Source organism: Dermacentor variabilis, chromosome 8 (genome assembly GCF_050947875.1).
Source record: "Dermacentor variabilis isolate Ectoservices chromosome 8, ASM5094787v1, whole genome shotgun sequence".
Lineage (NCBI taxonomy): Eukaryota > Metazoa > Arthropoda > Arachnida > Ixodida > Ixodidae > Dermacentor > Dermacentor variabilis.
The window spans coordinates 120924608-120996696 of record NC_134575.1 but is presented as its reverse complement, the minus strand read 5'-3'; the positions used below and the strand labels follow the sequence as shown (position 1 = coordinate 120996696).

At 47.2% G+C, this 72089-nt stretch overlaps 1 protein-coding gene across 1 annotated transcript; it reads left to right on the top strand.

Annotated features, from left to right (window-relative positions):
* The first annotated feature begins 46533 nt into the window (after positions 1-46533).
* On the top strand, positions 46534-56807 carry LOC142591550 (uncharacterized). Its single transcript, XM_075703866.1, has 2 exons — positions 46534-47028; positions 56784-56807. Exons 1-2 carry the CDS (start codon positions 46534-46536, stop codon positions 56805-56807), a joined length of 519 nt encoding a protein of 172 aa, XP_075559981.1.
* Positions 56808-72089: the final 15282 nt, after the last annotated feature.

Below are 72089 nucleotides of genomic sequence, written 5' to 3'. Positions count from 1 at the left end.
AGTAGAAAAAAATGATGTCTGTAAAGCAACGAGTAGACTTACAGGAATAAATATACCTGGAATGAGAAAGTGTCGTGGCAGGTGTGCAAACAGGGACGTAAATAGAGGGAGTACAAGGAGGAAAACGCCGTTTGAGTTGTGTAGCTAACTTTTCTTTCATGCATCCGAATATGCCCCATTAATTCAAGCAAGTTATATTTTCTACTAAACAACATTCCAGCAAGATTGCATGTCCTCAGAGCGCCCTAATATCCCCGTTTTATGGCTCCAACATCATCATTTCAAAAACAAGTTTGCCCGATGGAAGCAGCATGACTGGATATTTTTTCTTCATGTCACGAGCCAATGGACCGACGATACGAAAGTTAACGGATGGACAGATGCTAATAATATCCATTAATGTACATATCGGTACCGCATTCTTTGAAAACTAGAGGTGAACTTGCTTCACACTTACGTACTGATTACCACCAGAGAAACCAAGTGTTACTCGAAAAGAAAAAAGGGAATTTCTGCCGAGTTTCATCTCCGGCAATTCGAAGTGACGGCGAGGAATTTGAAGGCTGGTCATGAGACAGTCATGATCGCATATGGGTAAGCGCAAAAAAAGCATCCGCGGGCCTCTCTAAGTTTTGCAAAAGAAATTAAATTACCGCAGTTGCTTGTTAATGCGTTTAAATTCTTTAATCAAATGCAGGAAAAGCCAAATTACTAAAGCAAAGAAAATGAAAAAAAATGTACACCTTGCAAAGGGACAAACGGAAGGTTGCAACGATCAACCTTTCGTCGGCCTCCCTCTCCCTTTGTTTTGGGAGGGGGGAGAGAGGTGATAGAAAGCGCCACGGCTTCAGGATGCAGTTTTCTATTGACGCAAGACGATTTCAAATTACGCGCCAGCCGCCTCCTGCGTCCGTCCAGCTGCTTACTGCTACCTGCGAAAGATAGCGGCAGTGAAGCGGGCAACACGGGCCCGCAAGGCACGCGCAATCGGAGCAACGTGCCATCAGCGCGGGACACGAGAAAAGAAGAAGAGGAGCGGGTCCCTTGCGGAAAACGGCTGTGGACGTTCTAGCGAGGCTCTCGTTTAGCTGCTTGTCGGGCACAAGTTCGCCCAGGGTGAAGTGATTAAAGCACCGTCACTCAAACTGTGCGTTACAATATAATGCTCCGCTCGTAAATTGTAGCGCGGCGCCGAAGGCGTCAGCGCTCAGCAGAGAGAAATGTTGCCGTCCCATCAGCGTCAATGCCTCCAGGTGGAAATGCGGAGAGCTACGGGTCTCAAATGGGGCGTCAACGGCGTTAACTGCAGTGCGGCGTCAACTGCAGCGGCGAGCGCTATTGAAACCGACACCACGAACCGAGCAACGTCCGGCGTCACGTACGGCGTGCTGTCCCCAGGATTAAAAGTTTGGTGTGCGCATTTGATTACAGGTTGCATTCAGCCAACAGCGTTAGTCGTGGTTGCTTTGCGAACGATGACTGCCTGAAGTCCCTGCTGTTTCGTTTATTGCGATAGCAATTATATGGACATTCCAGGCGCAATTCTGCCGATTCCAACGCCGTGAGGGCGATAAAATTATCGCCGCGCGCCGTATGCTGTAGGTCCGAGTGAAAGCGTAAGAGAGCCAGCCATCGTACGCGTCTTTATCTCGCCTGTGCGAGGAAGGCTGGCCGGAAGCGCGTCCTGGGGTGAGGCGAACGACGGGAGGAGGGGCACGTTCTTCATCGATGGCTGTTAGTACACTCTAGTGGTTACATAAAGGGATTGACGACTGGTCAGAGTGTGTTGTGAGACGTTGATGGAAATGAAATGACCATAAATGACCAAGGAGAGTCATCCAAAGAATATGCGTGGCTGCCGAAACTTTTCAGAAGACAACGAGGCTATCCTACGCTGCATCATGGCCTCGGAGACCTGATGGGGCCCACCGTAATTGTGCGTGGAACACGGGAAGATTAAAATGTGAGTTGAGGTAAATATAAAGATGAAAACATTCGGCCCCTATCCCATCCTGTGAAAGTAGATGTACAGCAAAGCTGTTGCCGACGTTACACAAGGGCAACCACCACAAGGCTTCGCACCATCGAGATCTGCGCAGCGACAGCGACTGCGTTCGTGCTCTCTCCATTTGTGCTTCGGTGCCGAGCTGATTGCTTTGCATGCTCGCGGCCTCCGTACACTTGTACGTAACCAGCGTTCATGAAGTGTAAGGCCACCGTAATTTTTTACCAGTGTCTGCCGTGATGTCGATCAAGGTGAGCAACACAAGCTGTGTGACATATACAACGGGGAGAGCGTCCACGCATAAAAAACAGATGCATGGTGAGCATGCGTTCATCACGCGCGCACGCAGGTGTGTGGAAGTGCAGCAAACATCGCCATTCTAAGAAGTCACCAGAAGAGCCATCCCACGCTGTAAAGGCTTTGGAACAAGAAATGGCACTCCTCTAGAAAAACAGAAGCGATAGTTACAAGGCTACTTTGCCGAGTCCCCCCATTGAACGGTTACTTCCACACGGACGGTCTCATTATGTCGGCTTTGTGCCATTTGTGCAATTAGAGTGAATCTCTGAAACACTTTTTGACTTGTCACGCTTGCATTACTCAACGGAAAAGATTATTACAAGAACCCGTAATTCTTTCCTTTGGGGCTACCACACTGGGTTACTACCATAGGAACGTTTGTGAAGCCGTCTGCTTCTGTCAGCGTGAGACAAAACGAATTGCGAGTTAGAATTCTTGTAAATTTTTATGCTCATAAAATCCACAACACATCTAGATCATTGATTATTCATACGCGGAGAAGTAGACACATTAAATGCCATTCGCATAATACTTCTCTCATTTTACCCTAATTTAATTGTTTAAAATGCTAACATTTCCTTCGTTACCCGATTCATGGCCGATCCCCAAGGGTTGCGCCATTTCAGTAGGAAACAAGAACGAGGACGAGCGGCGAAGAACGCCGGAGCAGTGGCATGGGCGCGTTCGTGAGGTAACGCTGCAGAAGAAGACGACGACGCTCGAGCCATTTCTGACGATTATAGCTTTCGCGAACGCCGACGACAACGGCAAAAGGCCCGCATGAACAGCTTCAATTGAAGCAGTTTCCCGGCTGCTATTTCATTTCCGGTTAGTTCAGAGCGAAAATTCCCCGCCCCCAACTAGAGGATAACAACATCGCTGTGAATGAAGGGACAAAAGACAGGCGCACAATCAGCATTTATTCATCGAATCATTTGACCAAATGGAATGGAATGGAAAACTTTATTGACTTTTTTAAGGTTTTAGCGGGTCGAGGCCGATGTATTCATTCTTGAAGCTGGGATCCTCTTCAGCCATGGATAAAAAATGCACGTCGACCTAACCATCCTGAGTCGACACTGTGTTGACACTTACCTTTTATAAGACGTTGTCGTCAAATATGCTACATTAAGTGATTGTAGTTGAATGCAAAGTTTTCCAAGACCGTCACCATACTGATTCCAAAACTTGTTCTGTTCGTAAAATATTTTGTAAACAGCTTCTTTTTTCGCGAGAGTAATTTGGAAGTTAGTTAGTTTGGGTTTAATGGCACAAAGGCAACTAAGGCCATGCTGCGCCAGTCACCAGACAAAATAAACCGGAACGTTAGAGCAGGTATACCTGCACAACATTAGAGTTGGTGTAAATGACCAGTTTTCTCTAAAAAGTCGAACGGGAAAGTAAATGGCACAAGGGGGTCAACTGCTAGTAATAGGGCAGGGTGTAATGGAGTGTGCAAATTATACAGGCTGTGTAAAAACCTCCCTCTCAGTGTGTCGATGTGTGGACATGTTATTAGGATGTGCATGATTGTAAGAGCTTCATTGCATTTTTCGCAAGTTGGTGGGTTTTCTTTTCGAAGAAGGAAATTGTGCGTCAGATGTGTGTGGCCTATTCGAAGTCGACACAAGTTCACCTCGTAGAACCGTTGCTGGTGAGTGCATGATTTCCACTCGTCAATTAGAAGTTTAATAACACGTAGCTTGTTGCTTAAACAATTGTCCCAATCGCGTTCCCATTTTGACGTCAAGCCTTTCCGAATCGCATTGACACTGTCTTTATATGGAAGTGCTGTATTTTCAATGTTTTTGTAAGCTGCCATTGATGCGCATCTATCCGCTGATTCGTTACCCAGTATCCCAACATGGCTTGGTAACCATAAAAACCTAATTGATCTGCCATATTTGTTTGACGATTATGCGCTCAAAATATCGCCTAACAAGGGTTCACTTTGGGATGTGATGTGTAGAGCCTTCAGTACGCTTAATGAATCTGTGTATATTGACGCGTGTACTTATCTTTATCGGGCGACCACGTTTCGCCGCCTAACAAATGTAATCGCACAGCGCGGGATGCGCCTGCATGTATCCGAAGTTTCTGGAAAGTTATCGATGCTTCTATCCGGCTGTCTGTTGTCGCCGAACCCTGTCTTATCTGATTTCATCGCGTGACGCGAATGGTGTAGAACTTTGTGGAAGGCACGCGGGTCCGAACGATTAGTCTGGAACATTCGACGACTGGAGTATAAAAGCCGACGCGCTTGACCCGCTGATCAGATTTTCGACGATCGCCGACTGTGTTCGCCGCTATCGTTGTGCACCCTGTTTTGTGGGCACAGGTTCGCCCAATAAAAGCTAGTTTTGTCTTTCACAGTACTGCTACTGTGTTCTTTAACCTCACTACCACGTGACATCTGGTGGAGGTGCTTTTGGTCCATGTACCGGACGCCTCCGACAAGCCGTGATCCCAGCCCGGACCGTAAAGAGAGCACCAACGTAGTCACGGACCATCGAGTAAGCCGTCGTCTACAACAGCTGCCCCCGGAGCACGGACTTCTACCTGAGAAGACCAAGAAGATTGTGGCCAAGACAACCACAATGGCTGCCACAGTCTCACCCATCATACTTCAACTACCCAGAGAGCCCCCTACCTTCCGTGGAGCTACGTCTGAGGATCCTGAAACCTGGCTCGAAACCTTCGAAAGGATCTCGACCTTCAATAACTAGACCTCTGGAGATAAGCTACGACATGTGTACTTCTCCTTGGTAGATGCCGCGAGGACTTGGTTCGAGAACCGGGAGTCCACCCTAGCAACATGGGACCTGTTCCGCAGTAACTTCCTGAGGACGTTCACGAGCGTTGTCCGAAAAGAAAGGGCCGAAGTTCCGCTGGAAACCCGAGGCCAACTACCTAATGAGACCATCGCTATCTTCACAAAAGAGATGACCCGTCTTTTCCGGCACGCCGACCCGGAAATGTCCGAAGAGAAAAAAGTGCGTTTCTTGATGCGAGGCGTAAAGCAAGAACTTTTTGCCGGACTAATCCGAAACCCACCGAAGACCGTAGCCGAGTTCCTGACAGAGGCTACGACGATTGAGAAAACGTTAGAAATGCGCACTAGGCAATATAACCGCCAAGTGCTCACGCCTCAGTGCGCCATCCAAGCGCTGGGCTCCGTTGATCTCCAAGAGACCATAAGGGCCATTGTGCGCGAAGAACTCCGCAAGGTCTTGAATTCGTCGCAACCTCAAGTAGCCTCGATTGCTGACATCGTGAAAGATGAGGTTCATAGATCACTGGGAGCTCCTGAGGTGCAACCTGAATTACCGCAGCCCCAGCCAGAAGCGATGACCTACGCTGCCGTCGCACGCCGTCAAGGGCCCCCGCCGCGACCGCGCCAGGGCCCTGTCACGCCGCAGTTCCGCCATCCGCCGCCGCCGCCAGCATGACCACCCGTCGCCCAGCGCACCTACGCGAGAAAGACGAACATTTCGCGCACCCCCGACCACCGCCCGCTCTGCTAACACTGGGGCGAAGCCGGCCACGTCTACCGACGATGCCCATACCGGGAGACGGGACTGCGAGGTTTCGCCGTCAACGCTCCGCGCCCGCAGCGAGGTGAACGCCCTCGCGATATCGCCGACTACCTTGCCGCTACTCAGTGGAGCTCTCGACGACCGTCGCGTTTACCATCACCAGGCCGCTACCTGTCACCGCAGCGCCGAGCATACACTGGCCTAGCCCGGGGCCGATCCGTGAGTCCATATCCGGAAAACTAAAAGCAGCAACCGATGGAGGTGCGGTTGCTGTTCGTCGAACTGATGAAGATCCTCCGCCGCCAACGAAGACGCCGAAGACGCCGAAGAAACTACCTCGACGACATACCGACACGCCGCCGTCCCGACGAAGTGTGAAAGCAAAGAATACGACGACGAAACACGACCTGACGACGTCCCATACCAGCCACAGGTCAACGCGACACAGCCGTGATCCGACGCCACGACCTAACTGTAACGCAAGACAAAAAACCACCGACCTCGACGTGCTTCTCGACGGCCACGCAGTTAGCGCCTTAGTGGACACAGGGGCTGATTACTCCGTCATGAGTGGACACATCGCCGCCCAGTTGAAGAATCTTAAGACTGCATGGGAAGGCCCTCAAATTCGGACCGCTGGAGGACACCTAATTACGCCGACTGGAATCTGCACGGCAAGAATTACCGTTCATGACCGGACTTACCCTGCCACCTTCGTTATCCTCCAACAGTGTTCACGCGACGTCATTCTCGGCATGGACTTCCTAAACCAACACGGCGCAGTCATCAACTTGAAGTCGAAGTCGATAACCCTGTCTGAAGATCAAGCGATACCGCCGGAGAGCTCTCGTAGTCATCATGCCTTAAGCGTGCTCGAAAGTCAAGTCAGCATCCCGCCTCGCTCCAGTATTGTCATTTCCGTCGGCACAAAAACACCTGCCGACGTAGAAGGCGTCATCGAGGGTGACCAACGTCTACTGCTAGACCGTGAAATTTGCGTCCCAAGAGGGATCGCTCGACTCCACGGAGGGAAAACGGAAGTGATGCTAACCAACTTCAGCCAAGAGTTCAAGCACATCAGCAAGGGCATGACAATCGCGTACATCGAGGAAATTGTGGAAACGAGCAATGCCTTAGTCCTCACAGATTCTGCCGCATCTACCCCGCCGACCATAGTCCCCGAACCAGACTTCGACGTAAATCCAAGTCTCCCCATAAGCAAGCAGCAAGAGCTCAGAAGTCTTCTCCGACGATACAAGGACTGCTTTTCGACTTCATCAAAGATTCGACAAACACCAGTTGCAAAGCATCGCATAATAACCGAAGAGTGCGCTCGACCACTCCGCCAGAGCCCTTACCGAGTTTCGACGCGAGAACGTGAAGCTATTAGGCAACCAGTCGACGAAATGCTCCGCGACGACATCATCCTGCCGTCGAAAAGCCCGTGGGCATCCCCTGTGGTCCTGGTAAAGAAAAAGGACGGAACCCTGCGTTTCTGCGTCGATTACCGTCGTCTGAACAAGATCACGAAGAAGGACGTATACCCCCTCCCACGAATAGACGACGCATTGGATCGGCTCTGCAACGCTAAATACTTCTCGTCGATGGATCTCAAGTCTGGCTACTGGCAAATAGAAGTCGACGAAAGACATCGCGAAAAGACCGCCTTCATCACCCCAGACGGCCTCTACGAGTTCAATGTTATGCCATTCGGACTGTGCTTGGCGCCTGCAACGTCCCAGCGCGTCATGGACACGGTTTTAGCAGGATTGAAGTGGCAGACCTGTCTCGTTTACTTGGATGACGTCGTCGTCTTCGCCGGAAATTTTGACGATCACCTTAGACGGCTTGCAACAGTACTAGAGGCCATCAAATCATCAGGGCTCACTCTGAAGCCAGAAAAGTGCCGCTTCGCTTACGACGAGCTTCTGTTCCTAGGCCACGTCATCAGCAAATCCGAAGTACGCCCCGACCCACAGAAAACAGCTGCCATCGCAAAGTTCCCGCAGCCCATTGACAAGAAGGCAGTGCGTAGATTCCTTGGCATGTGTGCCTACTACAGGCGCTTTGTCAAGGACTTTTCACGCATCGCTGAGCCGCTAACGCATCTAACTAAATCTGATGTCGAGTTCAAATGGCAAACGGCGCAGGCCGACGCATTTCAAGAACTGAAACGACGCATGCAGTCACCGCCGGTACTCGCACATTTCGACGAAGACGCCGATACCTAAATCCACACTGACGCCAGTAGCCTAGGCCTCGGTGCCGTCCTAGTCCAGAAGAAAGACGGACATGAACGGGTGATATCTTATGCTAGCCGGTCGCTGTCAAAAGCGAAGGCAATTATTCTACGACTGAAAAGGAATGCCTCACCAGCATTTGGGCTACAGCAAAATTCCGCCCATACCTATATGGCAGGCCATTCAAAGTTGTCAGCGACCATCACGCGTTGTGTTGGCTAGCTAACTTTAAGGACCCTTCAGGACGGCTGGCGAGGTGGAGCCTCAGACTGCAAGAATATGACGTCACGGTGATCTACAAGTCCGGACGAAAACACTCAGACGCCGACTGCCTATCACGCGCCCCCATCGATCCCCCGCCGGAAGACGACGAGGATGACGATGCCTTCCTCGGAATAATAAGCGCAGAAGACTTCACTAAACAGCAACGGGCAGATCCGGAGCTAAAAAGCCTCGTCGAGTATTTGGAAGGGAACACCGACGTAATACCTAGGGCATTTAAGCTCGAATTATCTTCATTCACATTACAAAACAACCTGCTCGTAAAGAACTTCTCACCAGTCCGCGCCAGCTTCCTTCTTGTTGTTCCGTCAGCGCTGCGTCCAGAAGTACTGTACGCTCTACATGATGATCCAACCGCTGGGCACCTCGGATTCTCCCGAACGCTGTCGAGGATACAGGAAAGGTATTACTGGCCGCGTCTGACCGCCGACGTCGCTCGTTACGTCAAGACATGTCGAGACTGTCAGCGACGCAAGACACCACCGACAAGGCCAGCAGGATTACTACAGCCGATCAAACCTCCTTACCGATCATTTCAGCAGATCGGGATGGATTTGTTGGGACCGTTTCCGGCGTCATCATCCGGAAATAAGTGGATCGTCGTGGCGACGGACTATCTCACCCGCTTTGCTGAAACTAAAGCTCTACCGAAGGGCAGCGCAGCCGAAGTGGCGAAATTTTTTGTCGAGAACATTCTTCTGCGACATGGTGCCCCAGAAGTCCTCATCACCGACAGAGGAACAGCGTTTACAGCAGAGCTCACCCAAGCAATTCTGCAGTACAGACAGGAGGACAACTGCCTACCATCCGCAGACGAATGGTCTCACGGAGCGCCTGAACAAGACTCTCGCCGACATGCTAGCAATGTACGTCGACGTCGAGCACAAGACGTGGGACGCGGTTCTGCCATACGTAACCTTTGCTTACAACACGGCGGTGCAAGAAACAACACAGATCACGCCGTTTAAACTGGTTTACGGCAGGAACCCGACGACGACGCTCGACGCCATGTTGCCGCACGTCACGGACGAAGAGAATCTTGACGTCGCGACCTTTCTCGAGCGCGCCGAAGAAGCCCGACAACTCGCCCGCCTACGGATCAAGAACCAGCAGCGTTCCGACAGCCGACACTACAACCTCCGTCGACGCTTCGTCGAATACCAGCCCGGTGACCGTGTTTGGGTTTGGACCCCTATACGTCGACGAGGATTGAGCGAGCAGCTTTTGCGTCGCTATTTCGGACCGTACAAGATCATCCGACGTGTTGGGGCACTGGACTATGAGGTCGTGCCAGACGGCATTTCGCTATCACAGCGGCGCCACTCACGACCTGAAATAGTCCACGCTGTGCGACTCAAGCCGTACTACCAGCGATAATGAACTTTGGGACTTCGCGTAACTGACCTTTGGGCTTTGTTTCTTTTCGTTGTCTTGTTACTTTTGTTCAATAAGTGGCCTTTTGTATTTCGCTCTCTTATATTTTTAGCATCGGGACGATGCTTTTTAAGAGGGGGGTATTGACGCGTGTACTTATCTTTATCGGGCGACCACGTTTCGCCGCCTAACAAATGTAATCGCACAGCGCGGGATGCGCCGGCATGTATCCGAAGTTTCTGGAAAGTTATCGATGCTTCTATCCGGCTGTCTGTTGTCGCCGAACCCTGTCTTATCTGATTTCATCGCGTGACGCGAATGGTGTAGAACTTTGTGGAAGGCACGCGGGTCCGAACGATTAGTCTGGAACATTCGACGACTGGAGTATAAAAGCCGACGCGCTTGACCCGCTGATCAGATTTTCGACGATCGCCGACTGTGTTCGCCGCTATCGTTGTGCACCCTGTTTTGTTGGCACAGGTTCGCCCAATAAAAGCTAGTTTTGTCTTTCAAAGTACTGCTACTGTGTTCTTTAACGTCACTACCACGTGACATTATGACAGTGTTTTCAAGTTTGTCACCAATGATCTTTTGAACTACCGTCCATATTGCGTACACTTCGGCTGTGTAGACAGAGGCATGCTGAGGTAGTCGAATACTTGTTTCCCAATTTTCTGTTGCGGCTCCCACACCCACGTGTTCTTTTTCGTTTTAGAGCCATCAGTATAAAATTCCATGTAATTTTTATACTCGTCTTGAAGAGCGCGGAATTCTTGTATGATGTGTTCATGTGGTGTGTCTCTTTTCTTTAAATGGGTTAGTGTCGAGTCACCTAATGGTGTGAAATCACACCACGGAGGCAAACGTTCTGGCTTTCTCGCAACCTAGAGGACTTCCTGAGGGACGTCATAATCCCCACAGTATTCCTCGTATCGCAGGATAAGCGGCCTAATCATGTTTGGTTTATTTGTAGAATGTAAGATTGAGCTTCACTGTGTGACGATGTTGTAGCATATGTGTTCTGGTGAGGATCGGATTCCGAGTATGTAGGAAAAAGTTAGTAGCGCTCTGCGATGCTGTAAAGGAGGCTCATTACATTCAAAGTGGAAGCTCTGGATAGGTGATGTTCTGTAAGTACCGCATGCCAGTCGTAGTCCTAGGTTATGAACTGGTTCAAGTCGTCAGACGTAAGATAGTCTGGCTGAACCATATATGACGCTACCGTAGTCTAATATGCTACGCACCAAAGTGCGGTAGATGCGTAGCAGGCATTTACGGTCTGAGCCACACCGTTTCCGGGAGAGGATTTTAGAATGTTAAGTGCATTGTTCGCTTTGATTTTAATACTATTTATGTGTGCGATGAAGTCCAACTTTTTATCAAACAGAAACTTGTGTTCTCGTTTTACCGTTAGTGTAGCTCCCTGTAGTTTAAGGACGGGATCTGGTTGTAGGCCTCTTTTTTGTGTAAAGACAACACTAATAGTTTTTTTCACTTGAGAAGCGAAAGCCGTTTTCAGATGCCCACTGCGTTAGTTTGTTTAATGTAATTTCAATTTGTCGCTCGCAGGTTGCCATGTTCGATGCACGATACGCAATTTGTAGATCATCCACATATAGTGAGTGCATTACAGAGGATGGAATTACATTATTGAGCGAGCTCATTTTCACCACCAACAATGTTGTGCTTAATACGCATCCCTGAGGTACTTCGTTTTCTTGAATAAATACGCGGGACAGCACCGTTCCTAAACGCACTTGGAATGTTTGATCGTACATGAAATCAGCTAGACATTTAAGTATTCTACCGCGGATCCCTAAATCCGCTAAGTCCCTTAAAATTCCAAACCTCCATGTTGTGTCGTACGCCTTTTCTAGATCAAAGAAAACTGTGAGACAGTATTGCTTGTGTAGAAAGGCCGTACGTATCTCGTGTTCTAGCCGAACTAGATGATCTGTTGTAGAGCAGCCTTTCTTGTACCCACATTGATGATTATCAAGCAGGTTCTCAGTTTCAAGGGCGTATGCCAATCTGATGTTTATAATGGATTCATAGGACTTGGCAAGACAGCTTGTGGGTGCTATAGGTCGGTAGCTGGTAGCTGTTGTAGGATGCTTTCGAGCTTTCAAGGAAGGGATTATAATGGCTTTTTTTCACTTATTCGGTATTTTTCCTGTTTCCCAGATTATGTCGAAAAAACGGAGCAATGTCTTAACTGCTTTTGGAGATAGGTGTGAGAGCATTGTGTAGTGTACTCTGTCCGGACCTGGCGCTGTTTTTTTTTTTGCCAGTAGTGAGTACTCTGTTGATATCCGGAAATGTTAAGGGGGCATTATATGGTCTCTCGGAACTTCCTGTTGTCGGTTGCTTTTGTTTTTCTGCTGACTGTTTATATTTTTGAGATTCAGTGAAATAGTTTATTGAGCTTGATATGTTATGGAAATGCTGCCCTAATATGTCGGCTTGTTCTTTTAAATTCATTTGTGTACTTGGAGGTGAGAGTATGAGGACCCTATATGGAGCGTACTCGCTTCTTAACTTACGAAGCTGATCCCACGTTCTTTTGGATGTTATTGAGCTATTGATGGAGGATACATACGTTTGCCAAGACTGTCCTTCCGCTTGCCTACGCGTATACCTGGCTTCCGCTCTTGCTTTTTTGAAATACAGGAGGTTATCTTGTGTTCGGTATCGCCTAAAGATGTCCCACGCTTCGTTTTGTGCTTTTTTAGTTTGTGTACATTCATTCGTCCACCAGGGTTTTAGTTTTTTCCTTAAGAAGCCGGAGGACTGCGGGATCGTATGTTCTGCTGCAGCAAGTATCGAGGCAATAATCTTTCCATTCATTTCGTCTATCGTTTGATCATCTGATATGTCATCCAGACTGGCCTTCTCGCTGAAGAGAGGCCATTCTGCTAAATCGAGTTTCCAACGGGGTGATCTTAATGGTACTATAGGGAAAGGAAATGTTTTTAATAATGCCGGGCATATGATCATTGCCATAAGGACTGTTAATAACATTCCATTTAAAATCGATGAAGAGAAATGGAGTGCACAGCGCCATGTCTAGACAGCTCAAAGCTCCTGTGCTTGGGGAACAGTCGGTTGCCGCATCAGTGTTTAAAATGCATATTTCGTTTGTCAGGTTAAAATCTTCAAGTGTTTGTCCCCTGGTGTCAGTTGTTTTACTACGCCATAATATGTTATGAGCGTTAAAATCACCCGCTATTAAAAAAGGTTTAGGTAGCTGATTTAAAATTAATGCCAGATCTCTTACAGTAAAATGTGTATGTAGTGGAATGTACATTGCACAAATGGTAATGGTTTTGTGTGCTAAAACCGTGACAGCAACGGCTTCTAAGTCAATATTAATGGCAACTTCTCTAGCTGCAATGCTGCTCTGTAGAACAACAGCTACACCACCCGAAAGCCGGTTCGCTTGAGTATGGTCGCGCCGTACATCAGTGAAGCCTTTTAAAATGTTATTGGGCTTTTCGCCCAAGTTTGTTTCTTGTAAGCACAAGGCCACAGGAGAGAAGTTACTTAACATGTCTTTGATGTCACCTTAGTTGTGTAAAAGCCCTCTAAAATCCGATGGATAATAAAAGCCATTTTGAAATTGAAAGGTAAGAAATGGCACTACGGAAAAAGTAAGAAGCGAGATGTTAGGTGACATGGATTTAAAAAGGCTAATACAAAGGAGCGATAACCGTCATGTTATCGCTTTCTTATTTTGAGTGGTTATTGGGATTATGTTGCTCTTACCGCGCTCGAGAGAGCGCTTGTCCTTCGGCGTCAATGACACCGGGGTTTTTGTGTCGACCTCCATCGCTCTCGCTGAGGCGCTGGAGGGCCGAGAGTTTGGCGCCGAGACACGTGTCTCGGGCCTTGGAGTTCGCTTGATCTTAGGGCCCTGCGGTACTGGTGTCTCCAGGCCCTTTGAAAAGGATGGAGCAACGCTGGCTGCTTCCACCACGGGGGTGGGAGGGGTCACTGCGGGACCACTATGCATGTTCTCGGAGGACTCCTGAGACCTCTGTGACGCTGCGCCCGTCTGCGTCACATCGGCGTAACTTCTTCGCGGAAGGTACGATAGCCGCTTTCTGGCTTCATAGAACGAGATTTTTTCTTTGGCAGTTAGAGCAATTACTTCTTTTTCTTTTTTCCAGCAAGGGCAGGATGTGGGGAAGAGATGCAATTCTCAGATTGATGTTCGTTGGAGCTGCATTTAGCACAAGTTGTTTGTCCTCGGCATGCATGGGAAGCATGTCCAAACATTTGGCACTTGAAACATCGTCTGGGGTTTTGGATACATGGTCTCACGTTTACTTTTACATACCCTGCTTCCAGAGAGATTGACATTTCGCTTGTTCCAAATGTAAGTATGACATGTTTTGTCGGGATTTCTTGGTCATTTGTGCGGATGACAATTCTTTGTAATTTTTTGAAATTTTGTTCTTAGAAACCCTCAAGGAGTTCCTCATCGCTCAGGCCAATAAAATCTTCCTCTGGTATCACACGCCGGCTTCTTTTTAGTGTTCTGTGTGGTGAAATTGTCACTGTCACGTCGCCAATGCTGGTAAGTTCGGAGAGCTTTTGCGCTTGATCTTTGTTGGTTAGTTCTAGGTGGAGATACCGCTAGACATTTTTTATGCTTTGTATGCTGGTGCGATTTTGTCTTTCAGACACTTGGCTACCAGGAACGGAGAGAGCTTCCTTACCGATTTGTTGTTTTTACTGTGCACTACATAATACTTCGGAAATGTTGGGGCTTTGCTCCGAAAGGACAACTGGAGCGGTGCTTCGGTGCGGCATCTTTTCAGACGCCGATCATAGACAGAAGTTTGCGCTGCCATAAGGAAATGAGTTTGTTCGGCAACAGCGCCGACCGCCCACCAGGAATCAAATCGAAGAGAGAATAAGACAGGAAAGATCAAAAAGTGGGAGATAAAGACGAACGTATGAGGAGAGAGAGAGACAGGAAGAGGCGACTGCCGATGTCCCCCGGGTGGGTCAGTCCGAGGGTGCCGTCTATGTGAAGCCGAGGCCGAAGAGGTGTGTTGCTTCCGGTGGGGGGCCCTAACGGTCCAAACACCCAGCATCGGCTCAGCCCCCAGTATCCCTCTTTCCCCAGACACGGCTAAGCCCCGCACAACTACACGCGGGAGGGTCCAACTCTCGTGTGCTCGGGTCGTGGTGTCGCAACTCACCAAACGCGTCCTGACGCTGACACCCCTGCGGGGAATGATTTGGAAGGTTGTTTATTGCGTCTTAATGAAGAGGTGCTACCTCACTCTACCTCCATTCGCAGTGAATAGGCGGAATGCCAGTAAGTTCTATTCAAGGTACAGCAGAACATCAGTCGCATCCCACTGGTTGTCAAATGTCCTAGAATTCCGGCTATTGTGACAACCATAAGGGGAGCTAACGATTGTGTCGTAATTAAGATGTGCTACCTAACTTTTGTTCCATTCGCAGTAGATAATGTCAAGAACATTCTGTCGATTGTAGAGCAGAAAATCAATCGCAGGCAACCTGGTCCCGAACACCCTACGATTCCCCATATCGTCAAGAAGAAAGAAAGTCACCCGGGGCAGATTCCAGCATGAAGCGCGCAAGTGGAGCTAATGCTATATGGTCGTATAGTTCGATTCGCGTTTTTGAAGCTCAATTTGTATTTGCTCATGAGTTGTGGTGGTGTTTTCATCCTGCAAAAAAACATATTGCTCCTACACCAGGGCAGTTGCGGGAAAGGGCGGTTTGACGAGATGACAGCAGCGACGGCGCCGGACCAGGTGTTATAAGCAAGGATTCCAGCTGCATAGGCGCGCGCTCACGCCATGCGCGCAACATAACAAAGCCGATTCGCTTCCGCCGGGGAGTGAAAGGACAAGAAAGGGTTTCGGGCGTGCTGCGTCCGCTTCATTTACGTTCAGTTCAGCCTCGGAAAATGATGGGACGGCCACACGTTATGCGTTCACCCAAGAACTGGCACCCTTCGACGGGCGACGGCGAGAACTCGCTCGTGAAAGCGCTCACTTTCGCCGCGCCGATCCAGCTATTACAGTCACCCGAGCCCAAACAATCGAACAGCAAGAAGAAGTTCCCGAGCTGAGGGAGCGGCAAATGGGAGCAATTCGGCCACGTTACCTGTCGGTTTATACGCGACGAAGATCAAGTGACGCCGGACAAGCTTCGCTTACCCACATTTTCCAGTAGATGAAGGATTCGTCATTTCTTTCCGCTGAGGGCGCTCAACGCGACTGAATAATTCATCTATAAAATACGTAGCCGACGATAGCGACGAACAGTTCACATGGCTCTCTTTCTACAAGAGAACCCACAAACAAGTACCCACCTTGAACAGTATTGCACTGTCTAGGGCTGCGTACGCAGCGAAAAGGGCAGCCAATGACAATTTTTGACAATTCATGGAGAGAGACAGAGCACGACTTCTTCCAACTCGAATTCCCGATAGATTACAGAGCAGTGTCCCTCCATCCAGGGCTTCTATGGCATCTTGTGGAATCTCGGCTTTGTGCGAGGCCAAGGCATCACTGATACCAGATGAACAAAATGCTAACATTTCGTATTTCCACGGTCAAGCTGTTCGAAAGCGCTTCAACAGCGGTTGCCAGCAGTAGCTGACATAGCTGACAGATGAGCCAAGGTGATAATAATAGCTGACAGATAATAGCTGACAGATAAGCCAAGGTGCGAAAAGTGTCAATAGGGGTGAATAAGAAAGTGGAGGTAAAATAAATTGAACGTTGCTGAGTATGTGGGCTGTATTAGGGTGAACTCCGCAGTGTGCAAATTCCGGAGATGGCTGCGCTCCTCCATAGACTGTATGGCGCCGCGCAGTGTTAAGCAACGTGCTTGTTTGAGCCTGTCGGATGAGTATTTCATGTCGTCTCGTGAGCGATGGGTTGAGAGGAGTGAAATTATGACGCTTGGGGCTGTACTCAACGGCGGGGGATCAATGCAGACATTCTGTTGCATGTGCAGGCCCCAATGCCACGCGTCCGGTGAAGAGTATAATGGAGCATGCTGGTCAGCTCTGTCATAACTTGTCAGTGGAGCGGTGCCTAGTATTCGTGTTATTTCTGTGAGATATGATACGCAATCCGTGATAACTGAGGCCATGGAAGCCGGCAACTTATTATTTTGCGGACGCCTGATCACCTCCAAGGAGTCAGCGAAAATTATGGAAGGAGTCGCAGGAGGGGGGGATAGAAGATGTTGTAAGGCGTTCGCTGAGGCATGAATCTATCCTTTGTCAGGGTCACTTATCGCTCTTTTAAGAGACACAACTGATATTGTTGGCTTTAAAATGCTGTGGTCGCTCCATAGTTTGACCTGCTGGCGTCTGCATTGAAGCGGTGCGTGTTATAATGCCTAGAAGCATGTTCAGTTCAGTACAGAACACGCTGACCGCGGCTTTCCATGCGTCAGGTCAGCTGCCTATTGCGAGGTAGACGAGCCATGTGGAGGAAGTGCCCCTTTTCTTCCCGCATGGCAGCTACTTCAAGCAGTGGTTTCGAGACCTGTTTATTGATGTCACTGAGCATGGCCTGTATTGTGAGTACGAATCCTTCATGGTTTCTTACGTGCCACTCTCGACGTCAACCAGCATGAACTTCCTCTGTAAGCAATTTCTTGCCGAATCAACGAGATCCGATTCAACGCTTCCAAGAATATTCTGGCTAAATATGCGAAAAATTCAGCAACGCTGGAGAAATCAAAAACTATTTTGCAGTTAAGCGCAATCCTCCACCGCTCCTTTATTACTTACGACGAAGATGACAGCGACTGGTGTGATTTCCGACATGGTATATAAAAAAATATGCCGACCTCTATAGCCTTTTCACGTCATCGTTGCGCATTGTTTATATGCAGCGCTTGAGAACTCTCTGTGCATCAAGTTAATATTTGCTTATTTGACATTACGAGCGTCTGTAAAAGGGGGCTACGTGATACAACATGTATGACCATTCATTCCCAGACTTGTCCAGTGCCAGAAATCTCTAAACATAGGAGACGTGAGCGCTGGTTACAGAAGTAAAGTCACCTGCTTGCTACGCGGCACACAGCATAATATCGCGCACTGCGATGAGTCTTCAATTAAACGTCCCAACTTTACTGGCTCTCACGAAACAACAATAAAATCGTATTCTTCGAAAAATCGCCAGAGATCAATCTTCCCGTAAAAGGGTTGCTCAGCCTGTTCGCCACAGTGATCAATGATCGTGAAAGAAGGGCCGCAAAGCCATTTCATAAGAACTGCATAGCGATGCAGAGGCACCACGACCACATCTGACTCTATGCATCGAGGACAGCATTCACACGTATAGGAAATTCAAGGTCGGTGAGAGCAGGCGGCAAATATTCGCCTCAACCAGCTGATACAGACACTGAATGGCCTTTGCCGCCATCCAGGCAGCGGGCCCAAGTGGTCCTCTGCGCCTTGAACATAGAAGACTGATAGAGCCAATGAAACCGGTGACATGACGAACAAGCAAGGAAATGGACACAATGAGAACGAACGCGTTTAGAATATGATGAAGAGCCTGGTAGAGTCAATGTGCGTGACTCTATTGTCTGCGGGGTCCAGCCGCTGAAAGTGCCCTGCAGATGCTCACCGTACTGGAGTCGCTTACCGTAGCTCTTTACATGCTTTAGAGCGTTGGCTTGGCGCGTCTGGTGCTCATGCACGAGAGGCCCACAAGCCATCTTCGTGGCAGCGCCTTTATATGAAAGTTGATTTGAAATAGCGCCTAGGAGACAAGATATGGAACGAGGCAGTGGTTTCATTAATGAAATTTCTATATGTTCATGAAGAGAATGTTGAACTTGTTATTGCCGTTATGCATTCGTTTTTTGCGGATCATCATCATCACTCATTACACCTCTATGTCCCGATTCCCCCTTTCTCTGTGCACAGTAGCAGGCTGCAGCGCGCTACGTCAGGCCGACTTCTCTGCCTTCTTTTAGGTAAATTCTCTCTCTATATTCGCGTGTAGTCCTCCTCCACTGCGGCAATTCCATCGGCAGGCGGTACGTAATACGTAGCTAAAATCCCCAGTTTCGCCCGAAAGGCGAAGCATTCATTGCGATAGAAAATTAGTGGAGAGTTGCACAAAATAAGGATAGTAGTCTGATCGGCCGTAAGACCTTATAAACGTAGGCATACTAAATAAATTAACAAGCATAGTATAACACACGCACAAGCCTACATGAACATATCTCACTCGATCACCGCGGAAACTCACTGTCAGAACGCTGCGGTGAGGAAACGCGGCAGGTGCAGCGAGCGAATCGAGGTTCGTGCAGCCGCTCGCACCAACGAAAAGTATGCCGCGAAAAGACGACGCTGCGCGGGCTCTGCACCCGTCGCAGATCGCTTTCAAAGTACAGCGGTCGGTTCGGGCGCGTGCGGCCCTCGCGGAGTCGAATACGCCCGTTCCCCCTCGTCCCGAGCCTTGCGCGCTATGGAGGGCGGCGGAGAAGGGGAGATCCGGCGCTTCCTGCCCGATTTCCGCCATTGCCTGCGTGAGAGTTAGCCGCGATCGCCGGCTCGCCCTCGCACTCATTCGCTCGCAGATACAGCAAACGCCACACGGCGACGATTTTATTGCCGACTCTGTACGCAACCTCACGGCGATGGCAATGCAGACGGCAGAAATGTGCCTGGAATGTCCATATAATTACTATAGCAATAAAACATTGATCAGTCCTTGCCAATCACACATGAGATTCCAGATTGCGTGGTACTATCATGCTCAGGCTGGTTACAACGAAAGAGCGCGTGGAAAACTGCTCTCCCGAGTTGGATACTTACGCAGAGGGGTGGGCCGTGTTCAAGGTTTGAAGGGTGAGTAATTGCTGTGCTGTTTTCGCTTCGAGCATATATCGCCTTTTCGTGTCTGGTTTTGCCTTCTCCCCCCATTTCAAGGGCGGTATTTCGATCTGACGGAAACGACAAGGGAAGCCAGTGGCCACCTTCAGTAGCAGCTACGAGTCAATCAATGTTCCACACACAGTTAGGTCGTGTAACTATTCTAGATACGAAAGAAGGAACTCGCCGAAATGTTTATACTGTATATTTTGCGATTCTACGCGGAAAGAGAGAAATGGCGAATGCACGTGTTGAGCACCAATGCAGTAACATGTGTGACTGTGGCGTCGAGGAGCGATCTGGCGAGCATTTAATTCTGAGGTGAACGGATATTTCATTTCCAGAAGCACGAACGACGCCAAGATTGCCGCGAAAGGTGGCCCACCGCGCTGCTCGCATTCTTTTCGAGAAATAAACATTTCCTCTTTGAGCTTTGAAGAGAGGGCGAAAGCAGGCAGAAAGAGGCTAGGTCCGAAGACAAGTACGTACGATTCGCCTGCTACACATCAACCAGTTCATCACAAGGTGCTGCACACTACCATTCATTTCAGTGGTGCAGAAATACTGCCCTCTGAACCACGCCGTTCGCTTCAAAAGGTACAAGAATGGTGCAGGGTGTGCTCACGATTTTGCTGCACCCTCTCTACTGTCCGTACGGAATTGGTGCAGACGTAGAGGTGCGAAACGGTGACGCAGCAGACGACACAGCACACATGCCACAATTGCCGTTATTACCAACCTTATGTGCGTCCTCATAACAGCAGTCCTGGACTTCTCAACCTTACGCACTTTGTCTACACAACGCGGAAAAAACGAAACAATTGCACCGCGGCAGCAAATCGACATTCGTTTCGAGGGCCACGCTGTGCCTGCACCGAAGAAACCGACTTACGCAATTTGCGAACTTCTCGTGAACTTCCGTGAAGTGGTTCGCAGTAGTCCAGGAGAATCTAACGGAATTAATGACAACGTGACGCTCTCGCTTTAAGTCGGGAAGATCGCACCAGTCGGCGCCACTATTCAACCTGCGAAAGCGCTTGGCCATAATAAGCGGATCAGTACTTAACTTCACAACAGATACCAGTAGAGTAAACGAAATGGTAACACGACACACGAAAACACTGTACTGCAAGTGGGGATAGCAAAACTAATAAAAAAATTCTAATAAATAAACCACATGGCGAATGAGCCATAAAGTTCCCTTGATGTCACGTTTTCTATATGTATGTCTCATTATTTAAACTATTTAATTTTTTTTGTAAATATTGCACATTGCTTATTAACTTTGTTTCTACAATATTAAGCTTGCGACAGTTCTGAGCTATGTGTCTGATCATTTGTAGCGTACGTATTCTTGCAAAAAGCTTAGCATTGTAAAAAATGTTGGTGTGTTCGCACTGTCGATTCTAAAAGCTTTAGAAAAAAATAATTGACCAAGTGTGTCACCAGTAATACATTATTTTTGATGAATACGATATTCGTGAAATAACACCGAGGCACGTCTTAAGCTGACCTAAGGCATCATTTTCACAACTGATTTATTATACGTAAATTTTCATGCCTGTTGTTTGCCCAAACTTTCTGACAATTCTGAATTCTATAATGAAAGAAGGTGTTGAACATTATCACAATGCTAGAAGGTAGTATGCGGGAATTACGGTTAATAACAACGAAATTTTGTGCCATCTAGGTCAGTAATTGATATTTTGAGGGGACATCCCATGACATGTTTCTTCTTTAAGTACACCACCTAACGTCTTGAAGTAAGGGACATTGACAATGTGCGTTGTTATTAGGAATGTCTTTTGCTAGATACGCTCTCGATTTGGGATCAAAATGCCATCGTTATTCCATTACCAACATTACTATGAAGGCTATTGCGTTGCGATCATTCACAGAATTTTCTTAAGAGTAGGTTTTCTGCATCAATTAGATCGTCAACTGATTTACCCGTTAAGAATTCATACTGGTATCGTCTGCTTACAGGACGCCATAACAGGTTTGATTGACGTCGACGATATTGCTATTATTAATAATAATATTAAATAGGAACCATCCTGAAAAAAACTTCCTTATCGTGCTCTTTAACACAAACGAATACAGTCTGAAAGGGAGTCAATATCTGAGACTGATTGCGGGCGTTCTTCCTGGTAATAACGTTTTAGTGATACGTCCTTTTCGCGTATGCCACATCTATAATGTTCTCTTAAAAAAACATCGTACATCCTATCGTCAAAAGTTCTTTAGCGTCCACCTAAATATAAGTACACGTGTTTCCGCATTTCTTCCCCATCGAAATACGGCCACTGTGGCCGCGATTCGATCCCGAGACCTCGTGCTTAGCCGCCCAGCACCATATCCACTAAGCAACCACGGGGGTAGAAACTGCGACTCTATGGACAGATCCGATGGACAGGTCCAAAACGCTGGAACGCGTCCAGCGTCACAGCACACTCCCGGACCACGTTCCCCGCTGTCGTCTGTGAGTGCAGCCGAGGCAGCCGCCATGACTGGAGACGCTGTCAGGAGCTTTCGATGCACCGATGCCTTCAAGCAGATGTCCTGCATCGTCAGACGCCGGGTCGCCTGCTATTCTCGTAAGGATTCCCGTATGCAACTGGATGGCCTGGCCGAGGATTACTGGTTCCTGATGATGCGGTACCTGATGCTCGAATACATAGAGGAAACCATTAGTCAACCATCCACCCCGTGAGAGGCTGCTTGCCTGGCCATCTACCACGCAGCAATAAAGCCAACCAGCAGATAGCGACTACCGCTTCGTTTCTTGTCATCCGTGCGTGCATTTAGAGTTTTTTTTTTTCGTTATTTTTCTAAAACCCGTGTCGGTCACCTATAACTACCACTGCGGAAAGGTTCTAGTATTATGGACTGAAACATTCTTGATCCATGATGCTGCAATACCTATATATGTCCTTACGATTATGCCCCTCGGCGTAAATGCATGAAACTTATCGATAGCTGTTTGTAAAAAGTTTTCTTCATTTGTTTTCTAGAAAGCCTTACTTGCCTAACCTCTGTACTGGAAAGTCACGACGCGCTAGACTGAAGTGGTAAACAGCCGTACATTTCCCCAAGCCACCTATCTTACGGTCTTTCAGTGGGCTCGGCAATATTTGGAGAAATACGCAAATTAACAGCCGCCTTTACTGTAACACGAAGCTAAAGAGGAAACCAATAGTTTCCTTTGCAGTTTCGTTCCCTTTTCTGAAACTTTCGTCACTTTTCGTGCTTTTGCGGAATTGAGTTGTCGTATTCAGTGTATTGAAGCTTCGGTTTGTCCATTATTACAGCTTCCCCTTGCATTATGCAAGACTACTGCTTTGATGAGATGGTAGAGCGACCAATGCGGAAAGGCGTTGGTCGCGACTATGTGCTCAAGACCAGGGCAAAATTTCCTTCAACTTTAAGGTTTCTTTTGGGCAAAGCCTCGTGGGTGTCTAGATATATTTTTAGTAGTTTTCGGCTACAGTCCCTGCAGTGACACTTTTTTTAGCTTTGACGAAACTTCCACATCGTTGAGCGATTCCTCAGAACTGACTTGCCATTTGGCGGCGTTTGTTATAGAAAATCTGCCCAATCTAAGAGTATCGAGAGTTCGCTTCATTCAGACGCACTCGACCGGTAAAATTGTCGTTTACAATCTGTTCTAAGTTTCGCCATAAGCTGATGCATTGCCTTGTTACAACGAAAACTACATGATGGCGAAGGATGGCATGCGAAAAAAAGAATAGCCTATATACACGTTCTAGTTCTTGAGTTGTATTATTCGACAAGTGTTTGACGCTGGTCAAGTTGACTCCACTGGAGCAAGTTGGAAACGGAAAACTGTGAGGCATCATAGTTGCTCTGTGAGTCATTACAATGTACATGTACAAGCTCGAGCCAAGGTTGGGCTGATTGATATATGAACTGCGTATTGCTCCTCGGCCGAACGCTTGTGATTTGTTCTGCCGGTTTCCATGCCTTGACTCAGGAGCTCCTCATTTATTGTTTTAAAGCGAAAGCTTTACTGGCCGCGAGCTTGCCATTTCGCCGTTGCGGTGCTCCGAGGAGGCACATGGCTTCACCTCGCGTTCCTCGTAGTTGCGCTCACCTCCGCTCGCTTCGCCAGCTGCGTCGCATGCCTGATAACATGTCGGAGGATTGAAAAGGAGAGCTCGCGTGCGCTGCAAGAGCAGTTGAGGTGGCAGTACGGACGGCGAAAATTCTGATAAGCAGGAGGAGGCCTGGAATGGACCTCGCAACGAGATGAAGAGAAAACGAATCGCCCAGGAAACAGATGAACAGCGCGCCGTACTACTGGCTAAACGCCGCAACATAGCTAGACAAGCAGACCAACCGGGACTTGGAATTAAGATTAACCAAGGTTAACCATGCTGTGCCTTAGCTTTCGTTACGTATATCCTGGCATAGCCGAGCTAAACCGCATCCATTTTTTATTGCGTAATTTCTCATATCTCAGCCGGGTTGAATTTCTTTGTTGGGGACCTTTTTATTTTTTTTTTTTGCAACCGTATTGTTCGTCATTTCGCTGCAGAGTTTCTTGTCATTTTAGACGATCGCATATGGGTTACGTGCAGAGAAATATTATTTTTCATCTGGTAGTTAAAATCACCACAGCCTCCCTGCAGATAAGTGCACAGACAGCCCCTAGCGCTGCTTCATGTGGCCTGCGAGTGGGAAACGCCGTAAAGGCGTCGAACTCTCTAGGATGTGCTGACACAACCAGAGCTGTCTCAGTGTTTCTAAGCCCAGCTGGAAAAGACCGAAATGGTGCCAAGACGGGACAGCCGCATTAGTGAGCTCTAGTATTACTAGATATATGTGGCCAATGCTAATGGAGCACTTACGTTCCTTCGCTGATGCTGATAGCAGATTAAAATGCATGCGCTGATAAGAAAGGTTATCACGGCTGTTGCATTAGATCTTAGAAGTTTGCTATGTTCATATAATACTTATTCGAAAACAGCGGATGTAGCGGTATTCACATTGAAGGTTGCGTAATGTGGCGTGGGTTTGCCTATCTAATTAAAAGTGGCTCCATTGATAGTACAAACCATGCTCCTAAAAATGACCAGGGTGCATGAAAATGCGAAAGTAGAATAATAATGACTGCTCAAAAAAGAAAAGCGAAAACATGTGCGCATGCTAGATCACACGCACGAAGCATATTATAGGCTTAAATCTGCTGCACATTTCATTGTTTTTTATTGATCCCAACCATTCCTCACTACAAATTATGCATTGGCCTAATGTAGCTCTAAATGAAGAAGGATTTATACACTGAATGACCAGGCTACGTGGTAGGGATTAAATGTATGTAAGGGCACGTGTGCAAACAAGGACGTATGTCGAATGGGGACCACAAGGAGCAACGGCGTTTGTGATTGTCCACCTCGTTATTCTTGCAATCCTGCCTATACACGCCATGAATGCACCTATGTCACATGTCATTGCACGACATTTCAGCACAAATGCATTGCCATCAGCTCGCTCGAATAAACCGGCTGCTTCATTCAGGTCTCCCACGTGTGATCTTGGAAATAAATTTGGCCAGAGGAAGCAGCATGGCTGTACATTTATACTACATGATCCGCTACAATAATAGTGTGCCACAAAAAGTTAATTTAAGGATAGATGCAAATTATCACAATTCTCCTCATATTACTATGGTATTCTTTCAAAACTCGAGATGGATTTCTTTTGCACTATGGTATTGATTACCACCGAGGAAATCAAGCTTTAGTCGGATAGGAGAATTTCCTCTGATTTTCAGCTCTGCTAATTTAATGTGACGGTGAAAAATTGAAAGCATCGCAATGAGACTGAGACGGCTGCTTGCCGGCAAATACGAAAAGCGTCCGCACGCCTGTATAGGCTTTTCAAAAGCATTTAAACTGCCGCAATTGCTTGCGATTGTTTAACTTTACTTGAATGCGGAAATAGGCCAATAACTAAAAGAAAATGACACGCTACACTTTTGAACGAGAGGCACGGAAGGGCCCAATAAAGGTGAACTCACGCCTTCCTCTTGTAAACCTCTCGAAGCACGAGCCATTGCCATCTGCCGCAACTTCTCATCCAAGTCGTCATGAAAGAAACGGGCACCAAGCCGGACAAGGCGAGAGTACAGTGATACCTTTCACGAACACGCATGGACTCAGCTTGTTTCAGTGCTCGACCGCCGCTTTGTTTCCAACTTGCGACGCTTTCAACAGCACACGGTCTTATTTTTAGCGGGCATTTGGTTAAATTTTCCAGTTTTTATAAGTCAGGCGCAACCTTCTTTTTTGTTTTAAAAAAAGGAGTGTTCTTCGCGGGCAGTGCGTGACAATCCGTCTTTTTTTTTATTTTTCCGATGCTGCCTTCTGCCGATCGCCGCTGGAAAGTGCTGGAAGAGTGCTGGGACTTTCACCGGTCGATTTGTGAACCCGCATCCATGTTGAGTGCGCGTCGGTTGTGCGTTTCGTAGATGACGGGTAACGAATCTTAATGGTTCCTCCGGGACAGCATGTCGTTCCTGGAAGCCATGTGGTACTCACCGACTACTGGGTGAGCAGGCCTGAGCGCGGTGCGGCGTTAACAGGAAGCTTTAGCTCGGGCACAACTCCATGCGGCCTATTGTAATGCATGTAAAACGCAGAAACGCTTTTGTCAGATAACCCCTGGGCAAATTTTAATGAAAGTTGCTTGCACTTATAGAGAAAAAATTGAATTATAGTGATTACTGGGAGCGGTATTTCGGTTTGTATTCAGAACTTTTTTAAGAGGATTTTCGAAAAACTAGAGTTGGGAAAAGTGGAAGCATGAAGTTTACAAGTTAATCGCTCTGCATCAACGGCATATATCGCGGTTCTACAAAGGGCATCCATTATACAATTCAAAGCGTACAAATTGGATGTGAATTTGCATCTTACGTGAATTCGTTACGTTGTGCACAAGGGTTCGGCTAAAGCTTTATTTCCCTTTTACTGATTTTTTTTAGATTGATGTGTAACCTATCAATTTTTTCAACTTTAGATGTGCTATTAGATGCAATTCACTCAATTGTGGTATCGTTTTTCATCGCTGAGTTGCACAGTTGCAAACTTGATAGTTGAGTTCTCTCATAATTTGCGTTTCTTGTCAATTTTTTACTAAAAAATTGACGACCTAAATCAGAAATTCGAAACCATCAGTCACTAGGTTTTAAGTTTTTCTGTTGAACTCAACAACGCTGGTCAAGTTTGGTGTCGTGGTTGCCACGAAAAACGAAATCCCCTTTTAGATGTATTTAGTTAGGAGCACCCGAGCTAAAGCTTCCTCTTAAATGTGCAAACGATAAAGGCTCAAGAAGTTACATTTGCCGACGCGGCTGCCTTGGAGTTAGTTTTCGCTGATTCCGGCACTTGCACCTAGGATTTAACAGCGGAGCTTTATAAGAGGAAGCTTTAGCTCGGGGGCTCCTATCTAGATACATGGGAAAGGAGAAATCGTTTTTCTCGGCAACCGCTGCACCAAATTTGACGAGGCCTGTTGCATTTAACAGAAAGAATTACAATCTAGTGGCTATTCGTTTCGATTTCTTTAGTTTGGTCGTCAATGTTTTATTAAAAATTGGCAAATATCAAAAAATATCAAAAAACGAAACTATCAAGTTTACAACTCCGTAACTCAACAGCAAAAAAGATAATACAATTCTGTTAATTGCATCTAATAGTACATCTAAAGCGAACAAAATTGTTATGTTACACATGAATATAAAAAATTTGGTAATATCGAAATACAGCTTTTGCAGAACACTTGTAGACAACGTATCAAATTCACGTAAGACATAAAATTACATATCGGGTTTGTCCGTTTTGAATTATGTAATGATTGCCGTTTACTGAACCGCGACATCGGTTCTTGATTTAGAGCTATGAATTTGTAAACTTCGTGCTGAAATTTTTTTCGAACTGTCGGATATTTCAAATTTTTTTAAAAACATTCAAGCCCTAAATCGAAATTTCGCGTCCAACAGTCACTACTATTAACCTTTATTTCTCACATCCAACAAATTTCATTAAAATCGGTCCGGGGGTTATCTAAGAAAAACGTTTTTGCGTTTTACATGTATTTGAATAGGCCGCGACGGAGTTGGGCCCGAGCTAAAGCTTCCTCTTAAGCTTGAGTTCCGCGGTGGAGCGTTACGAGAAAATTCAGCACAGCTCTGCACAGACTCGCGTTGCCTAGCAACGACCTGCGAGAGCAGCGCGACATGAAAGCGCCTCGCACGCCACGAGCGTAGGGCGGAGTCGCGACGTCACAGACGGGTAAAAGCTCGGAGCAGCCGGCCTGGCAACACACATCTCGACTCCTCTACTCCGCGCGTAGGTGCTGCTGCCATGACCGAAGAAAGTGCGGGCGCCCGAATAAGAAGAGCCTTGCCAGGAAGAGCGCCGTACGGCAGCCGAGCTGATCCGGAACACCGAGCCGAGGCTGCGGCTGAGATGAGGCGACCAGGAGTCGAGGATCCCGAGATTCAGTCCAGAGCACGCGAGAGTCAGCGCCTGAACGCTCAATGTCGCCGGAAAAGCGATCGCGGTCTACGACTGCTCGAAAACTTCCAGCGTCAAGCCCACCAAAACAACATGGCCAATGCCTAGCATAACCCCGCAAAACCTAGAAACAACTTCGACAAGCCTACGATAACCTCACAAACCTAGAAACGACTTAGCCAAGCCTACAAACAACTTAGCAAAACCTAGCATAACCTCGCGAAGCCTACAAACAACTTAGGTAGGCCGCGTAGAAGCTAGGAAATCCCAAGCTCCACTGTTGACTCCAGCCTTGCAGCACTAGTGCAAGGTGCGCACGTTTTTTTGCTATTTTTGTTACATATTCTTTTGCCATATTGCATATTGAAGAAGTCTTCGAGAGCAGCCTTCGGCGTAGGATTTAGGAAACCGGTACACTTGTTGAACAGCGAACTACTGCAACGGATCGTTCCTAGCGCCAAATATTGGGGAAAGGTACACAGTTGGGTTCTTATGAAATAATGTCAAAAATTCGAAAAAACACATATCTCCGCATATGAGCAGCATTGTTCCACCATGACAGGCATCAATATGAGCAGCCGAGCCACTTAAACAACTGCATCTGTGATCCAGATACAGATATTACGGTCGGTTGCCTTACTTTTCATTCGCTCCTTTCTTTAGGTTCACCATATGTACAATACGCCCGAGACATAAGGCGTGATTACAAAAACCTGTGCCCCTATGAGCGCTCACAAAATCGGATGCCATCGCGGGCGCCATTGGTGTATCTTATCCAGGCGGTTGTTTATGCAGCTGGAGAGAATGTCTCGTCTCTTGTTAAGCGTTTGACGCAGAGGTACAGAGTGCATCTCCGGAGTTAAAAAATATGTCAGCATGACATGTACGGACCCACCCTTCTAAGTAGAGATTGCGACCGGCAACCTACGGGAACGCTGCCGCACAGATGTTCGCACAGCGCAGTGTGGCCGCTTACCGCTTATTGTGTACGTACCGTGCGAACTGAAGAGTAGCTGATTTCAAATCGCGAAGGCCAGAACTGAACCATAAGAGCAGTTTTCTACGTCCTTACTTGCTTACTTTTCAATTCAGGACCGCCGGTAACGGGTGCACGAACTCGACGGCGCCAGGCCTAATCTTCGCTGGACAGGAACTCAGATTTCATGTGCATGGCTTGGGAGGGTTGAAGGTTCTGCATTTGAACTTGGTAGGCATCGGGTCGACGCATTTTGAGCACCAATTATTAAATCTACAAGCGATGGCGTCGCGGCTATCAAGTTGTCGGTTCGACGGCCGATTGCGCGCAGTTCTGTCGAAAGATAGTCGGCACGCGGATTTTGCCGGCGCCGTCGACGAGAAATTCCTTCGGCCTACTACTCGCGCGCGTCGGTTGCATCGTTGTCAGCCTCGTATCATAAAATGGTCTCAGCGACGTACTGTGCTGAGTAGTCGGCCAATCGTTGGCGTGACCATCTTGTCGGTCTCGTATCCACCCAGTATTACCGCGCTTTAAACGAGTACGTGAAGTCAGGCACACGTTGCCGCTACCAGCGAGATAGTGCTCACGCTGCTAGAAGACTTCGTCAGCAAGGTCATCTTTTTGAAGTGTCACCTAAGTGTAACACACGGGTTTTTCGTTAAATCTCCTAGCCATCAATTAAAGGCGGAAACTAGGCGGGTCATGGTACCGTCAGTTGTCCGGACTAAATCCCAGTCGCATTTCGTTCGAAATTGGAGTTGCAGTATTACGCTACGCTTGTTTTCGGCACCGCACGGACGTCGACCAAGCAGTGCAGTTCCAACTTGGTACACGGCTCAATTCCTTGCAGTAGGGCGCGTCCGAATGCCTTTATTTTTTTTCAAAAGGATTTCGCAGCTAGTCCGGTAGGGCAGGGCGTATGCGCCGTCAGGACGAGCAAAAGGCGGCTTGCAGCGCCATCAGCGGTACAGTGACGAGAAAGTGGCTGCTGTGCTTGGAGGAGGAGGAGGAAATAACTTTATTGCGTGTCCTGCAAGTTGGTGTGGACGGCCAGACGCCCCGCCTAGGTGACGGCCAGGAGTTCGTGGGTCCTGGTGGCATGCTCGGCCCGCTGTACGGCCCATATAGTTGATCCTCGAGGGCGGGGCTGAGAAGCGCGGCTTCCCAGAGCGTGCGAAGGCTGTTGCTAGAGTCCGCTTTCTCGTTATTTTTATGTATCCCTCGGCATTCCCATAATATATGCTCCAGAGTGGCTCTGGACTGGCATGTGTTGCATTTGTCCGTTTGATATATGTGCGGATATATGATGTGCAAGACGGCAGGATTTGGATACGTCCTAGTTCGTAACTGCTGCCATGCGACAGAGAAAAAATATATTTGCGATGAAGCCTCACGTGACGACCTTGAAATCTAGTAATAAAAAATAAGTTTAGTAAAGGATATGAGAAAAGCATCACAGCTCGTGACGCAAGGGTTCTCGCCCCCACACCCTTTCTTTTACTCTTGGGGGGGAGGGGGAGTAGGGTGCACTGAGCTCGACGGCGCTAGGTTGGACGTCTGGGTAATGCATGGCTCGAAAGTCGCAGTGGGTTGAGAAAAGTAAAGAGGCCAGTTGACTATAGTAAAGTACAGTGAACTATGCACACATTGTCCAATACTCAGGTTGTTAATTATACACTCACCATGCGGAAAGTAACACGTCCTCACACTCCTCGTGGAAAGAGAGCGCAATGTCATTTATCCCACAAATGTTTTCAAGACCACCATCTAAGCCAGTCTCACATAAAAACCAAAAGGGTCAATCGAACGTCGACACTAAACGCAGGGTCGACGTACACGACATTTCAAATTATTTTATGATGAAATGTGGATTATTTCTGTATATTCTTTAACTTTCGGCTTATTCTTTATGGCCATTGTTTGCTCCTTTCGTATCTTCTTTTTATTGTATTTCTAGCACAATTAAGCCTACCCTGATCATTTGTGTCGAGATTCGGCTGACTGGTTTTTGATCACGAGGCGAGGTAGAACCATCCCGGAGAATGCGTTGCCTCTGGCCCAATGTGGTTAATTTTCGATTACATTCGCGCAAATTACAGCAATACCGTTGCATTTACCTACTCTGCGATTTACTCGCTTTTCTTTTTGAGACCTTCGTTTTGATACTCGCGACTCGTTACGGCCCCTGGAGGCGCGAAAAAACAGTTTTTTTTTCAGAACGAGTTGCAAGATACCCAGATACACGGTGTCAACTCAGCTAAGAAGTCCTTGTCTTCAAATCTTTCACAGGGATATTGTTGCGGGTTGCGTATCATAAACCCATATCTGCGTGTCCAATATCTTGTCTCAAAATGGGCGGGAGTCCAGGCAGTCTACTGTAAACAAGAACAGTCTACCCTAAGCCGTACATGGAGAGTACATGCTAGCCATGTGGTGTGCTGTCTTTGAGTGTGACGGACACAGCTGTAAATGTTTTGTTTCAATCCAACGATCGGAAATTATTTGCTAGCGCAGGCAGAACCAGAGTATGTGAACCGCTTCGACATGAAGTTCAACACGTGGTCATTGTTGCAGAAACCGTGCCAGATAGGACAACGTCTCTTACGTTTATTGGACGCAAGGTCGAGCAGAGCAGCCGCCGGGCAGACACAGGCTGGACCCGAATAGTGTGAATCGGTGTTCATGCCGCGTCTCGTTGGCTGCGAGTCGCTACTCGCTTGCATGTGCGCGTTCGGAGCACATATCCGTGAAAGTCTGCTGGTTTCGTGGTTGTATCTCAGTCCTAAATGATGGTATGCATTTTTTACGAAGTGGAGACTCATTCTTCTTTGCGCTGTAGCCTTTTGCGCTGCAATAAAATTAGTCACTGCACATTTCGGACACGTGATGCGTGTCGCCCACACTCTCCGTTCGTCACAATCATTTCAGTTTTTTTGCCGCATTCTGCTTTGAGCGCTTCGAGTAAAAATACTTGGTATCGTTAAAAATAAATGAGATGGTGCCAGACTACCTCACATAATGTTTTACATATTCCTTCGAGCAATATCTTGATTATTCCGCAATATTTCTGATGCCACGAAACATGAGCAAGGTGGCGCGAGATCACACAAGAGGATCATGTGTACAAGAGGATTATGTGTAGCATCCCAGTTGCTACGCTCAGGACGTCGTAAAACTGAGTTGCTTGAGGCTAAAGTAATGAACTCTTTAGTGTGGTGTTCTTAGCTTTAGGTAAGATAACGGCCACTATCTTCACAGATAATGAGAACGACATACTTAGGTGGCGGCATAAAATGTTTGAAACTTATTCCTATCATCCTCATCTACGTAATGATTCAAAAACACCATCCATGCTAATGTGTTGTGTTTTCATGTAATATCGCGAAAAAAAAACTTTTGAAGCCACATGTTGATTCTGCCCAACACAATCAGCGCCATAATGGCGAACCTTGTACAGCTAAACTTAGTTAATATCTTGTATTTACCAGACCAAAATAAAAAGTAGAAGGCAGTTTTATGCAAGCGATAAAGGGGTGATGCAGAGTCACATAATTTTCAAATTTAACTCCATCGTACAGATAAACACGCATTTTTATAATCATTCCGAGAAGAGCAAAAATTTTCATTACGAAAGCGCCAAATGATTTAGCAGAACGCAAGCCGAACTCGAACAAAGAGTACCATGGATTTACCAGAACCGCCTGCGCTTTGAGCTCAGTTTACAGATAGCAGGAATTTTCGGTGCGTTTCCTGCAAAAAATGTGGCATAGGACTGCAATACGTCATCATTAGATTGATGTCAGAGCGTTTGATACGAAAAAAAGAACCATGGCCGAATCGCCCACAGCCAAGAGCCGCCATTTACATTTCAATGCATGCAGCCGACGGTCCATCCTCGCTAACGCTGCGATGGTGCTGCCACCTATAATCTGGCGGCCACTTCAGCGAAACGCGCGGCGTAATTGCAACAAGAACGCTCACGTGGCTCACCACAGTAATCTCTCGGGCTCACTCTACTGCAGGCACGGTTGCCTTACTTCTACACTGTGTGTATAGGCAGCGCGCACTGATACAGACAGATCGTCGGCGATGGTGTGACGTCGTCAGAGATGCAGCTCGTGCTGAGTTCATTCATTGCGTTCAGGCCCAGCGGTGCACTGGTTGCGTTTTGGAATTGATATTGTGCATCCAGTAACGGCTGTTGCTTCTGCAGCGTGACTGGGGCTTCGTGAAATTCTCTTCGACAAAGCGCAGACATTGACAAATAAATATAGATGGATGGCAGAATTTCTTTTGCTGTGCTCGTAAATCAATAATCGGGTCGCATGTTTTTTTGTAACTGCAATATCTCTGTATAGCTAATACCAGTTGCGTGGCCTTTCCATCTGCTTTCTTATGTCGGACGGTTTCTCTGAGGTCTCCTGTTAAACAATTTAGCAGACTGCATGTGGGTCAAGTATTTCCACCTGCGCTCGTAGAGACAAGATATTACAGATTGCTCCGCACAATTGTTAAGATCGTTTGGCTCATTTGAACGAGAAATGCTTGCAAAAAGTTGTCTAAGCAATAGCCATAAAACCAGCGTAGGAAACAAACCGCACTGCCATCACCAGCATCTAGCCAAAGCCACATTTTGAAGGGTAACGGAGGTAACAATCCCCAAGAAAAAGTCCCCGCAGACGTAAAATTGCAACACAGAAAGTTCCACATTTCGCTCTGGGAATTTTTTTTTTCGAAGGGACTAACGCGAGGAAGAAGCTCTCGTGGCGAAAGCGCTGAGCCGGCCTCTCGGATTTTTTTACCTATTCGCTGCCCTCGACGAACCCCTGGCTCGGTATGTATTGCAGTGTGCGGGAATTTGCAAAGCCAAGATGCCGCCCCTTCGGAAGATACCTGTCGAAACTGAAGAGAGAAAAACGCAAGCGCTCCTACGGCTGCGTGCTTTCTTCTGGCAAATGAGAGTAGAGTCGCGCGTTAATCCAACAATTACGCTCCAGCCATGACAAGATCACGGCCGCAGCTCGCGAGGTTAGTCTCGCGAGGAGGCTTAAAATAAAATTCCTTGCCGTCTCGTCCTACTGCGCGATTCGCGTCGTGTGAGCCAAGAGCCGAAGTACCTCGACAAACGTTGGGGGTTCATGACAAAAGAGGGTGGCCCAACGCGGATCCGTGGCCACCGAATCTACTCGTGAATAGAACGAGCGTGTCCTACGTTGCAGGACGGCCGCGGGGGTCGTCCTGCAAAAGGGGGCCATCGTAATTCCGTGTGGAATACGATATGAGTAAAAATACGAATGAAGTGAAGAATAAGCATGAAGAAATTCATCTTCCATTCCACCGTGTGAAACTGGATGTACAGCGATTGCTGACGTCACACAAGCACCACCACCAAAACAAAGCGTCCCGCTGTCCAGATCAATGTAGCGTCAGCGAGCGCCTTCGCTGTTCGTGCGTGGCCACTGCGGTGGTCGCTGTGCAGGTCACGGCGTCCATAGAAGGGCGCCATGAACATGAAGGGGTGTGAGTAAGCCGGCAAACGCGATTCAACCTCGCGTGCGCGAGCGAGGAACGCGGCCCGAATGCGCTCTCTCTCCTGTCGGGTGCGAGGAAGGGGCTGCCAGGGTGCCTTGATGTCCTCCTCGCACGCCGCTCCGTACACAGTGGAGACCACCACGGCGTTTACTACGGCCTTGGCTACGCGAATCGCGGACGCCGTAGTAGACGCCTTTGCGCCGTAGGGACGCGTTGCCGGCACTCGTGTGTCTTGAAAGCGATCAGCGACGTGCCCAAAGAGCGCCCGCGCAGGCCCCATGATCACAGCGATCTGCGATGTTTGCAGAGTGCGCGTAGTGTCGGCAGCTTCGTATGCGCTGTGCTTTCGACGTTTTAGTCGCGTAGAAGCGAGAGATAGGTCAAGGTGAATTCGCTGCTGAGGCCACTATTCCTCACTCCAGAATATTGACATCGAATCTCGATCGAAATGTGTTCGTGTTTACCTGTGCGCGCTTGACACTGTGCTGGGTAATTTAGTTAAAACAAGTTGGTGGCCTAGTTGGTTTCGATATATGATAGAATCTGTAGGCGCGACCGAACAAGGACGTGGAAATACGCCTACACACAAACACAGCGCTGTTTGTTTAGAATCATTTAACCAACCATGCAAGTCGATTTTATCGTCCTCAGCGATGACTCTTGGTTTACACATTTTTTTTCCGGTCGTGGTAAAATACGTTAGAATAAAAGAACTGTGCTAAGTGAAAACGTTTTCATGATTTTTAGTGCTAGTGCCGGAACACTGTTTCTGTCTTCAAAACTATCCCAAAGAAATGCTTCTCCCGCCAGAGTAATTTCGAAGGTTGTTAATTGCGTCGGGATGAAGAGCTGGCGGTAGTAGCTTTGGCTCCATGCACACCGTCACTTTAATGGGCAAGTTCTCTTCCTTTGACAGCAGAATAGGAATTATAGACAAACCGGGCGCCGAATACCAAACAGTTTCATGTATCTTCATCGACGAAAATAAGTACAACCGCAGCACGTTCCAGCATGAAGTGCATAACTACGGCTAATGGTTTATGTTCGGATACTTTGATTCGTGTTTTGTCAGCTACAGTAGCTCAACGCGGCTAAATATTACATCTATAGAGTATGTAGCCAAAGAAAGCGATGAACAGCTCGCACATGACATTTCTTTTTTACAAAACAAGAATCCTGACAAACAAGTTCCGACCACTTACAGTCCTGCACTGTTTGTGGTGGTGCTACCAGCCAGTGAGGGCTGCGCGACGACAATGCGTGAAGAGAGTTCGTAGAGAAAGAGAGAGCAACACTTCATTGAACTCGAATAGCTGCTGGCCTTCGGAACAAAGTCCCGGCGTTCTGGCCCTCCCTTCGCTCTTCTGGCATCCGGGCGTTGTGCAAGACCAAGACGTTACTGACTGCAGTTGAAAAAATTGCTAATTTTGCTTTTTGCCCTGGTACGATGTTTGAGAGCCGCTTCAATGGCGGCTGGAAGGAATTGCTGATCTTCCCATGAGCCAAAGATAAACCAAGCTGTACAAGGGGGCAGAGAGGTCCGATGGGAAAGAGGAGGCAAAATAAATGAACAACTCCAGAGTATGCCGTCTTTATTGGGGTAACCGCAGCAGCGTGACCATTGCAGAAGAGGTCCAGCACCTTCATAGATTATATGGCGCCGCGCATTAAGAAGAAACGGGCTTGTCAGAGCGTGTCGGAAGAGTCTTGCCTGTCATCTCGCGAGCGGTGGCTCGAGAGGAGGGAACCGACGGCTCTTTAGGCGGGAGCTCAAGGGTGGAGGATCGCTGTAGACATTCTGTTGCAACTGCCGGCCCAATGCCAAGCGGCTGATTAAGAGCATCGCGGACAAGCGGGTCAGCGCTGCCATGACCTGGCAGTGGAGCCCAGCCTGATATTATTTTTATTTCTATAGGATACGATACGCATTCCGTGACGATTGTCAATGATTGACTTAACAATGATGGCTATCAATGACTATGAATGAACAATTTTTTTAGCATTTGTCGATTCATTGCTTTCCATGAAGGGTTTTTCGTCGGTTAATTCAATAATTGAAACTTTGCCGGACGCTTTTAGAAACGTTGAAGTGTTGCAGAATCCCATCTTAGAATTTAAGACATGCAACAAAGTTTGAAACACAAGTGCTTAATCGCTTGATAAAATGGCAGTTAGCACATAATGGAATAATATGCACGGTACTAGTGAATCTCTGTAAAGTACAATGAAACAAGAAATAAGAAAAATGCGAATGTGAAAAGTGAACTCCAACTGATATATGTAAGAAATCGCAATACGCGAGGGGAAAGGAAAATGACAGGTATAGGAATTTAAATTGCCAGCTCTTTTTTTTATAGCTGGAAGGAATGTCACTTGGTTGGGAGGTTTGAGTAAAACCGGCACTTTCATTGAATGACCACACATAGATGCTCGGACGCTATAAATTCCTGGAATCGACATGAACTCAATCGCCATGTCGAACACATGCTGAAAAACCGGCAACCAGGCTGTGCCACGTCTTCAGTGGACTGGTAATGGCACAACGATCAACGACTGGGTTGCTATGACATGTCTTGAACTGCTAGGCGTTTCAAACCTACCGCTTCGGCCCGCGTGAGTGTAAAGAGGAGAAGCGCCCGGTTCGGCATCGTTCGGGACTAGGAAAAGCAGTAGGCAGTCGCTCTCCCACAGCCGCCCAGACACTCCTCGTGCGCCGCCATTCGAGAACGATTTCAAAATTTTCGGGATGCTCCCGTCAAACCCTCGATACGATTATTGGAACACGTTTAATCGATTAAGTCAATTAAATAAACTTAAGTCAGAACCGCAACCAGCACCAGGCTGCGAAGCACCCGGACTCCACCAGCTACAGCCCTTGCCAAAATTTGATCGTGTATCTGCGGCACATGTGGTAATGGAAATAGCGGGCCTTCGTTTAAAACTTGGTGGATCCCACGCACTGTGGGAATCGATGTGAACGAAACTTGGTATCCTGTTTGTTTTGATTGACAATAGTTAACGGTGATGATGGTGATAAATGTGCAATTCTTTGGAGTTTAGCCGAATACGAGAGTGGCGAGTTCATGTTAAACGTCGCGTTGCGTGCTCCACTGCTGTTTGTGTGCGTAGTCCACAGAACAAACAGGGAGACATGTTTGGTTCAGGCGTCGTTGCGCGTCATTTTTCATAATATCTCACACAGTTGAGCAATATCATTTTCTCACATGAAACATCGCATTGTGGTAGAAGTTCTCAACTTCATTTGAATTATCGGGCTGTACGTAATTGAATATTTCCTTCCAAAATCATAGGTATACATCGTATACATACATTGGCAGTCTGTAGCACGTTGCGCTGCGTAAGAAAAAAGGCCCCTGTTCCGCGCGACGCTTCTTTCGAGCGTGGGTGTCTTCGACGCTGAGTGCCCGGGTTGGAGCCATTTTGCTGGCGCGGCCAGCACGATGTTAAGACTCAGTAATGCTGGGGTGTGGGATATGTACCCACTACTGGGTGTGACGCTAATCCTTTGGGGCGCATCTTGGACGATGAACGAGGAGATGTTCAGACGTAGATTTGGAACATTGTGAGCCATTTTTTTCTTGCGCTGTGAGCAAAAACGGATATGCTACCTATTGCGTGTTTTGAATCAAGCCGCGAGAACCTGTGCTGATTCACAGCGTGATATCAATGCGCCGTCAACGTCTGATATCAACCGTAGTGCCCAACGCACTTGCACATGACCAAATTAAATAAGAGATAATACAGACCCCTGAGGTTTTCCTATTTATCGTTGAGGGTAGGATGGGGAAATAAGGCCAACAATGCTCTTGGCCTAGGCAAGAAGCAAGTCACGGATCTAGTTGTTGGTACAAATCCAGGAACCTCCCCTTCGAACTGTGCCCAGCACGATGTCATGGCTTGCGTATTCGAACGCGTTTTTTAGGTGAGAAGCTGGTATGGCTCTAAGTTGACTGGTGCTGTAATTGTTAGTAATTTGTTTTGGAAATGTTGAGTAGAATATCTATAGTCGGAGATGAGTCGTGGATAGCCAAAAAGTCGTGAGTGTATGTTATCGAATTACCGGAGGTGGCGATTAAATCAGCAAAAAATTATGTGTTCTAGCAGCGTGCCCGCGCATGATGTGAGAGAAATAGGCCGTATGTTCGTGTGGTTCTCCGTGCTTGGATATAAACGAGAGCTGGACCCATTTCCAGGGGTCCGGCATTTTCCCCGAGATTCGCGTCTCCTTCATGCTGCACACTGAGTGCTGGTAGTCTGATTCGGAGAGATTGCGAGAGCTTCTCACGGCGAAGTGGTCTGGGCCGGAGGCCGTGTTCTGGCAGTGGCATTTGCCTAATTGAGCTCATCCAGGTGTGGTATCATCGTCTAAATGTGACCCAACGGCGCCAAGATAATAATAATAGACGGAGCTGTCTTTGCGTGCGACATGGTTGTTACGAAGCGCATGAATAAGTTCCGTGGAGGACGCACACTCCTTCAGCATCTTGCTGCTGATTGTTGCAGTAGTGGCCGGCCTTGATTTGGAGGGGTCAATTAGTGCGCCAACTAAATGTCACATTTTTCAGCGTTATAAGGTATCGCTCAGACCATCACATACTGGCGAATGCCATTTGTGATGTTCAGAATATTGTGGAGTGGTGTCATTGAGTTGCAAGATAGGTTTTAGAAACGACATGTTGCATTTGGTTCTTGCGCCGGCGACGGAGAAAGCCATACCTCGCTGCCCAAGGGTGAATGGGGGGAAAATCGACAGCAGGCTCGCCTCTGTGTCGTTCAACTTCTATATGTTTCGACTTTGTCACGAAGGTCTTCAGTTTATCCTTGGAGCGTTATGAACCAGCAAATCTCCGGTGGCTCGAACATACGCCATTCGGTAATTCATTTATGCGCTGTCTGGGGTGAATATTCAATGCACGAAGGTTGAATTGTAGAACGTTATGATATATAGCTCGTAAGGGCGTCCTGGGTCTTCTGCCACGAGGTACGACAAATTCAAAGAAGAAGCGTTAAATCAAGGGCAGTGTTCCATTCAGCAGCATTCCCGTGCCTTGTGGGGGAGTCAGGGTTGCTTAGAAAAATGAAGCCTTCGTTTTGAATCAAAGCCGCGAGTGCGCGACTTCTGTGGGAGTTGTATGGGTCTCCCCATTTGTGGTGCAGAGCGTTCATTAAGAAAAGCGGTCGGTTGCTTTGGTGGACCGCGCGCATTAGTGAGGTAAATTTGAGTATGCTGGTGTTCACCGAACAGTCGAATCGCAATAAGATTAATAGTGTCGCTGTGTTCATTCTATTGCGCCTTTCGGATATATGGTAGCCAGACCAGACGCATAGTGCGAGACGCAGAGTAGCCTGCGACTGCAACCTGTTTGAATCTCCCTGGAGGAGTATGACGTCAGGTTTGACTGGCTGCGCAGCGATTTATTGAGTTAGTCGGCATCCTTTTATATGGATAGTTTAGCAAGGGTGCCCATGAGCAGTCACTAGGGCGTCGCTGGCATTCACCGTGCGTTTACCCTGAACACGCCACTCGTTTCATTGAAGCTGCAACAGGTGGCGCTGCACGCATCTGTGGTGATTGGTGGCGCAACCCACCGCTCCGTTCCAAAGGGGACGCTCATAACATCCATCCATCCATCCGCAGCGGCGGCGCCGGCCGTGCAGGCAACGAAAAAAACAAAAGAAGTGCAATGCTATCGCGTTCTACTCTTAAAGTAGAAGCTTAAGTTTTTCCCAAGTTTTCTTAATGAATTCCCTGCAGTTCCATTGCCTTATGTTCAGCAGATCCACAGCCATATTGTGGCAAGGACTTCAGCTGGTGGGGTTCGGCTGCTTTGTACCCTTGCACGGGATGAGGGTCTGGCCTATTTTAGTTAGTTAAATGGGGTTTAATGGCGCAAAAGCGACTGAGGCTATGCTGCGCCGAACACGAGGTGTTTTAAAGTACAGTTTATGAAAGAAAGCTTTGTTAGCGTATATTTTATGTAAAAAGCCAGTGCCATCTAGAAATTTACGCACGTCACATAATGATATTAGTGGATCATCACCTAAAATTAGAGCAGGGTGTAAAGGTATGTGTAGTTAATATAACTTGCGCAAAAGTGCCCGTCAGTGTGTTTCAATATGCGTACATGTCAGTAATATGTGATTAACTGTTAGTGGTTCATGACATTTCTCGCATGTTGGTGTGTCTTTTGTAAGTAAATAATTGTGTGTGAGGTGTGTGTGCCCAATGCGTAGTCGGCATAAAACTACTTCGATGAACCGCTCCTGATGATAACATGACTTCCACTCGCCAACTATGGGTATCGTGAGATGTAGCTTGTTGTCGGCACAACGGTCCCCATTCGCGTTGTCATTTTGCCCTTACGGCTTTTCTAATCGCACGGATGCTATCTCTGTATGAAAGTGTTGTGTTTGTTATCTCTTTGTACGCTGCCATCGATGCATATCTATCAGCTGCTTCGTTACCCGTTATCCCAACATGGCTTTGAATCCAGCAGAAACGAATTGACCTCCCGTATTTGTTCAGCGCCAACATGTTTAAAATATCTCCTATCAGGGGTTCACACTCAGATTTCAGCTGTAGAGCCTTCTGAGTGTTTAAAGTGTCAGTGTATATGAGTGCATGTTTGTGTTTATCAGTGATAATCTTTTTAACAACTACCCAGATAGCGCAAACTTCGGCCTTGAAAGCAGAAGCGTGTTGTGGCAATCGAATACTTGTTTCCCAATTTTCCGTTACGGCACCCATACCCACGTGATCTTTTGTTTTAGAGCCATCAGTGTAATATTGGATGTTATTTTGATATTTGTCCTGAAGAGCATGGAATTCGTGTATAATGCGTTCGCGTGGAGTGTCTCTTTTTCTTAAATGTGTTAATGTCCAGTCGCACAACTGTGCGAAATCGTACCACGGGGCCAACAGTTGTGGTTTCTTGGCAACCTGGAGGACTTCGTGGGGGATGTCATAGTCCCGACAGTATTGCTCATACCGCAGGACAAGTGGCCTAATCATGTTCGGTTTATTTGTGTAGGGCAAGCGTGAGTTGCATTGTGTGAGGATGTTGTAGCATATGTGTTGCGGTGATGACTGAATTCTGAGTACGTAGGAAAAGGTGAGTAATGCTCTGCGCTGCTGTGAGGAGGGTTCATTACACTCCACGTATAAACTTTGAATAGGTGAAGTTCTGTAGGCACGACTTGCCAGTCGGAGTCCAAGGTTATGCACTGGATCAAGTCGTTGGATGTAGGAGTGTCTGGCTGAGCCGTAAACCACGGAGCCGTAGTCTAAAAAGCTTCGCACAAGAGACCGGTAAACACGTAAAAGGCACGTTCGGTCGGAACCCCAGTGCTTATGAGACAAAATTTTAAGGAAATTTAGAGCTTTATTTGCTTTAATCTTTAGTGCTTTTGTGTGAGTTAGGAAGTTCAGTTTGGTGTCAAAGGTTACTCCTAAAAACTTATGGTCTTGTTTCACCGGCAGTATGGTGTCGTTCAATTTTAGGACTGGATCGCTGTGTCGCCCTCGTTTCTGAGAGAACAAAACAGTAACTGTTTTCTGTGTGGAGAAACGGAAACCATTGTTGTTAGCCCATTGTGTAAGTTTATTTATTGTGAGTTGAAGCTGCCTTTCACAGGTTAGAAAATTTGAGGCGCGGCAAGCCACTTGGAGATCGTCTACGTATAAAGAGTGCATGAGAGATGACGGTATGATCTAATTAACTGAGTTCATTTTTACTATAAAGAGTGTCGTGCTGAGAACACAGCCTTGTGCAAGACCATTTTCTTGTTTAAATGTGTGAGATTGTACTGAGCCCAGACGTACCTGAAATGTTCTGTTAGACATAAAATCAGCTAGGCAGTTTAGCATTTTACCCCGGATGCCGAGGTCAGCCAGATCTCTCAAATTTACATATCTCCATGTGGCATCATAGGTTTTTTCTAAATCAAAGAAAATTGCAAGACAGTGTTGCTTGTGTAAAAATTCAAATCGAATTTCATGTTCTAGACGGACAAGATGGCCAGTTGTTGAACAACCCTTTTTATATCCACACTGGTGGGGGTCAATAAGGTTTCTTGATTCTAAAATAAATGAGAGTCCTATATATATAATGCTTTCATATGATTTTGCCAAACAGCTTGTGAGGGCAGTAGGTCTGTAGCTGCTTGCGGGTGTTGGGGATTTACCGGCTTTTAGAAATGGAACTACTATTGCCTTTATCCACTCTTCCACCATTATGCCAGATTCCCAGATTAAGTTAAAAAATTTAAGGAGAGTGTCTACAGATGCTTGGGATAGATGAGCCAGCACGGCATAGTGAATATGGCCGTGACCTGGCGCTGTATTTTTCCCTGCAGAAAGAACTCTGTTTATTTCTTGTTGTGTGAGGGGGGAATTGTACGGTTCATTTGATGCGCCAGTAGTCGGCAGCTTCTATATTTCAGCAGACTGTTTGTACTGTAAAAATTCGTTCGTATAATTCCCTGAACTGAATACATCGCGGAAATTTTCTCCAAGTATATCTGCTTGTTCTTGTATTGTTGTTTGTGTGTCTGGGCTTGTAAGTAACGGTATTGTGTAAGATGTGTAATCTCCCCGAAACTTTTTAACCTGTTCCCACATTCGTTTAGATGTGACTGAACTGTTTATTAAAGATACGTATTTTTTCCACGATGATTTTTCTGCCTGCCTTCTGATAAATTGTGCTTTGGCTTTGGCCTGCTTAAAGCGTAAGAGGTTGATATAGGTGGGGTGTCTTCGTAACATGCCCCAGGACCAATTTTGCAGCTTTTTTTACTTCTGTGCATTCAGGAGTCCACCAGGGGTAGATGTTTTTACGCAGAAGGCTCGATGTTTGTGGTATTGTCTTTTCTGCCGCTGAGATTATAACTTCAGTGATTTTTTTTATTAAGTTCATCACTACTAAGCTCTGGCGAAAAGACATTTTCCAGTTTCGCGTTCTCCATGAAAACCTGCCAGTCAGCGAGCTGTAATTTCCATCGGCGTGGTCTAGTTACTAGGGTTTGTGGTGATGATAGCAGTTTGATGAGTGCGGGTAATTGATCGCTACCATATGACGTGTCGAGAGCTTATCATCTAAGATCAGTAAAAATTGAGGGCGAACAAAAAGCTAAATCTAAACAACTAAAAGTGCGGGAAGTCGGTGAGAAGTAAGTTGGCGCACCTGAGTATAAAAGACAGATGTCATTTGATAGAATAAAATCTTCAACGAGTTGCCCTCTTTGGTCAGTTTTGACAGTGCCCCAAAGAGTACAATGAGTATTAAAATCTCCCACTAAGACAAATGCTTCCGGTAACTGATCTATTAGATTTTCTAAGTCTTCAATAGTAAAATGTGTGTGGGGTGGAATATATGGTGAGCAAATGGTGATGGTTTTCTAAGATAGAATGGTGACAGCTACGGCCTCTAAATCTGTATTTAGTTGGACATTTCGGGTAAGAGTGCCACCCTGCACGACTATAGCCACTCCACCTGAGAAAGAGCTGGAGCATTCGCGGTCCTTTCGGACAACGGTGAAGCCTCTAAGGAACTGACTGTGTTTGGGGCCTAAGTTTCTTTCCTGTAGGCAAAATGCGATTGGCGAAAAGTTATTTGTTATGTCTTTAATGTCACCTAAATTCCGAATCAGTCCACTACAATTCCGATGCACGATAAAAGCCATAGCGGCAGAATTGAGAACGTTAATTTACATTTATGTACTAAGTAACTGTAGGTGACATTTGTTAGTGGGAATGTACTATTGGAAGAACGGTAAATGTTCAGGTTACCGGTCCCTTTGTTCGCGTAGGTATTGTGAGCTTGTCTTTCTTAGTACCGATCCACAGAGTGCTGATGTTTTGGCGTCGATGACGCCGGAGTTTTGGTGTCGACACCCATAGCCTTCTCCGAGGCGCTGGATGATCGCGAAACAGGCGCTGAGACGCGCGTCTCAGGCCTGGGAGTTCGATTTAGCCTGGGGCCCTGTGGAACCCGGGCCTGCAGGCCCGTCTGTGATGATGATGATGAAGCAGCACTGGCTGCTGCCACCAAGGGGACGGATGGAGTTACTACTGGGCCAGTGACTGCGGTCCCTGTAGACTCCTGAGACCACTGCGGTGCTGCGCCCTGCCGCACCGCACTGGCGTAGGTTGTTTGAGGTAAGTGCGCTAGTTGCTTTCTTGCTTCATAGAAGGAAATCTCTTTCACTGTAAGTGCAATTATCTCTTTCTTCCAGCAGAGGCAAGATCGTGAATATGCTGGATGATCTCCTTTGCAGTTTGTACAGTGAGGAGCAGCATTGCAGTTCTCCGGCTGATGGTCATTGGCACTACACTTTGCACATGTCGATTTACCTCTGCATGATTGCGATGCATGTCCGAATCTCTGGCACTTGAAACACCGCCTCGGGTTTGGGATACACGGTCTTACGTTGATATTAAGACAGCCTGCATCAAGTCTATTAGGTACAATACTGGTACCAAAGGTAAGTATAACGTGTTTCGTCAGGATTTGTTCGTCATTTCTTCGAAGAGTTATTCTTTGAACTTTGATTACATTTTGTTCTTGGAAACCTTCCAGGAGTTCTTCATCGCTTAGGTTTAAGAAATCTTCTGATATTACACCCCTGCTTGTGTTGAGAGAATGGTGTGCTGAGATTGTGACTTTGATGTTACCGACACCAGCGAGATCAGCGAGCTTTTCGACTTGGTCTTTGGTTTTGAGTTCAAGGTCCCCACTTGACATCTTTGAAGCTTTGTATTGTTTTCCAATTTTTTATACTAGGCATGTTGCTTTTATGAATGGATATAGTTTTCTCATTGGCAGAGATCCTTCACTGTGTATCACATGGTAGCGCGGGAATGTTTCTACGCTGGTCTTTAAAGTGAAATCAAAAATTGCTTCGGTGCGCCTCTTTTGTTAGGAAGATCTGCAAGGGGGGGAATGCATTTTCCATGTCATTCTAAGAATATTCAGCAGCGATGGTAGCCACCCTCCACCGAGCCCGACAAGGGGACGCTACGAGGTTAGGAACATACCTGTAGACGTCAGCTGTACAACGCCGCTATAACGTAATATATGTACCTAAGGCTGGGTAGATACACACGGTTAACCCTTGCTGCCTGGAAAATTAGAAGTAAACTGAAGTGAGTAGAAGACAGGAAAGATTCAATGTGAGAGAGAAAGAAGAAGTGTGGAGAGGGGTGTGCTGGAATGTATTTCTCTGCGGCTGAAAGCACGCTCCCGCCGGGCGCGCCGAGTCATTGCGCCTGACGCATGTATGGAACCACGTGTCACTGACGTCACGCTGGTTCTACTTAAACGGCTGTGGAAATAAAGACGGGGCTCTTTCCCCTTGCTGGCGTTTTGGACTACAGTCGTCTCCTGTCTCTCGTCGATCACGCACTGATAGCGGCGGCGCCGATACGACATGGTGTCACAAGTTATGCGATCCACCCACTTTTGAAAAGCGATTGAAAAGAGCATCGGGACGTCGTCAGAAAGGGAGGCTGCAATGGCCACTGCATCGCCACCGGGTCTTCAGCAGCCGCCACCGCTAGACTTCGACACTACCTCAGAGTGGCCGGCGTGGATACTGCACTTCAACGACTATCGCTATGCGTCGGGCCTGAATGAGCGCCCGAAAGAGGCACAAGTACGCACTCTGCTTTATACCATGGGTCGACAAGCAAGGGACATATTCGCCACCTTCAATTTTTCTGCAGAAGATTCGAAGAAATTTGAGCTGGTCAAAAAGAAGTTCGACGACTACTTCATCAAATAGAGCAACGTTGTCAGCGAAACCGCTGGCTTTCACAAGCGGCACCAGATGCCTGGCGAGTCAATTGACCAGTTTATGACTGCTTTACACGTCTTGGCAGACAAATGCGACTTCGGAGAATTCAAGCAGCGCCTCATCAGGGACCGGTTCGTCGTGGGCCTGCGGGATGAAAAACTTTCCGAGTCGCTCCAAATGGATCCCAAGCTGTCTCTCGCAACAGCTCTGGCGAGGGCCCGCCTAAAAGAGACCGTTCAGCAGCAGCAAGAAGAACTTCGAAACTGCAACGAGGTCCACGAATACGCACCGTACAAGCCATGTGAGGACGTCAATGTCGACGCAGTGGGCTACCGCAGGAAACCGCAACGCAGCAAGGAAACCCGGCCGACATCAGCTCGTTCCGAGGGATCGTGCATCTTCTGCGGAGGCAACTCGCACCCAAGGACAGCCTGCCCAGCGAGAGGCCAGAGGTGCTTCAACTGCGGCTTAAAGGGACACTTCCGCAAGGCGTGCCTCGAAGGGACTTCTCGAGGCTACCAGCGAAAGGTACAAGTGTCATCTGTACAGAAGGACGATGGGGAGGTTTTTTTGGGCATCTGTAAAGGGAGGAGGGTGAGAGGGAGAAGGTATACAGGCCAGGTGACTATAACATATTACAGTGAGCTATACACACGTAGTCCAATACTCAGGTTATACATTATGCACGCACTACGCGCACGACTAACGCGTCCACTCACTTCTTGTGCAAGCAAATCTCTCACATACTAATTTAGACCACAGATGTCCTAAAGACGAGCGTCTAAGCCCGTCTCACATAAATTTCCACGCCAAAGGACACAAGGTCGACGTACTTGGTGTTTCGAATTTCTTTATGATTAAATGTTGACGATATTTCTCTGTTCTGTCACTTTCTTCTTCTCTTTTATGTTGAGTATTTGATCATGTCATACCTTTCTCGTCTCGTAAATCGCGCGCAATGACGCCTACTTTACATTCTTTTGCGTCAACATTTGTTTGACCCTTTCTCGCTTTGGCCACGAGGCTAGGTGGACTTATCGCGGAAGTTGCGCTTCCTATGGTTCAATGTGGGTAATTATCGACTATATTAGTGCAAATTACGGACGTACCGCCAATTTTAGCTTACTTTGCGACTAATTCTCTTTTCCTGCGAGCACAGCCCAAGCCGGCTTCTGGACACGGTTGTTTCGATCGCCCGAGCGCTACTTAGTTCAAGCGAAATCTCCTCATTTCACAAAAATGTTTCGTGAGGTGGCTTTGCCTCCATATGTCAGTATCAACAGCGGTGCATCCTTTAGAGGGGTATAGTGCAGTATTTCTAATTTACGACTCTTTTGGCGCTACATACGTCCCTATCGTAATATTTCTAGCCATTCTAAGACAATTGTCTCTTATCGTGGGCGGAGCCGGAATCGCCTTCCAGACATTTCGTCGCGCCAGCCATGATTAGTCCAAGTGAACTGTCCCCATTTCACAAAAGGGTGCCGCATGGCGGCGTTGCCTCAATCCTTTTATATGCACGGCAGCGCCCACTTTACAGGTGCATAATGCAATGTGGTTGATCTTTAGTTGTGCTGGTTACACCTGTACCGTTCCTTTCATTTAAGCTGCCACTAACTCTCGCTCTTCCTCTTGTTGAGACCGGCATTTTCATACTTCTTGCTACTCTCTTCAGCCCTTCAAAGGCACGAAAGGGCTGTTGTTTTCTTCAGAGGAGGTCACGAGATACCCAGATCCCAGATAGGCACAAACCGTGTGAAGTCGGAGAAAATCTTGTCATGAAAAGTTAGCGGTGATATTATTGCGCGTTCAGTATTGTCAATGCACCTCTGTGAGCCTAAATCTGCCCCCAAAAGGGGCGCCAGCCCAGGCAGTCTACCGCAACCTTGAATTTTCGGCGCTCAGCGGCATAGTGGGGGAACACACTAAGTATGGGGTATACTGTATCTGGAGTGTGACACACGTAGCTGCAAATCTTTTGTTTCAATCAAGTTTTGCCAATTTATTTGCTAGTGCAGTCAGCAGCGGAATATGTTGCAGTCATGTTGGAAGAGAACCCGAACGGGAAATTTCTTGAGAAACCATTACCAATCTGTTCGAGAAAAGTTCAACATTGTGTCATTGTTGCTGTAATCGTATCAGATCGGGCGACTTCTCGTACTTCTATTGGCCGCAAGATCGAGCCGAGTCGCCACCTGGGAGACACTGGCTACACTACGATACTGTGGATCATCGTGGATGCCGCGTCGCTTTGGCTGCTACTCGCTACTTCTTTACTTGTGCGCGTACGGCGCATGTATGCTTTAAAAGCTGCATGTTTCGTGATTGTACCACAGTCGTAAATGGTCTTATGCCTAGTTTCACCACGTGGAGAGTCATTTTTCTTCACGCCGTAGCCTTTGCGCTGCATTCGAGCGCTCGAGGTTTGTCGCTGCGCCCTCTGTTCGTCACAATCATTAAAATTGTACAGCCACATCGTTATTTAAGGACTTTTGAGGAAAAAAATGCTTAACGTCGTTTCAAATAAATCAAGTTCCTGTAATAACTAAACATACTGATTTAGAGATTCCTTGCCGCAACGTGCTGATGCCACAATCTTTGTGATATCATGAAACATGAACACGGAGACGTGAGATCACAAAGCAGTAGGAAATAAAATGTTAAGCGCTGATATGATCTTGCAGGATCGTATTGCTGGGAGGCACATGATCGCATGACCTTCGCTAAGTGGTTACGGTACGAAACTTAACTGTTCCGCACGATGTCCTTTTACGATCTCTATATTCCGTGGCGCAGAAATAATAATGCTTGAGAAGTGAATTTTCAAGGGTTGGTACTTTATATACTACCAAAGACAAACGTAAATGGAGCGTTACAAAGATCATTATGCGTTATGTTGCAGTCACGAGACAGAGGACGTCGTAAAATTGAATTACATGAGGCTAATATAATGAACACTTCCGCGCGGTGTTGTTAGCTTCACCGAAGGTCAGGGATATTTTTTTAGCAAACAAATCAAACAACGCATTATAGTCGCCACCTAAAATAATAAAAAAGCTTTCGCATCATTCTCATGTACGTAATGATTATTCAAAAACATCCTTGATGATAAAACACACCGTATCTAATGCTACCGCGTAAAAAAATTAATAAATAAAAATGTTTGTGTAGCCTCATGGTGATCGTGCCACATCACAATGAGCCTGATAATTTTGCACAGTGTAGCACTAACTTAATACTTTGTGCTTGGCAGAGAAAAGAACAAGCAAAAGTAAAGTTGGATTTTACGTGGCAAAACCACCGTCTGATTACGAGGGATACCGTAGTCGGGAGACCCTTATGTTAGGAGTACCTCAATCTACGTAGACGGGTGTTTTCGCATTTCACCACCATCGAAATGCGGTCGCCGTGGCTTGGCTTCAATCTTGCGGCCACGTTCTTAGTAGCCTAACACCATAGCCACTAAGCAACCACGACGAGTGCAAAAGGCAATTTTGTATGCCTACATGTGGGGAAGTAGAGTCGCAAAAAATTGCTCATTCGACAGCCATTTCAGAGAAATGCAGGCATTTTTATAACCAGTGCGTTGAGAAGAGAATGGTCAGAATGCAAGCCGATCACGAAAATAAAGTATACCATGGATGTACCAAACAAACTGCGTTTTGCGCTCCGTTCACGTATAGTAGCAGTTTCCCGTGTGTTTAGTGCAAAAATGTAGCATTGGACTACATGTGTTTCACACAAAAAAAACAAATCTGCTGAAATTAGCCACAGCGAAGCGCGGCCATGTACATTTCAATGTGTGCAGCCGACAGTGCATCCACACTCTAGGGACGAACGCGCTGCCACCTATATCCTGGTCTGTCGGCAACTTGAGCGAAGCGCGCGGCGTAATTACCTTGAGAGGGGTCACGTGGCTCACCACATTAATCTCCCGGGCTCGCTCAAGTGTGCGCAAGGTTGTCTTACTTTTACAGTGCCCATTGTCTGCACGCAGTGATACAGACCGATTGTCGCCGATTATGTGCCGTCGTGAAAGATACTGCTTGTGTTCAGGTCTTTCATTGTGTTTAGGTCCAGCGGTGCATCGTTTGCGTTTTGGAGTTAGCAGTGTGCATGCAGTAACTGATGTTGCTTCTACAGTGTGTTTGGAGCTTGGTGAAATTCTCTTCGGCAAAGCGCCGAGGGAAACACTTAAATATAGAAAGAAGGCGGAATTTGTTTGGAGCGCTGAGAAATGAACAAGTGGGGCGCAAGTTTACGTAATTGCAATATCTCTCAATAGCAAATATCATTTGAGTAGCCTCTGAACTTTGTTTGTTTTGTCATTTGGCTTCTCTGGGGTTTCTTTCTAAACGGTTTATCAGCTTGCATTTGGGTCAAGTATTTCCTCATGCGCTCATAACCACGAGACCTTATAGAATTCTCTGCACAGTTTCTCGGATCCTTTGCCTCGTTTGTACAAGCACGGCTTGCATGAAAACGTGTCTAAGCAAGACTAATAAATGTGGCCGACGAAGCAAAGCACATCGTCTCTCCTTAGTACCTATGCAAAGTCAAGATTTCTAGGGTAAGAGAGGGTATTATCACCAATATGAAGTGCCCACAGGCATTAAATCCCCCACCAGAAGGTCCCCACATTTATCTGTGGGGACGTTTCCCTGTCGGGAAAACGCGAGAAACAAGCTCTCGTGACAAAATCGGCGCACCGGCCTCGGGCAAACACTAGAACAGAGCGGCCTCTCGGTGGGTGGGGATTCGTAACGGCAACATGCGACCGCGTCGGTGAACAGATGTCGACGGTGAAGACAGGAAACGCAAGCGCGCCGAGGCTGTGTGCTTTCTCGGGGCAAGCGTCATTCCTTTCTTTAGATCACTATCATCATGAAGGTGCCGACTCGTGTTTATCCAAGAAGTACGCGCCAGCCACGACAAGAAGACGGCAGTAGTTCGCGAAGCCTGTCTCACAAGGAGCTGTTAAGTAAAATTGTTGGCCGCCTGGTCCATATGTGTGTTTCGTATCGTGCCTACAAGGAGCAACAAGACGTCCAGCAACGCTTGTCGTTGATAATGAAAGACAGTTGGCCAACGCGGATGCGTGGCTGTCGACACTTCTCAACAATAGAATGGACATGTCCTACCTTGACCGACGGCCGCCGGAACTCGATGGGGTGCATGGAAGCTGCGCTGGGAATCAGATACGAATAAAACGTGAATTAGGTTAATTATAAACTTTGAAAAGGGACAGAATAGAGACGAAGGATCAGCATTTATTCATCTAATCATTTGAGCAACCATGAACGTCGACATCTCCCTTCTTAGCCTCGATACTTTTTCTATTCAGGTTGTAAAGTACGTTCGATTAAGAAAACTTTGACGAATATAAAGCATTTCATGACCGTTTGTACGACTCACGTAACATTGTTCTATTCTTAAAATATTTGGTAAAGAACTGCTTTTATCGCCGGAGTAATTTGGAAGCTTTCTAATGGTGATGCAAATAAGGGACTGGTAGTAAAGCTCGGCCACATTAGTGAAAGGGCAAAACTCGATGTTCGTGTTTGGATGTACCGTTGTGGGGAAAGAAAGGCGCATTTACGCTGGGAGGGCGAAGCACTGATTGCGATTGTGAATTAGTAGATAGCTGTACAAACTAAGGATATTGGTATTATCAGGCCTATAAACATGTAAATATTCGCTTACTAACTAAATTAACAATAATATGATGCGTAAGCGTGACTCAACGAGGTCGTAGAAAGAAACAGTCACACGGAGACAGCACTGTCTGTGTGTCTGCTGCTTTCTACGTCCTTGTTCGGTGGCGCTTGCACATTTTGTCATGGATTCAAACTAACTAGCCCATCAACGTGTTTTAAGTGAATTAACCAGCGTGGTGTCATACGCACACAGGTAAGCATGAACACTCGTCGCTCGATGACAACGGAAACTGCCTGCTAAAACGCTGGAGTTAGGAACCGCGCAATTGACGTCCGTGCACATATCGCTTCAACGCGTACGAAACGTAAAAAGCACAGCGCATGCGTAGCTACCAACACTACGCGCACTCTGCAAATATTGCAGATAGCTTTCACGAGGAGGCGCGCGCGGGCGCGCAGCACAGCCACGTCGCCGACCGCTTTCAAGAAACAGCAGCGCCGGCAACGGTGTCCCTACGGCTTCCGCCAAAGGCGTCTGTCTATCACAGCGTCCGCGATTCGCGTGGCCAACGCTTTAGTAGATGCCGCGGTCGTCTCCACTCCGTACGGAGCGGTGGCCGACGAGCACATCGAGGCTTTAATCGAGGCGCCGTAGCAGCTGCCAGAGAAGACCGCCCCTCCTCCCTCGCCTCACTGCCCACTTTGGGTGCCAGAGGAGAGGGCACGCATCCGGGCCCCGTTTCTCGCTCGAGCAAGCGAGATTGGTTTGGGTTCGCCACCTCATCCTTACACGCTTTCAGTCATATGGAACCTCACGGCGACGGCAGAAATCCGCCTGGAGTATCTACATAATTGCTATCGCAATAATAAGCCCTTTTCCAGCTGCCATTCCACTTTCAGCGAGCACAAAGCAAAAATTTCTGACCAAATATACACGCGCACAACTTTCTGTGGCAATGAAGGGAAAGCTACGGGGGCGGAGCTCCTGCACATGTGTTACCGCACCAAATAGTCCGGCAGCGTTGACCGTGCTTTTGGTTGCTTGGAAGAGAAGCTGAATCGACGCAGCTTCCACGTGCGCCGGTTTCGCGTTTGCCGGACGTGACAAAATAAAGCCGCAAAATAAGCAAGCGTTTAACCTCTTTTGTGTGTTCTGCCTTATTTAACTGTTGCTAATAACGAGATTATGTTTTCTGTTCTCCAGCCTGAGCTAACGTTGATTAAAAGCGGGCTCTCTTCAGAAGCACTCTAACTTGAGTGCGCTTTGCCTCCGTGGCTTTCACTTCATAGCCACAAAAATTGTCCGCGATCATTTTTCATGGAATCATTTGGGGAGCCAGACACGTCGTCGTTACCGTCCTCAGCATTGATGCTTATCTGATCATTTCCTTTTTTTATGCCGCTGTTGTGAATGCATTAGATTATAAGGTCTCGGTCGAGTACAATGTGTTTCACGGCAGTTCATATCGCTCCCTAAACATTCTTTCGTCCTAAAAATACTTTGTACCAAATTGCCTTTATGCCAGAGTAATCGGAAGGTAGTTAATTTTGTCGTAATGAAGAGGTACCACTTATGTTCAGGTCCATTTGCAGTATGATCTGGATCTTTATGTTAGTGGCGTTTATTGTCGCAGGGGCCCCAAGGGGCCAAAGTGTGCCATGGCTATTATAAGAAACTGTCATTGCTGAATAAAGATCATCGAGAAGTAAAGGAAATACGGCGGCAGAGAGGCCTAAAATAGTTTTGTTAAGTGTGTAAGTATATTCTTAATAAAACAAGACAATGATACATGACATGTGCTATGCAGAAGTGTTGTGCTAAGTGATATATTTAAGTACGTCGCACAAGTAGCAGTACTGCCTCACCAATGCCTTTAAGCACAAGAGCCCGGAGGCATGCGCCATATACGTCGCTACTATAGCAGCATCGGCCCTTCGCGAGTGGATGTACTACAAATATTGTGAGCTTATAACAAGCAATAAGTTCACCTCTCGTAAAAAAAGTTAAAACAGATTTAGTATCAAAGATTAGTTCCCCTCGAAGAAACATTACTGGATAAAGAGAAATGTGGCGTCGGTATGCTTATAGGAAAGTACGTTCTTTCGTTCAGGTTCTGCTTCCCAACACTCCACCAAGACATGGAGAATGGTCAGCCTCTCCCCCCACCTACAACAGAATGAAGGTTCACTACCAGTCAGCAGGGAAGAATGAGGACGGTATGCGTGTCCTATTCTCAGTCGATAGAACACGACATCAGTTTATCGCGCGTTCCTTACTGAAGCCCGATTTCGTACGTGCCTCTTAATTACAAAACCTGCAAGATGCAATGATTGGCTATAGCACTGATACCTCGCCAGACCTCTTAAAATACAACGGCCTGGAGGCATCTGCTATAATTATTGCTATCGCAGTGGCATCTATCGAGAGAGGAAGCGCTACGAATGTGTGGGACTAATAACATGTAGTACAATATCATTCAAGAAACCGAGGACAGCTTTGGGGTTAAAATACGGTTCTTTGCTAAGATAGCCGAGCGAAGAGGCACGTAATAGCGCTAGGCAAGAGGAAAATGATTATTTTTTCAGTTTCAGCTTCCCGGCACTCCAGCAGAACGTGGAGGAAGGTCAGCCTCTAACCACATCTGCCTTAGATCCGAGCTTTATTTCAAGCAAGCAGAAAATGATGGGTGCCGAATGCGTGCCCTATTCTGAAACGACAGAATATGACATCTGTTCGGCGTGATTTTGTTGCGGATTTTGTTGCAGCTTATCATTTGTTTCCGCGTCCCACAAGTGTTACCGATGGTTTCGCAGTTTCCTTCGTAAGAAAGGCCTCAGACCTGTGACAAGGACAGCAGCAGTAGGATTAACTGCTTGCGATGCAATTGACCTGGCCATCTGGTGCGCTAGAACATTACCCTCGATGCCCCTATGGCCAGGCACCCAGCATGAAATTACATGCTGGTTAGATATGTGCGCTTTACACAAGACGGAATACAGCTCATTAAGACGGGATTCTTGTGCTTACAGACTGATGTCAAGGCTTCAGCAGCGCTTAGGGAGCCTGCATGTATAATTGCTTTTTGCAGCTTTGATTTCCTTATTTGCTTCAGAGCCGACAATAGGGCATAGGCCTCAGCCGTAACGACACTTGTTTCCGGATGCAGTACATCAGATTCTGATAAGGATGGGCCGATGGCTGCAGAGGACATCCCGGCATGCGACTTCGATGCGTCTGTGTAGAACTCTGCGCTCCTTAAAAGGAGGCTTTAGCTCGGGGGTTCCTGTCTAAATACATGGCAAAGGAGAAATGGTTTTTTTTTTTGGTAACCACGGCACCATATTTGATGAGGTTTGTTTCAATTAAAACAAAAAGCTAACATCTAGTGACTGTTAGTAGCGAATTTTTAAGTTAGGGTGTCAATTCTTTTATTGTAGATTGTTGAAAATCGTAAATTTTCATAAACTGAAATTATTAACTTTACAACGTTACCTCAGCAAGAAAAATAACATCAGAATTCTGTAAACTGCCACTAACACTACATATAAAACGGACAAATTTCATGCATTCTTCATGGCTCTTACATGCACCGCTATTAAGTTAGCAGGAATATTTCAAAAACTTTGCAAACTGCGTAGCAAATTACGCAACATATAGAATAATGCATTAGATATGTGCGCTTTGGTTGTTGTATCGGAAGCATTTTACCCAACAGCGATATCTGTTCTGGTTGTTCTAGTAAAGAAATTTTTTTTAGGTTAACAATTTCCCGCAATTAAAAAAATCAGGCTCTAAGTAATGCACCCGCTTCGACAGTCGCTAGAACGTAATGTTCACTCGGAAAAACACCGAAAGTAGTTAAAATCAGCCAAGGGGTTTTCTCAGAAAAGCATTTCTGAGCTTTAGAAGTAATTAAAATTGGCGTAATCGGAATTACGCGCGAGCTAAACTGAGGTGAATGACCTCTTGCGTTTGATGGAAGGACACCTCGTTTCATGTCCCGCCTACGGAGGCTCTTCTCACTGAATTGAAATCGAATAGCAGAGGTGCATTTGGCCCAGTGACAGGCATCTCGACAAGGCTGGATTATGCGAGTCTGAAGGCCTATATTGTAAAGGAACCTTCTTTTTTTGCTCTTTGCTTTCTCCCAACTTTAAATATAAATTGTGGGGTTTGACGTGCCAAAACCACTTTCTGATTAGGAGGCACGCCGTAGTGGAGGACTCCGGAAATTTCGACCACATGGGGTTCTTTAACGTGCACCTAAATCTAAGCGCACGGGTGTTTTCGCATTTCGCCCCCATCGAAATGTGGCCGCCGTGGCCGGGATTCGATCCCGCGACCTCATGCTCAGCAGCCTAACACCATAGCCACTGAGCAACCACGGCGGGTCTCCCAACTTTACCTCAGCTCAGTAATCTGGCTGAGTAAAGTAGGTTCAGTTCGGAAACACTGCAGTCATAGATTGTGACTAGGTGAACCGATCCTTATGCACTGTAAAGGAATTAACGTAATTTGCATCGCGCCAAATCATGGAATCACTGAAACGTCACAGCAACCACACGACTCACGCCCTTAACATATAATGCTAACTATTAAACGTGGTTACCTCTGTCTCTCTGCAGGTATACCGGGATTTTGTCGCTTGATGTCCACAATCAGCTGCGATGGTTAATGTTAAAGTATTTTTCAATGGCGCACTCACTCTGCCTCCTCAATCGGCAACGCTGAGGACAAGAGCGCCGAAACAACTTCCATCGAGTAGACTAGCGACATGTAGGAACCGGTCGGGTAGTCTCGCGCAAGGAAAGCCCAACGTTTCAATATAGCACAACTGATGTCGAATATATATGCCGATACTGATTTCACGAACCATGGCCGCCTTGCTGCTGGTCCTCGGTTCAAGCACTGGAACTTGTTCAGCGTCACAGCAGACTCCAGTAGCAGGTTGCCCGACAGTCGTCGGTCAGTGCGGCCGAGGCAGCCGCCATGATTCGAAACGCTGTCAGGAGCTTTCGAGACATGGACGCCTTCATGCGAATGGCCGACGTCGTTACGCCCCGCGTCGTCTGCCACTCTCGCGAGGATTTCCGTCTGCAATTGGACAGCCGGAAGGAGGATTGCGTGTTAGTCGTGATGCGAGACCTGAGGCTCGAATACATCAAAGTACCGTTACTCAACCGTCCACCTCGTGATACGCTGTTGGCGTGACCATCTACCACTCTGCGAGAAGCCAATCAGCCGGGTCTGATTACGGTTACGTTCATTACTGAGCCCTTTTTCTTTTTTATAAATTTAAAACCGATGTCGGTCACTGATAACTACCACTACGGTAAGGTTCCAGTAATATGAACTGAAACACTCCCCACCCATAAAGGTAAAACATCACTATTTGTGCTCACGATTACTTTTCTTCCCTTGTATTCATGAAACTTACTGAGAAGTGTTCCAGAAAATATTTTTTCGCTAGTTTTCAAGAAAACTTTCTCATTATATTTTCCGGAAACTCTCGACGTGGTTCGACTGTACTGGTAGATACCCATACTTATCCACAAGCTACGCATATTACGAACCTTAAGCAGGTGCTGCAATTTTCGGGGAACGAGCAAAATTGACGACCACGTTTACTGTAACACGGATTAAATAGGAAACCAGATTTTTGCTTCGGTGATTCGTTCCCTTTTCTAAAACTTCCTTTCCCTTGCGCGCTTTCGCAGGGTTGATTCGCCGTGTTCGGTGTCTTGAGACATCGGGTTGCCCATCAATTCAGCATCTCCTTGAAATATGCTAGGCTCCCGGTTTCCTGATATGTTGGTTTGCTGCTTGCCAAGCGACAGAGCTTAAAGGCGTTGGTGTTGTGTTCGATCTTCGCAGAAGGGCAAATTTTACTTGAGCGTTGAATGTGTATTTGTGGGAATGCTGCGTGAGCGTCTTGTTATTGTTTCGCCCTATAGTTGCTACAGTTCAGGTAATGTCGATTTTTTCACTCGTTCATCTTCATTCAGGCGTATCGAACCATTAAAATGGTCATTTAAAATCTATTCTGCCTGTCACCATAAGCTGACGTGTTACTATGATACAGCGAGAGCCACATAATGGGCGAAGGACAACTTACAGAAAGAAAAGTAGTCCACACATTTGCTCGTTGCTCTTTTTGTCCTTCAAGAAAGTTTTGACGCCGACAGCGGTCAGTGGAGCAAGTTCGAAGCGGCCTGCTGTGAGGCTTCGCGGTTGCTTTGTGAACCAGGCTCGAGCCAACGTTGGGCTGACTTATGAACTGCGCACAGCCTATTCGTCCAACGCTCTTAACGCTCTCTGCCGGTTTCCCTCCCGTCGCTGAGGACCTCCTCATTTATTGTTTCTACAGTCTAATCTCTGACATTCTGTAACATAGCAGCGGTAGCGTTGCTGCCGTCATGTAAGAAGGGAGACGTTGACGACCCAGTGGTTAGCCGAGAACAACGCACAAGAGTTTAATGCACGTATATATAAAGCAAAAAGGGGAAAGGGAAAATGAGGAGTGAACGCAGAAAAATAACGTGGCGCCTGCGCATTGACAGCGCGCACATGATGCGGCGGTTTGATACCACATTTTACAACACATTCCTTCCGGTTTTAATGTTCTCGACGGGGACTTCCGGAATAACTTTTTTTTCTGTAGCGTTCTCAGAAATCTCGCTGGTGATATTAATCTCATTTTCGACGATTCCATCATGTTTTTGTGAACAGAATGGTTAGCTAACGTTTCCTCAGACATCCGCGTAGCGAGTGCGCAAGCAACCCATCTGGCTTTTCCCAGTAGCGTGTCAGAGGGGAACACGCAGTGGGAAAACGCACTAAAGAATGTATTGCACTAAAGAAAGAATTGCCTATTTTGGGGCTTTTGCCTTCCGCGTATGGGCAAACGCGAGACTGCCGGACGGGGAAGCTGCGTCGATTGAGCTCCTTTCCCGGGCAACCAAAAGCATTGACAAACGCTGGCGGACAGCTTGGCGTGGTAACACGTGTGCAGAAGCTCCGCCCCCGTCGCTTTCCGCCACACGGAGTTGTCCGCGAGTGTACGCACCGCAGGCAAACACCGAAAGGGTGCCAGGCGGGACAGCTGTATTAGCGAGGGCTACGTTTACTAGATAAATGTGACAAAAAAAAAATGAGGCGCTCAAGTTCCTTCCTTTTTGCACATAGTAGATTAAAAGGCGTGTGCTCGTAAGGAAGTTTATTGTAAGCGCTGCAGAAGTTTTCAAGAGATTGTTGTATTCACAAAATTAGTTTTTGAAAAACACGGTTGCAGCCATATAAACCTTGAATGTCGTTTGTAGTGACTTGTGCGAGCCGATCTATTTCTAGTTGGCTCCATTGACGTGGGAGGGAAGTGACAACTGGACGAAGAATGCAGTAGTAGAAAAGTAATATCTCGGAAAACAACGTGTAGACTAACGTGATCGCTTGTGTGAAGTATAATACTGCACATTTCATTGTTGTAGGTTCTTCTCAACGTTTCCTCACTATATTTCATGAATCATTATGTAAGATTGAACTCAGAAATATACCTGTAATGAGAAAGCGATGTGGCAGGGTTTCATTGTCTGTAAAGGCACGTGTGCCAACAGGGACGTAAATATAACGAGGACAACGGCGTTTGTGTTGTCCAGTTCGTTCTTCTACCGTGCATGCCATTACGCGCAAAGAATACAAGCCTGTTATATTTCATCACTACAGAACATTTCAGCAAAACTGCATGTCATCAGAGCGCCGTAATATAATAGACTTTGTAGGCGTACACTAACATGAACATTCGGCAAACAAAACACTTCACAACGTGACGCAGCATTTCACAGATGCAGAAAAGAAAACACGTCCTCCTCGGTCGCCAACAGAAACGCGAGCGCGCCGCTTCAGGAGCTCCTCAGGTCATTCCTGGTCTCTCGAACGACGTTGCCATACCTGGCAACAGGTCTCAATATATTCTAGAGGGCGCTTCGTCGGAACGGGGTCGAAGGTTTCTAAAAGTATTCCGAAAGGGTGCACACTGTCGTGGCAACAGTTTTGAATAGTAATCGCAAGGAAAATTAAATTGAATTCTGGAATCTTACGTGCAGAAGACACAATTTGAAATTACTACAAGGAACTCTGGCGCTAGTTATCCGCGCCATATAGCCAGAAGTTCTTGTCCAATCTTGCCTTTTTGACAAATTTGCATTGTAGTTAGCTGCGATTTGCCGAGGGGACTGCTACGGCTTAAAAATACAGTCCTTATAGAATTAGACAATTCGGTGGCGTTTGACCAGAATATCCAGAATTGTACCCCAGAATGATATTTAGTGCATGCATGTTCCCTAAAATTTGTCCTTAAGGCTTTCAACGGCTTCGTGGCTTCGGAAGCTAATCATTTCCAACGACTATTGCGTTTCTATATTTCAACTAATAAACATAAATCAAGCTGTGTGACGGCAGCATTGGATGAGAGGACCTCTAGCACAGAAGCCCAACATTGTAGTCATTATACTCCACGGTGCAGGCGTCGAGAGGCGGAAAAACTTATTTTCTTCCGGTAATCCGGCGGCGCGGAGGTGCTTGAACTAGCTTGATACGTCTCGATTTGACCATGGACGGCGCGACAGCCGGAACCACAGCAACTAGCAGCGATGATAAGAGTGATCAGTCTTCTACGTGCTACGCCCGAAGGAGCAGGATCGAATCCCGGCATCTAAAGTGCATCGGCTGCACGTTAAAAAACCCCAGGTGGTCGAAATTAATGCGGAGTCCCCTAGTACGGCGTGCCAGATTATCGGACCGTGGTTTTGGCACGTGAAATCCGCCGATTATAATTTAATTTACGTTACTTATTTTTCTGAGTCTTCATGCGCTTAAAAACTATAGATTTCTAGAAAAATTTGAAAAAATAAAGGCAGATAAGGCAAAACGAACAAAGCTGTCAAAACACGGGAAAGCATATCAGACAAATCCATCTAATAACCATAATTCGAATAATGGCTTAGGCAAAGGGGCAGGCCGTGTTCGCGATTTCAAGTGAGATCAGTTGTTGCAGTTTTCCCTTCGTACATCTCCACTTCATGCGCAATATTTCGATCAGACGAAAACGATAAAGCAGGTGCTGGCCATCTTTAGTGACAGCTGTGCGTCAATCAATGTTCGACGCACAATTAGGCCGTGTAACTATTGCTGATAGATACCGGGCAGCGAGTTCGCAGCAATGTTTATGTTGCATATATTGCAATTCCACACAGAAAGAGAGAAAGAGAAAATGCAGTCATTGATCGGCAAGGCAATAACATCTCTGATGGTGGCATCGAGGAGAAATAAGGCGAACTTAAAATTCTGAGGTGACGGCAGATTACTGCCCCAGATGCACGCAGCACACAAAGATCGCCGCAGAAAGTGGCCCACCGCGCTGTCCGGATTCTTTCCGCGAAACAACCATTTCCTGTTTGATCTTTGGAGAGATGGCGAAAGCAGGCACAAAGAGCCTACGCCCGATAAAATAGTTACGTTTGATTCGCCTGCTCCACTTGAACCATTTCATTATCTGTTCCACTCTGCAATTTGTTTCAGCGGTGCAACGATAGTTCCCTTGGATCAATCTGTTCGTTTCAAAAGTTGCAGGAAACGTACAGGGTTCGTTCACAATTTTGCGGCGCCCTTTCTCTTGTCGGTGCCGACTTGACGCAGACGTGCAGACGCGAAACAGCGGCGCAGCTGACAACACAGCACACATGCGCAAACGCCGTTAATACCTCGGTTACGTGCGTCCTCATAACAATAGTTGAGGACATTTGAAACATATGCACTTCGTACACTCTTGTAGGTAGGTAGTAAACTTTATTCATGTCCGGAGGAGCCTTCACCTCCTTATATACGAGGAAGACCACGGGCATCTCCCACGTTGGCACGGGAAGGCCAAGACCAACCGCCCCTTCGAGGGCCTTCTGGACAGCCCATAGCTGATCACTCCAATCGTGGCCCTTGAGCAATGAATAAAACATTTCCGCCATCAATCTACGGTCTATGTGGTGCTGTAAAGCGGGGCAATCCCAGAGCATGTGCTTAAGGTGGCTGACCCCACCGCAGTCGGGACACAGAGGGGAGACCCCCGCGTTCCTGCTGAAGACGGAGAGCCTGGGATACTAGTCCGTTTGTATTAGCCTGAGAGTGATTGGCTGAGGTGTCGTGACATTTCGATGTTGCAAGGGGAAAGCTCTGCGACTCATGGGATAGTGGCTAGTTATCTCGTTGAGGGTGAAGAGAGTGTCCCTGAAGCGCGGAGGGGGGTGGGGGGCATCTGCCTCAAAAAGGCCGGATGAAGCCCACCGCCGGTCTCAACCGGCACACCGGCCTCCTGAGTGCCCTGCGCGGCCATCAAGACCTTGCGCCGGGGCATGGGCCAACTCATTAAAGCTGGCTAGCCCCACTATTTCGGCGTGCTCGTACTCCGGAAACCATGTAATTACGTGATAAGTACGCACCTTACCCTCAAGTGCCCTAGCAAGCTCCTCACAAACAGCCCCAGTCGAGAAAGTTCGAAGGGTTGATTTCGAGTCTGTATGAACCTCTTCCCTGTCCGCCCCCAAGGTGCGCCCGCGCAATGGCCAGCTGCTCCGTCTTTCAAGCCGCCGACGGCCTGCTTTTCATGGCTGATAATATTCGGCCCTTTATGTTCCCGACGTCAGCCACAAAACGACTAGAGTCGCCTTCTTACTGGACAGAATCTACAAACCATGACTCTGCCTCGTGCGCATTCGCGTTCCGCAGAAGCACAGAGGCGCGAGCCGTCCTGCTGCCCGTGTTGACAGTCTGATGTACATTCATCGAAATGAGGGAGACCTTAATAGCCAACCTTACACTGTCTGAAAGCTGAACGTTCCTATTACTTTACGTCTGTGGATTAATACCGACTTTAGTCAATATTCCCCTTGCCGCCGCCGTACACGAGAGGCGGGCAATCTTGCGGACTGCTGGGCTTCGATCACTTCCTCTAATGTGTTGTGAACAGCTAGGCTTGTTAGGTTGTCCGTCTTTGTGCGCATTGGGGATCCTACGCCTCTCCTAACACTCTTTCTGATGAGCGTATTCTACATGTTCATTTCGTCTCTGCCATCTGTACATATGAGTGACATAATTAACATGGCTCATGAGAAACGCGTGAAAAAGCCTGAGGACATTACCTTCCTTAAGCCCTCCTTGTCTATTCAAAACCCTTGCAATAAGTCAGACTACTCCTTCAGCATGTCCTGCAAGCTTATCTATACTACGCCCGTGTTGACCGTGAGCTTCAATCACCATGCCTAGCACCAGTAGAGAACGAACCCTGGGTATTTCGCACCCGGACGACGTTCACATCCCAGTTTCAATCTCCTCGGGAAGCCTGCACCCTCGCGGCTTGGGTCCTTTTCTAGGGGGACGATATAGAAGCAACTCTGATTTAGAAGGCGAGACCCGGAGATCCATCTGACTGACGCGTTTTTCAGTGCAATGCACCGCTTCTTGCATTGCGTCTTCACTGTGCCGTCCGACCCGCCTGAGCGCGAGAGGGCGATGTCGTCCGCCTCGAATACGGAGCCAATTCCCTCCATCTGCTCAAGCTCGTCGGCCCAGACTTGCATCGCTATGCCAAAAAAGAGCGGCGAGATAACCGACCGCTGTGGCGTACCCCTTTGCCCGAGATCGTAAGCCTCCCATCTCAGGACACCCAATTTGGTTGTGGCTCTTCTACCTCCGAGAAAGGACTTCACAAACCTATAATATCTCTGCTCGAAGTATAGGTGGGAAATCGAGTCTAGAAGATGCCTATTCGACACGTTGTCCAAGGCCTTTTCCAGATCGAGACCGAGAATGGCCCTCGAATCCCTCGTGTCTTTATGTAATATATCGTGCTTGATGACTAGCATGACTCTCTGCGTGGAGAGGGGAGGCCTGAAGCCCGTAATATTGTTGGTAAAGATACCCTTGTCCTCAATCTGGTTAGAGGTCCGATCATTTCTCACATGCTCCACCAGCTTGCCCAAACCATATGTGAGGGAGATGGGCCTGAGATTCGCAGCCCCGGGTCTGCGCCCAGGCTTGGGAATGAGAACCACGGACTCGACCTTCCACTCGTCTGGAAACACACCCGATTCCCAAATGCGGCGGATCTCTGCTGTTATGACCTTAATCGACCTTTCATCTAAATTGCGCAGCATTTTGTTAGTTACGCCATCCGGTCCCGGGACTGACTTGCCATTGAGTTTCTGTAGTGTTTCGCGAACGTCCGCCTCCTGAAACAGCCTGTCTAGGCCCTCATATCGGGGGTATTCCGGTCCCGGAGTCCCAGCCTCGTGCGCCAGGGGAACATACCTCCGTGCCAACCGCATGACGATTTCGTCATCCCCGTGCTGCTGCCTTTCCGCTTGGAAAATATTATGCACCGCCCGATTCTCACTGGTTCTCGTCTTATCCTCGTGGAGCAGATACTGGATTGGGTTCCATTTCCCACTTACTCGCATCTGCGCATCCTTCATGTTACAAAACTCATGCCATTGCTGTCTCTCAAGCACTTGGCAATGTATCATAATTTTGTTGTTTAGCTTGGCTAGCCTCTTTCTAAGCCACTGGCTGAGCTTTTGTGTTTTCCATCTAGCAAGCAGAGATTCCTTGGCCTATATTAGGTGTGCTAATCTGCCATCCATTTTATCTACCTATAGCTGCGTGTGTATCGGCTTGGTCGCTTCTTCTACGCCCTTTTTGACTCTATCCAACCATTCTAGAAGTTCTCCTTAGAATATTTCCGGCCTTATCTTTTTCTGACCGTTCGCGAATTGCTGCTCAGCGTTATCTTCCGCAAAAGAAAGATACTACTCCCATGATCTACCATCGCTGCCAACTTTCACTCCCAAGAAATGTTGGCAAACCATATCTCCTACAAGAGATACTAACACCATTACTTTACACGGAATAGACAACATACCTATTTCTAGCGCCGATTGCCCCACCGTATTCCACACGTTATTTTTTCATCTGTTTTCACTCAGGAAGACATTTCGAATGTTCCAGCTTTTGCCGATCTTTACGCCGCATACATGGAACCCATGTTTGTCACTGTTGAAGGCGTTAAATTACTGAACGGCAACCTCAAAACATCCACTTCAGCCGCTATTGACAACATTAATTCCAAGATAATAAAGAAGACCGTCGCTGCCTCAACAAGATCTTATGCCATATTTTTCAACAATCGCTAGCATCAGGAAAGTTGCCCACCGATTGATTAATTGGAAAAATAATACCAATTCACAAATCTGGAGAAGTTCACTCGCCTGACGGCCCATATCTTTAACCCACATAAGTTGCGAAATGCTTGAGCACATAATCACTTCACACGTGTTCAACCAGCGAGCAACTCATAATTTCTTTTTTTTTCTTATCAGCATGGTTTTATGAAGGATTTTCCTGTGAAACACAATTATCGAAACTAAAGACTGACTTTAACTTTAATAGGTACTGCAACTTTCAAAGTGACTGCATCTTTCTTGACTTTTCCAAAGCTTTTGACCGCAAACCGCACTACCGCTTAATTTCTATGTTATCTACCCTACGACTTGATTCTTTAACATTATCCTGGATTCGTAACTTTCTTTATTTTCGATAATACTTTAGTATTGTTAACAATTTCTCTTTCCCACTTTCTACTGTTAGCTCTGGTGTGCCGCAAGGCAGCGTCCTCGGGCACTTACTCTTCTTAATCTACATTAACGACTTAGCCACCCAGATTACTTCCTCATGCGCCTTTTTGCCGATGACTGCATGATCTGCCGTCCTACTCACTGGAATGCCTGCAATAACTGGACAGCCTGAACGAGCATTGCTGGTAAGGCGACATCTGATGCTCGAATAATTAAAGCAAAACCTCGTAGGAGGACGTGATGGCGGCCAATGATGCGTTCCGTCGGCCTTACAATTATTTCCGTAAAAGAGCGATGGCGGCGAGTTGAGTGGCAGCTTGGGCGACCAACGTGGCATGCTTCCAGAACGACGCAGCGCATTTCGAGCTTTCGTCTGGAGCACGCGCTGCGCACCTTTATTTTTATCTGCAGTTTAAGCTGGCATGAAGGCGCCGGCTGACAGCGATGACCACACCATGCCCGCATTACAGCGTCGGTGGGTGCCACACACTTACTGAGCCGTCCACCCCGTGAGATGCAATAGCGTCTCACGGGGTGGACGCTGTTGGCAGCACTGCAAAACCACTACCACTCCGCCAATGAGCCGATTGTGCCTGTGATTTTTGTTTCATCCCTTGTGTGCATGCAACATAGCGTGCTTTTCTTTCTCTTCTAAAACCGGTGTCGGTTACTGATAACTGGCACTACGGAAAGGTTTTAGTAATATGGACTGAAGCACCCCTGATCCATGCTGTTATAACACCTATATTTACGCTTACGATTATGTTTATTCGCATGCATGCATGAAATGCGGCTAAAGCTGTTCCTAACAGGCATTGTTCGACAGTTCTCTAGGCACTTCTCTCTCTCTGTTATTTGTACTGGTGCTTCGCAATGCGGTTAGGCTCGAGTGGTAGATACCCATACTTTCTTCCCCAAACCACCCATCTTGTGGTGCTGCAATATTTGGAGAAATGTATAATTGACATCCGCCTTTACTGTAACACGAAGCGGAAGAGGAAGTGGAAGTCCCATCCTCTTCTGCGAAAATTCCTTCACATTGCACGTTTTCCCAGAATTGAGTTGTCGTATTCGCTGTCGTGATGCTTCAGGTTGCCCACCAATTCCACCTCCCCTCGCAATCTGCCACACTCCTGCTTTGCCGAGATGGTAGAGCGACCGACTTGGAAAGGCGCTGGTCGCCGGTTCTATTCTCTGACCAGGGCAAACTTCTCTTCAACTTTGAAGGCTTCTTCTCGAGAAAGCCAGGTAGGGTTCCTACATTTTTAATACTTTTCAGGCATGACGTCCCATCGCATACTACCAATGATTACGTATGCCTTACCATAAAACACAGATGTCGCACGGTTAAATTGAATGGAGGATACATCCACACAAGAGCGAGGATCGATTGCTCGCACCTGATGTCTCTGATGCAATCATCGCAAGGTCATCATGCTGTGATTGGTGGCTTTAACGCGCACCATCCTTTGTCGGGTAGCACTTCAATGAACTCTCGTGGCAAATATTTGGCCGACTTCATGTGTAGTCAGGGACCTAATGTGCTCAATGAGGGGTCTCCGACATTTATTCGTGGCACGTACTACAGCAGTCGTCTTGACCTAACGGTTGTATCAAGGAGCCTTCTGTCTTCAGCATGTTGGTCGACAAATCTAGAGACTCATGGTAGTGACCACATCCCCACTTACGTTAAGTTTAGCTGGTTTCGCCGTTCAGCCTCAAGTTACATTCGTCAAACAGACTGGATTTTTTAAAGGTCTCTGTCGACACCGCCTGTCAGAGTATGACATCTCCATCCGAAATGCAGGACATCATTGCCTCTGCCCTGCGGGACAAAACCAGAGAAGTCAGCATACTGAGGCACAGATCATCGGTCGGCATACAATATGAGACCCTTTGTGCAATCCGTCGCCAGGCGGAACGGTGATACAGAAGACAAAGTCACCGTCAGATGTTTCGAACAGTCGCCGAGCTCAACATGTTCTTCGACATCTGGAGAAGTTTTACAGACACCGTTGGAGGACATTCTGTGGATCCGTAGGTCCAAGACAGCCTCTATCTAAGATCTGGCGGGTCACACGAAGTCTCCAGGCAACTCCACAACAAATACACCCATTCCGTGCGGTGGCTCTACATCACCCCCGGACCAAATTCGAGGTAGCAGAAGAATACTGTGAACTCATTGTGGACGCATACAATGCAGTGAATTCATCCCTCGTCCTCATCGCGCCCCCGTCACCAGATGAGCGACTCGAAGTACCGTTTACGATGCAAGAGTTTGAAGCTGCGATTTCGGTTTCTCGTCGCTCATCGGCACCAGGACCAGACGGAATCACGTACGCTGCACTCTGCCATCTTGGCACATAATCACGACGTCTTCTATCTTTTTATAATACGACGTGGGAGACAGAAAATGTTTCAGATAGTTGGAAATGCATTCGCGTTGTAGCGCTGCTTAAACAGGGGAAGTGCCCTGACGAGCTTTCCTCCTACAGACCGATCGCCTTAGCTAGTGGCGTCGGTAAAATAATGGAAAGAATCATCTTGTCAAGGCTGGAATGGTTTCTAGAGAGAAATAATTGCTTTCCTGATTTTATGCACGGATTTAGAAGAGGCCGTTCTTCCATTGACGGTGGTATCGACTTGGTCTCCACTGTTGAACAGGAAAGAAGTCGCCCTCGGTCAGCTGGAGCTGTCTTTCTGGACATTAAGGGTGCATACGACAGTGTACTCCATTATGCAATTCTTTATGCACTGGAAAATTTAGACGTCGGTGGCCGGCTATGTGCATGGAGCTACATCAGTGGTATATATGTCGACAAGGGATGGCGACACCGGACAGTACCATGTCATCGAGGTGCTCTACAAGGGGGTGTTCTCAGTCCAAATCTTTTCAATGTTGCATGGATTGGCATTGCATCTGAACTTCCTAGCACGGTGAAGGTTAGCATATATGCGGACGACATATGCATATGGGGATCTGGAGCCACCCGTCCCCAAATGCGTGTTAAGCTACAACGTGCAGTGACAATCATAGTTAAGTATCTGCGGCATCAAGGCCCCCAACTCTCAACAGAAAAATGTTCCGTGATTACATTCACGCGAAAAGAAATGACCAGGTATGGTCATTTGGTATGAGCATACCATCGAAAAGTATGACCAGGTGACCGGGGATTATCTTGGTCAAGACACGTCGCCGCACTGAAGTATAAGCTGATAGGTTTTGTTCACGTCCTTCGCGTCCTTGCAGGAAAGAGATGGGGCCCCTGGGAGTCGTCACTATTCCAATTGTACCAAGCACTATTCGTAGAGTATATACGGTACAGCATGCCGGCTCTCCCAAGCAGACTTAGCTGTGTGCGTGCGCTGGAGAGCATTCAAGCTCAAGCTTTGTGCACATATTTGGGCCTCCCACGATGCTTGTCAACCAATGGAACAATAGCGGAAGCTCGTTATTGTCCTATTGGGGTGCACTTGCTCTGCGAGCCTTTTCGAATGTACCTTCGCGTGTTGACCAGGCACAGGCACCATAATCTGCCATTGTTCCCTGCCAGCCACCCAGTTTCCAGCTTTTCAAGGACTGTATAGCGCCATCAGAGTGTTCTGCCATCAGAATTTTCTGCCGCCTGCATTCCGAGAATACCCTCGTAGGTGCTGCCTAAATCTGTTGTTACATTGCAGATCCCGGAAATTACTAAATAGTCATCCGTTGCATCTATTGGCCTCAGGCAACTCACCCTGTTGCACATTTCTGCAGAGTACGCAGATGCTGTACACGTGTATACCGATGGCTCTGTCACACCATATGCCTCCACTGCAGCCTTCGTCTTTCCACACATGATCATCGCTCGGCGGTTTAAACTAGACCATAGCTCAACATCAACTGCCGAAGAACATGTTGTTATCCGGGAGGCACTTCGATTTCTCTCCGAGGAGCCGCCTCACGCATGGACGATATTCTGCTTTTGCAAACCAGCTCTTCAAACGGTTGACTGTGTCCTCAGACGAGGCCCGTATTATTCCATGGCTAAAGAAACTACAGAGGATCTCGACCACGCAACTAGAAATGGCCACAATGTCACCTTTTAGTGGATACCTTCACGCTGTGGCGTGATAGAGAACGAACAGGTTGACGCTGAAGCGAGAACTGCTTTAGATACTGTTTCTCAAGGACGCATTCCGCTTTCACGAACAGACACAAACACCCTACTTCATCGCATAAAACGGAACGCTACGTTGTAACACTGGACCCCACCAGATTGACGACACAAGCGATTGGATAAATGGGACCAAGAAATGAAATTCCATATGCCTCACAAGTTCAAAAGAAGCCACACGAGCATGGTGCACCGGGTTCGCCTTGGTGTCGCATTCACCAAGCGTTATAGACATATTGACACGTGTACTTATCTTTATCGGGCGACCGCGTTTCACCGCCTAACAAATGTAATCGCACAGCGCGGGACGCGCCTGCATGTATCCGAAGTTTCTGGAAAGTTATCGATGCTTCAACCCGGCTGTCTGTTGTCTCCGAACCTTGTGCTATCAGATTTCATCGCATGACGCGAATGGTGTAGAACTTTGTGGAAGGCACGCGGGTCCCAACGATTAGTCTGGAACATTCGATGACTGCTGTATAAAAGCCGACGCGCTGGACCCGCTGATCAGATTTTCGACGATCGCCGACTGTGTTCGCCGCTCTCGTTGTGCTTTAAGTGTACCCCGTTTTGTGGGCACAGGTTCGCCCAATCAAAGCTAGCTTTGCCTTTCACAGTATTGCTACTGTGTTCTTTGACGTCACGACCACGTGACAATATGATAGGTGCCAGTGATACTAGCCCAAACTGTGAATACTGTGAGGTGCCAGAAATACTAGAACACATATTTTGCGCGTGTCCCGCGTACGCGCAAGAACGACAGCAACTAGTCTCTTCCATTGCAAAGATCCATAAGAGACCGCTATCAGATGAGTTTCTTTTAGGTCCTTGGCCTGATGCAAATAGCGCAGACCTGGTAACAAGTGCCGCTATAGCTTTTCTCCAACCCACAGGGCTGGACGCCTGGCTTTATAGATGTCACAACTCTGTGAAGTAGTATATACGCATCTATTCCTTATACCATCATCATTCATCAGCCCTTCCCCTCCCCGTCCCATTTCCCCAGTGTAGAGTAGCAGGACAGAGCAAGTTATACTCAGGCCGACCTCTCTTCCTCTGTGTAAATAAATTTCCCTTAGTACTTTTGCGGTAAAGTCCATGTAGTGCCAATATTTAATATTAGATGTAACGTCCACATGTTTGCAGGATTCCTCAGAACTGACTTGCCATTTGGTGGTATTTGATACGAAAAAAAATCACCTTCAAAGTGTTTCCTGAGTTTCTTCATTCAGACGCACTCAACCACTGAAACGGGCGTTTACAATCGGTTCTAACTTTCGTCATAAGCTCATGCGTCGCCATGTTACAACGTTAACCAAATAATTGTGGAAGGACGATTTACGGAAAGTATAGTCTTACAATCTTTGTCGTAGCGTTATAATTTTTGACAGGGATTTCACGCTGATAGTGGCCAGTGGAGCAACTTGGAAACGGCAAACTGTTAGGCATCATGGTTGCTTCGGGAAGCATTACGATGCCCAGGATCGAGCTAACGTTGGGCTGATACATGAACCGCGCATTGCTTGTCGGTCCAGCACTGGCAACGTTCTCTGCCGGTTTCCATCCTGTCGCTGAGGACCTGCTCATTTATTGTTTCTGTAGTGTGATCTCTGGTATTCCTGCCGGTTTCAATGTTCTTGTTGGGAACTTTCTCAATTATTGTTTCTACAGTGTTGACCGTCGTCCCGCTGCCGATTTTCATGTCTTTGTCAATTTCATATGGGCCTTTACAACAGTTACTGAAACGATGCCAAGAAAGGACAGTCGCATTAGCGAGTGCTATGTTCACTAGATAAATGTGGGTAATTCTAATGAGGCACTTATGTTTTCTCACAGTTGCAGACAGTAGATTAAAAGGCATGTGCTGAGAAGGAAAACTTATCATTGTTTTTCAAGTAACTCTCCAAAATTTGACACTTTAGTCAAAACATTATTCGAAAATCATGAGAGCTGTCATACTCACTTTGAAGGATATGTAACGTGCCGTGTGGGAACCAATCTGTAATCGTGGCTCCATTGACACTGTCAAGCGCATGTGTGCGCCGTCTACCTAAGAATATATAAATTCGCTTCGAGGGCCATGTGTGCGCTTACTAGATTA

Coding starts and splice junctions, on each gene's coding strand:
- LOC142591550 (XM_075703866.1), top strand. CDS start 46,534: ATGCCTGGCGAGTCAATTGACCAGTTTATGACTGCTTTACACGTCTTG. Junction 47,029..56,783: donor CTCGAGGCTACCAGCGAAAG/GTACAAGTGTCA, acceptor GTCTCTCTGCAG/GTATACCGGGATTTTGTCGC.